This window comes from Telopea speciosissima, chromosome 4, assembly GCF_018873765.1.
Source record: "Telopea speciosissima isolate NSW1024214 ecotype Mountain lineage chromosome 4, Tspe_v1, whole genome shotgun sequence".
NCBI classification, from domain to species: domain Eukaryota; kingdom Viridiplantae; phylum Streptophyta; class Magnoliopsida; order Proteales; family Proteaceae; genus Telopea; species Telopea speciosissima.
The window spans coordinates 52,227,694-52,299,782 of record NC_057919.1 but is presented as its reverse complement, the minus strand read 5'-3'; the positions used below and the strand labels follow the sequence as shown (position 1 = coordinate 52,299,782).

Below are 72,089 nucleotides of genomic sequence, written 5' to 3'. Positions count from 1 at the left end.
AAGTGAGGTACACACACAGCCATATCTGTACCCGCTACTCAATTCTTACCCCCGTTAATTGAGCTACGGGCCAATGGTTTCATCTCTCATGCATCCCCCCCGGGTCTACATGAGGTATCAAATAATATTCCACTTATTCATAAACTTTTTCAATTCATCCACATTCACATCACAATCACAAAATAAACATTTAATTGATACAAAGTCTCCATCACTTGAAATAAAATATATATCTACCTTGTAATTAGCAATTCTACAATTTTAGTCTACTCATCCATATCCAAAATAGCCATAGCATTGTTAAAACCAATCATATCTATCACGTCGAACACAACTCATTCCTTTAATTACAACATTATAACTACTAAAGCAGTTAAAGGAAATTCCAAGGTAAATCCACTCACCACATTAGGAAATCAATGGATTACCTGATCGAAGGGTTTCCGATAAGCCCCTCACCATCTGAAATCAAAAAGTCATCAAAGTGGTACTAGGCTTGAATGGACCAAGGGTCACAGCCCCGTTGGGCTGAGAAGGTCAAAACAGTCAATTTCCCCCCAAACAGGGGTGATCCGGACTCGCCGACATGCACTTCGTCGGGACTCACCGTATGACAGTCTGAATGATTATGTTTTCAAATTGAAAATAGGTTCTAGTTCCAGAATCATCCGGATTGCTGTCTAGGCTCGCCGAATGGCCCAGTCGGTGATCCGTATGAGCCAAGATCTAAGCTCGATCTGGTTTTCAGCTCAAGTAAGGATGGGGTTCTCATAGGGTTTCCACTCCCAACCCCCATGCCCACTAATCCCCAATATATACCACTCATATGCAAGCTTTTACACATGGATTGAGTCCATAGGACTCGAATCTAACAGCCAATCCCACCATTTTCATCTCCTATGGTTTCAAAATCAAACCCTAAGCTTGAGTCTTACCCTTCTTGTTTCTTTCGAAACCAAGGTTTATAAGGGTGATTGTTGATTCTCAAGATACTCTTAACATGTCTCAAATCCAACTCCTAACTCATACAATCAAAACCAAAAGAGATCTAGGACATTTACCGTTCGGGAGACTAGGAGAATCCAAGTTGGATCAAAATGGTAGTCTCCTCACCTTCCCTCAAGGTCGATTGAGCTTCACCTCTTTCCAATGCTACCCATCCCAGGTGTGTTATGGCCATTCTCTTCCAAGCTCGGTTGATGGAGGTCCTAGTCTCCCTCCTCTTTTCTTCTCTCTTTCTTTTCTCTCCTCCCTCGTTTCCCCCCAAATGTGAGGTAAATAATGCCACTAAACCCAACCCAAGGTTTTATATAGACCACCCTGATACATCCAAGATTCACCGAACCAGTCAACGGCTGCCACGTGTCACAAAGCGACCCCCTTCAGAACCAAGGAGAACCAATCGGGGGTCCCACCCGGGCGCGGCCTGCACCCAGGCGCGACCTTACCCATGCTCGGCCCGCACCTAGGCGCCGGCCTCACCCAGGCATGGCCTCACCCAGGTGTGGCCTCACCCAGGCGTGGCCTCACACCCAAGCGCGGCCTCACCCAGGCGCAGCCTCACCCAGGTGCGGCCTGCACCCAGGCGCCGACCTCACTGGGTGGCCTCACCCAGGCGCGGCCTAACCCAGGCACAGGCCTCACCCAGGCGCCGGCCTCATCCAGGCGCGGCCACACCCAGGCGCGGCCTCTCACCTAGGCGCGGCCTCACCCAGGCGCGGCCTGCACCCAGGCGTCGGCCTCGCCACTCGGCCTCACCCAGGCGTGGCCACACCCAGGCGCGGCCTCTCACCTAGGCAAGGCCTCACCCAGGCGCGGCCTCACTCAGGTGCGGCCTCACCCAGGTTCGACCTCGCCTAGGCGCCGGCCTCACCCAGGCGCGGCCTAACCTAGGCACCGGCCTCACCCAGGCATGGCTTCACACCCAGGTGCGGCATCGTGGATGCAGACGTGATGTACACAGACACCGGGGCCACTCGTCTATGACCCAATCGTGTCACTACAGACTCAGGTCACCACCAGGACTCTAGGCCATCGCTTAGAAGTCACGTCACCCAGACGGATTCAAGCATCAATGACGTTATCACCACACGCGGGTATCTATCCGCCAAGGATCTTGATACCACCAGGACACTCCCTCCCACGAGGAGATGGCCAATTAGGATAAAGCCCTGCTACCCAGGGCCTCTATCCACTCAACGACATACTCGCCATCAAACTGGGACTCTCCACACCGCCATGCACTACTATAAAAGGCAAGGTACACAACCCCATTGGGAGACAGCTAAACTCATATTGAATAATCACTATTCATCTATTTGCTTAGGAGATCTAACTTTGGCATCGGAGAGCCCTAGGCCGGAACCACACCGGTTCTCTCTGTTGACCCCTTGGTCCACTTGTAGGTGACGGCACTCGCAGGACTGCTCGACGATTTCTTGACCCAACAGATTGGCGCCGTCTGTGGGAGCGACGCTAGCCATTACAGCTACTAGCTCGCTTCCATATTCATTCAATGGCACGAAGGAAGACTACCACCACCAACAACGGAGCAAGGAATGGATCACCACCCCTAGAGTGCTCTCGCCGCAGAGCCAATGACCAGGACCATGTCCCTTTGGAGGAAGAGATCCCCCTTAATGACCAATTTATGATCGACGAACCCAACAATGATGAGGCTGACGATGTGGTGGTGGAGGTGATACCTGACCCCAATGCTCCAGCCACTGTGGGTCAGATCAACGACCTGCAATGACAGATCCTCGATGAACAACGACTCTTTCGAGAATACTTGACATAGCGTGCGATGTCTCACCGCCGAAGGACGTCACCATCAGCAAGGGTGGAGTCTGTACCTCGACAAGAGCAGAACCCTAGGAGATCATCTCCCAGGGGTGTGGGATCAGAGAGACTTGCACAACGGGCAACCCCCACTCCATAGCGGGGGGAGCCTTCCCAGCGTCCCAAGAGAACAAGAGACCTCTCGCCACGGTCAGAACGTGGGAGGACACCAACGCCCAGGGCGAGGGTGCCTAGCCCGCAGAGATCGGTCCGGAGGTCTGTGTTCGACGGACGACTTGAAGAAGGTCACATACCAAGTCGAAGCCGGACCTACAGAGAGGAAAGCCCCTCACCTTCACGACAGAGTTCATCACAGCGTGACCATTCACCATCCCGCCAACACTCAAGGGGGGAGGGGACATCCAGGAGAGAGTATGAACGGGGTCGCAGCAAGCGTTCGGCCAGGTGTGAGGGACAGACACGGGACAAGGAGCTCGATCAAAGACTCCGTGACCTAGATGAGAAGCTGGAAGGGTTGAAGAAGCAGACCAAAGGTGAGACACATTCCATACCTGGACAACACCCATTCTCGGCAGAGATCATGTTAGCCACGCTGCCTTCTAGGTTTCGACGACCCACCTTTGAACTTTACAGCGGTACCACTGACCCTAATGACCACATCAACTACTTTAATGGCATGATGATGCTGTATGGTGGGTCAGACATGGTCTCCTGTCGGGCATTCCCTACATCCCTCAAGGGAGCAGCCACATCATGGTTCTCCAGGCTACGACCGAGATCTCTATGCTGATTCGCAGAGCTATGTAAACAGTTCATCACCCGCTTCCAAAGCAGTGTCAAGCAGAAGAAGACCACTGTCAATCTACTGAACATGGTACAAAACCCTAGGAAATCTCTCAGGGAGTACGTTATCAGGTTCACCAAGGAGTCCCTAGAGGTTCGAGACTTGGACGACCAGACACAGCATGCAGCCCTAGCAGGAGGTATCAGGGACCTGGACCTGATCAAGGACCTAGCACGTCATGAGACCAGGACTATGAAAGAGCTCCTGGAGCGGTGCAACGAGTTTGCAAATATGGCCGAGATACTACAAGCTAGAACAAAAATAATCGAGGCCAAGCTGCAGGACAATAAGAGGTCAGCACCTGATGACCGTAAAGAGGGTAAGAGGTCGAGGACAGAGTGTTGACAAGAGAAGGGCGACCGCCCATCTGGGAGGACAGACCGTCGCCCAGAGAGAAGTGAGAGGGCAAGCACCCCTGAGTTCACACCACTAAATACCACCAGGTCCCAGATACTCATGCAGATCCAGGATCGTGACCTACTCCATTGGCCACGACCCATGCTAGCAGGACCAGAGAAGCGAAACCCTAACAAGTACTGTCTCTTCCACAAAGAGAATGGGCACGACACAGAGGAGTGCTATCAATTGAATAGAGAGATAGAAAAACTTGTAAGAGCAGGAAACTTGAACAAGTATGTGAAGGGGAGACGTGACAACCGCTCAGGCCAAAGAGACAGAGGTCGTGACGGAGACAGAGTGGAACCGAGATGAGAAGAAAGAAGAACAGATCCAGAGAGAGACCGCCCAGAAGAGCGGAGAGATACAACAGAACCTAGTGGCACCAAGGGACCTCCTATCCTCACCATACTTGAAGGACCGGGGCAAGAGTCCACCAGAAAAGCTAAAGCCCACGCCAGGTTCATGGGAGTGGCAGAGAAGCCAAACAAGATAACCAAGACCGAGGCGGTGATCTCCTTCTCGGATGAAGACCTGGAAGGACTAAACTTCCCACATGAGGATGCCCTAGTAGTACAGGTGGAGGTAGCCAACTGACCTATACACAGGGTACTGATAGACACCGGGGCGTCTGTTGACGTACTCTCCTTGGACACCTATCGACAGTTTGGGTTCGGGGATGATCAGCTCAAACCAGAGCCCACTTATCTCCATTGATTCTCAGGTGCCACTGCCTCCATCAGAGGTACCATAGAACTACCCGTCACCTTCGGGGTACACCCTCGATAAGTGACCATCATGGTGAATTTCATGGTCGTCAAGTCTGTGGTATCCTTCAACGGCCTCCTAGGGCGACCATCTCTGACAGCCCTTAGAGGAGTCATATCGCCATTTCACCTGAAGATGAAGTTCTCCACCGAGAATGGGGTAGGCGAAGTCCAAGGAGATCAGAAGAAAGCAAGGGAGTGCTACGCCACCTTCATGAAAAAGAACAATGGTAACACCCATGGAATGGCACTCTGCCTAGAGAACATGGTCAGTGACTAGAGAGATGAACTGACAGAGAGAAGGGGAAGACCAGTGGAAGACCTCATCCCATGGCCCCTTAGCCGGGACGACCCCTCCAAGGTCGTTCAGGTCGGCTCGCTACTAAGCAAGGAACAGAAAGAAGGGCTTGGACACCTCCTCCAAGCGAACATGGATGTCTTTGCATGGTCGACCTCCAACATGCCTGAAATACCACGTTCCATAGCAGAGCACTGACTACATGTCGACCCAACTAGGAAGCCCATTCAACAAAAGTGGCGTAACTTTGCCCTCGACCGACAAGCAGTAATCAAGGAAGAGGTCGAGAAGTTGAGCCAGCCAAGGTTCATCAGAAAGGAGAAGTTCCCAACCTGGCTCGCAAACGTGGTCATGGTACCAAAGCCAAGCGGGAAGTGGAGGATGTGTGTCGACTACACCGACCTGAACAAGGCATGCCCAAAAGATGAGTACCCACTGCCCAGGATCGACCTACTGATCAACGCCACCGCCGGCCATGAGATGCTGAGTTTCATGGATTCCTACTTCGGGTACAACCAGATCCTCATGCATGAGGGTGATGAGTCCTACACCGCATTCCGGACATACAAAGAGAACTACTACTACAACGTCATACCGTTCGGGTTGAAGAATGCAGGGGCCACCTATCAGAGGATGGTCAACCAGATCGTAACATGGAGGTATATGTGGATGACATGCTCGTGAAAAGCATCCACGCCAACCAACTCCTGACCGACCTAGAGGAAGCATTCACAGTACTGAGGAGGAACCAGATGAAGCTAAACCCTGCAAAGTGCGCCTTCAGTGTAACGTCAGGAAAATTCCTGGGGTTCATGGTCTCAGTACGTGGAATAGAAGCCAACCCATCCAAGATCAAGGCCATCCAAGAGATGGCACCTCCTCGGACGGTCAGGGAAGTGCAGAGGTTGAATGGAAGGGTCGCCGCCCTTTCCAGGTTCGTGTCATGGGCAGGTGATAAGTGCCTACCATTCTTCAAAATATTGAAGAACCTCCGAAGCCCTAAAGATTTCACATGGACAGAAGAGTGCCAGAAGGCGTTCGAAGAATTGAAGGAGTACCTAGAGAGCCCACCACTGCTTGGGCGATCAGAACCTAACGAAGAGTTGCAGCTCTACCTGGCTGCCACCCTTGTCGCGGTCAGCGCAGTACTACTGAAGGAAGAAGACAAAGTCTAGAGGCCTATCTACTATGGCAGCCATGTTCTAATCGATGCAGAGACCAGGTACACCAGGATAGAGAAGGAAGCCTATGCATTGGTGATCGCGGCTAGGAAGCTATGACCATACTTCCAAGCCCATATCATCACAGTCCTCACCGACCTACCTCTAAAGAAGGTACTCCACAAGCCAGACGTCTCCGGATGATTGATAGCATGGGCAGTGGAGTTAAGTGAGCATGGCATCAAGTTCCAACCCAGGACTGCCATCAAAGGCCAAACCTTGGCAGACTTCATCGTTGAATGCACCTTACCAGAGACAGAGCCAGGAAAAAAAAAAAAAAAAAAGAGAGAGAGGCTAAGTGGCCACGGCCAAGAGGCCATGGCCAAAAGACCACGACATAGAGGCCATTGCCAAAGGGCTATGGTCATCATCAATGGACGTCACCTATCAAGAAAAAAAAAAAAATTCATGAATGGGTGCCATCCGTCAAGGGCCACTGCCCAGAAGCAAAAAAAAAAAGAGAGAGGCCAAGAGGCCATGGCCAAAAGACCACGACCAAGAGGCCACAGCCAAAGGGCCATGGTCGTCATCAATGGACGTCACCTATCAAGAAAAAAAAAAAATTCATGAATGGGTGCCATCCGTCAAGGGCCGCCGCCCAAAAGCAAAGAAGAAAAGAGAGAAGAAAGAAAAATAAAAAGGGGGTCTTTGGCCATGGCCAAAGACCATGATCCACAGGCCATGTGCATGGACGAGGTTCGAGGTCGAGATCCAAGGACGAGGTTCAAGGTTTGAGGTCGAGGCCCGAGGACGAGGTTTGAGGTTCGAGGTTCGAGCGAAGACGTGTCTGTGGCGGAAGACCAATTCAAAAAAAAAAAATGCTATAGCCAAGGATCGTAGGTGACAAACCATGGCCGAGGTTCGAGGTCTAAGGTTCAAGGTCGATGTTCGAGGTTCGAGGTCTAAGGTTCAAGGTTCGAGGAGTTCAGAAAGTTTGAGATGGTTTGAGTTCCAAGGATCGAGAATGCAACTGCTGATGCACTGTCCAGGCTAGCCAATGATGAACTCAGAAACCTGGCCAATGCAGTGTATGTAGAAATATTACATGAGCTAACATACCAGGAGAAGCAAGTTAATGAGATTGAGGAGGGGCCTAGCTAGATGGACCCTATACTCAACTACCTACAGAATGACATCCTACCAGAAGAACAGGTTCAGGCAAGGAAGATCAGGATGAGAGCTACAAAGTACACCGTCCTAGACGGGGTACTGTACAAGTGGGGGGCAACAACACCACTACTTCGGTGCCTAGGACCCAAGGGGGCAGAGTACGCCCTAGCAGAAGTCCATGAGGGGATATGCGGAAGCCACATGAGGGGACGAGCCCTAGCCTACAAAATCCTCCGCCAGGGACTGTACTGGCCACGAATGCAAGAGGAGGCCATATAATATGCCAAGAAGTGTATGCAATGTCAGTTGTTCGCCCCAGTACCCCATCTACCCGCCACCAAGCTGACATCAATCCTCAACCCCATACCTTTTGCCATGTGGGGACTAGACATCTTAGGCAACTTCACCGCAGCACCGAGAAATAGAAAGTATTTGGTCATCGCGATTAACTACTTCACCAAGTGGGTCGAAGCTAAACCCTTGGCCAAGATAACAGAGACAGAGATGGAGAAGTTCGTCCACAACGACGTCATCTATAGGTTTGGGGTACCACAAACCCTCATCTCAGACAACGGCAAATAATTCAACAACCCCAAATTCCAAGCATTCTGTCACAGCTACAACATTGACTATCGGCATGTATCGGTAACATACCCATAGGCCAATGGTCAGGTGGAGGTCACCAACAGAACACTACTGGAAGGAGTCAAGAAAAGGCTAGAGGGAGCCAAAGGAAAATGGGTCGAAGAGCTACCAAGCATCCTGTGGGCGTACCAAACTACAGTACGGACACCCACAGGAGAGAGCCCATTCCGCCTAGCATATGGCATTGAAGCATTGGCGCTAGTAGAGGTCTGCGCCATGTCCCATAGGGTTCTGCACTTCAATAAACGTACCTATATCGACGGACTACGGGCGAACCTAGACTTTGTAGATGAGGCCCGTGAGAGAGCACTACTAAGGAACGTCGCCTACCAACAACGTACTGCCAGATACTATAATGCCAGGGTCAAGGAAAGGCTATTCCACCAGGGAGATCTAGTCCTACGGAGGGTAAGTGCATCACAGCCACAGAAGGCAGGGAAGCTATTAGCAAATTGGGAAGGACCCTATACAGTTTTCAAGCAGACACGTTCAGAGACATATATACCACTTGAAAACTCCAGGGGACAAGAAGGTAGACCGCACCTGGAACTCACTACACCTGAAGAACTACTATCAGTAGAAGTAACAACAGTGGAGTAGCAGCAGCACCAACAGTAGTAGTAGATGGCATTACAGTTTCAAGGATAAATTGAATTTTTTTTTGGGAATACTCGGCTTCTTCTACTACTCAACCGAGGCTTTATGCCTAAGGCGTTATGCCACAAAGGTCCACGGACCACCGAGATAAGACACCCGAGGCTTTATGCCACCTCTGAGGCGTTATGCCACCACGGAGGCTTCATGCCTAAGGCTTTATGCCACCACTGAGGCTCTATGCCTAAGGCTTTATGCCACCTCTGAGGCTTTATGCCTAAGGCGTTATGCCACCACTGAGGCTTCATGCCTAAGGCGTTATGCCACCACTGAGGCTTCATACCTAAGGCTTTATGCCACCATTGAGGCTCTATGCCTAAGGTTTTATGCCACCTCTGAGGCTTCATGCCTAAGGGTTTATGCAACCACTGAGGCTCTATGCCTAAGGCGTTATGCCACCCTTGAGGCTTCATGCCTAAGGCTTTATGCTACCTCCGAGGCTTCATGCCTAAGGCTTTACGCCACCGTTGAGGCTTCATGCCTAAGGCTTTATGGTACCTCTGAGGCTTCATGCCTAAGGCTATATGCCACCTCTGAGGCTTCATGCCTAAGGCTTTATGCCACCACTAAGGCTCTATGCCTAAGGCTATATGTCACCTCTGAGGCTTCATGCCTAAGACTTTATGCCACCACTAAGGCTCTATGCCTAAGGGTTTATGCCACCTTTGAGGCTTCATGCCTAAGGCTTTACGCCATTGTTGAGGCTTCATGCGTAAGACTTTATGCCACCTCTGAGGCTTCATGCCTAAGGCTTTAAGTCACCACTGAGGCTCTATGCCTAAGGTGTTATGCTACCCCTGAGACTTCATGCCTAAGGCGTTATGACACCCCCGAGGCTTCATGCCTAAGGCTATATGTCACCTCTGAGGCTTCATGCCTAAGGCTTTATGCCACCACTAAGGCTATATGCCTAAGGCTATATGCCACCTCTGAGGCTTCATGCCTAAGACTTTATGCCACCACTGAGGCTCTATGCCTAAGGTTTTATGCCACCTCTGAGGCTTCATGCCTAAGGCTTTACGCCACCGTTGAGGCTTCATGCGTAAGGCTTTATGCCACCTCTGAGGCTTCATGCCTAAGGCGTTAAGTCACCACTGAGGCTCTATGCCTAAGGTGTTATGCCACCCCTGAGGCTTCATGCCTAAGGCGTTATGCCACCCCCGAGGCTTCATGCCTAAGGCTATATGCCACCTCTGAGGCTTCATGGCTAAGGCTTTATGCCACCACTGAGGCTTCATGCCTAAGGCGTTATGCCACCCCTGAGGCTTCATGCCTAAGGCTTTATGCCACCACTGAGGCTTCATGCCTAAGGCTTTATGCCACCACTGAGGCTCTATGCCTAAGGCTTTATGCCACCTCTGAAGCTCTATGCCTAAGGCGTTATGCCACCCCTGAGGCTTTATGCCTAAGGCTTTATGCCACCACTAAGGCTTCATGCCTAAGGCTTTATGCCACCTCTGAGGCTTCATGCCTAAAGCTTTATGCCACTACTGAGGCGTCATGCCACTAAGGTCCGGGGACCACCGAGACAAGGCATCCCTATGGACCGCCAACTACATGAGATTGTATAGATCAATATCAAAGCGACAAGGATCAAATCATATCAACATCTAAAGAAAGAGTCAAGTACATACAAAAGCAAGCATCACAATCCAAAAGTTATCATCAAAAAAGTCAACATCCAGAAAGAACATCTATAAAATAAGGGGCATCTAGTGGAGGAGCAGCCTCTGATCCAGAAGGAGACATCATATCAGCCTCAGTCGGACGAGCAACACTCTCCTCTGGTAATACCACACCCTCCTTTGTCACCACAACATCATCCTCAGGAGAGACACGAGCCACTACAGCAGTCTCAGGTAGCAACGTAGTGACCTCAGGGAACCTTGAGAAGTCATAATCAGGGGTCTTCTCCAGAATGCGAACCGCCAAGTCCGAGGAAGTCAAGGCGCTAGGAATGAGAGCCAACTTACTCCTAAGGTCACCAACAGAAATAGAAGCTCTGGAGGCCCTACAACCCCTACTAGGGGTGGAATCTCCAGAAACCTCCTCCTCCCCTTCACTAGCAACAGGGAAAGGCAAAGAAGAAGAAGTATCCGCGAGGAAAGACGACCCCGAAGAAGACTCCGCAAGGGATCCAACCACGACCGCAGTTGGATCAGAGTCATTAGGTGATGACATGGACAAATAATGAAGCAAACTAGCTACTTGCTCAGAGCAACGATCTCCGAGATAAGAAGCTAGCAAGAAAAATGAAATGAAGACCACCTGTAAAGTATAAATAGCAGATCCATCACAGACAAGAAGGAGAGTGGAGAAGCATGAGGGTCCATCACACCCACGCCGCGACCACCATAGGCACGGCCTCACACCCACCGGCACAGCCACCCCAGGCGTGGCGACCCAGGCGCGGCGACCCAGGTGTGGTCTCACTCCCCACAGGCGCTGCCTCGCGCCCGCAGGTGTGGCCTCACACCCCACAGGCATCGCCTCACGCCCGCAGGAGCGGCCACCCTAGGCGCGGCCTCACCTAGGCGCAACCCTGCATAAAAAAAAAAAAAGAAAAAGAAAGAGAAGGGGTCGAACTTACTTCAGGGGGAAGGCGATCGCACGAAAAGGCAGGCACATGATGACACAACCACACCACTGGCACGATCAAGTGACAAAGATCACCAGAGGCAAAGCCAAGCACCACTCAAGCCCTCCAAGTAAACAAGGCACCAAGTGAGCACAAAGCAAACACAAGGACCCAAAATCAAGCAAAATGAATACTAGTCTAGGTGACCCAAAGACGAGCACATGGTGGGCACCAAAAAGAGGACAAAAGACAAAAAGTGGAATGCAAAGGAGAAATTAAAGAAGAGCAAAATGGGAGACAAAAAGTAAGAAAGAGAAATGAGAAGTGAAAGAAGAGAAAGTGAAAAAAGAGAAAGTGAAGAAGAGGGACATATATCTACAAAAAAACAAAGCAAAAAAGAAGAAGGAAAAGTGTAGGAAGAAAGGTTTGAACCTCCAACCTCTTCTACCTCACTAACAGATTTACAGGCAAGCCCCACAAAGAAAGTTCATTCACAGTAGACCCCTCACTATATAAAGGCATCTACTCTCTTGGACATCCTATCTCAAGAGAGTGGGGGGCAAATGATACATCCAAGATTCAACGAACCAGTCAGCGGCTGCCACGTGTCACAAAGTGACCCCCTTCAGAACCAAGGAGAACCAACTGGGGGTCCCACCCGGGCTCGGCCTGCACCCAGGCGCCGCCTCACCCAGGAGCGGGCCTCACCCAGGCGCGGGCCTCACCCAGGCGCGACCTTACCCAGGCGTGACCAACACCCAGGCACGGCCTCACCCAGGCGTGGCCTCACCCAGGCGCGGCCTCACCCAGGCGCGGCCTACACCCAAGAGCCGGCCTCGCCGTGCGGCCTCACCCAGGCGTCGGCCTCACCCAGGCGCGGCCTCACCCAGGCATGGCCTCACACCCAGGCGCGGCATCGTGGATGCAGACGTGATGTACATGGACACCGGGGCCACTCGTCTATGACCCAATCGTGTCACTACAGACTCAGGTCACCACCAGAACTCTAGGCCATCACTTAGAAGTCACGTCACCCAGACGGATTCAAGCACCAATGATGTTATCACCACACGCGGGTATCTATCCGCCAAGGATCTTGATACCACCAGGACACTCCCTCCCGCGGGGAGATGGCCAATCAGGATAGAGCCCTGCTACCCAGGGCCTCTATCCACTCAACGGCACACTCGCCATCAAGCTGGGACTCTCCACACCGCCATGCACTACTATAAAAGGCAAGGTACACAACCCCATTGGGAGACAGTTAAACTCATATTGAATAATCATTATTCATCTGTTTGCTCAGGAGATCTAACTTTGGCATCGGAGAGCCCTAGGCCGGAACCACACCGGTTCTCTCTGTTGACCCCTTGGTCCACTTGCAGGTGACGGCACTCACAGGACCGCTCGACGATTTCTTGACGCAACACACCCCTTGAATCGAATTGGTCCCAACCATGGGTCTGATCTATGGCTCAATTGAACCCAGCCAGCTCCAATCAATTTCTTCCACATGTTTTAAACTTCTCAGGTCATCCTACAATTCATATCAAATTAAAAGAAATGTTTATTGACTTTGCTCACCTCTCCCTTCATTATGGTTCATATTAATTTATAGGATTACCCTCGCCCATAGGGATTTTTCTTTTAGGTTTTTTAACTAAAATTTTGGGGTATTATACTCTCACCCTTTTCTTACAAAAATTTCGTCCTCAAAATTTACAAGGCCACTTAACAAATTAGACAGACTGCAAGCACACACATGATCAACGTGATAAGCACCAGTACAATATACCATGCACTCTACCATACTCATATTAGTAATATCTCACTACCTCATTATACAATCTTCTTGAATGCGATCTCAACCGCACGTCTCTTGACACTATGTGCCTCACCGTGTAGTCTTGTTGATCTCAATGCCTTTTGGCACTTTTCACATCTCAGATTTTTTCAACTATTCATACAATTTTCAACACAGTACTTTTACAAAAATTATTGGGTAAATTACACGTCACCTCCTGGTTTTCAAATGAAACTCAGATCACCCCTTGATTTTTGAAAAAACTCAAATCACCCCTGGTTTAGACCCCAATATGACAAATTAGTCCCTACCATTAGTTTTATGCTGTTAAGTGATGATGTTAGCCAGTTAAATAAATTTAAATTCCTAAACTATCCTTGACCAATGTTGAAGATGAAGGAAATATAGTATTGTAAATTTAATTCTAATGTTTTAATACAAGGGTAAAATAGTCATTTCATACCAATAACTAACAGCAGACTAACACTACTACTGTAGAAGGGGTGATTTGAATTTTTTCAAAAACCAGAGAGTGATCTGAGTTTTGTTTAAAAACCTAGGATGACGTGTAATTTACCCAAACAATTAAATCAAACATCCGCTTCCATTGGGTCCATTACGTATTATAATACAAAACCATCAATCTTATCTTGCCTTGTAGTGCCATATCTAATTCACATTGCATAGTTCCAACATTGTTCTTATCATGGTGACATCATAAATTAATTATGCATGTTTCTTCAAGCATGCTCACACTCATAATGGTAATTTCACACATCTTCATAAGTTCCTACTTGTACAGTTCATCATAGGAATAGGAAGAATCATTTTAGTCAAATGGAAAATTTGCGTACAAGTAGCAAAACAAATTGTTCACCTTTGATTTGTCGATTAAATTCTGCCATCACAATTTATTTGCTCAACATGTAGAAAAATGTCTGGCGTATGATCGAAGCATACAGACAACTTAAAAGCACAATAATAAATTAAGAGAAAAAGATCTCTACTTGGTGGTGTTTCCTACGCCTTCTCATAGGGCACCGTGAGATGACGCCTCTGTACCCCTGAAATATCTAGGCATGCTTACCCATTGGCCCAGATGCTTGTGTAAAGACCATGCAACCAAGTAGAGATCTCTTGGCCGTAAATTAATTTATACAACCTATCATCGTTTTTCTAGATTTCGAATGATAGTGCGAATCATAAGGACTTATCTTCAAACAACTAGCCATTTCTCATTGGTTACTGCACAAGCTCACATTGACTACTGCACGCACGTGGCCCATGAAAGGTGGAAATCCAGCCCTCCAAGATGCCATCGCACGCACTCTCATTGGCTACCGTGCGCACGTGGCCCCTGCACTCCCCCACAAAGAACACTCTCCCATATCCCCACTCTGGCACTCCCCAACATTTTCGTATATATATATTATCCTTGCATGTGCTCTCATTTGCCCCATGCTGATGCACCAATCTCTTGCCTTTTACAACCAAAAAAAATATATGGGATAAAGAACTCTATCCGGAAGTGTGGCCTACGCCAGCATTTTCGTGAGTCTATCTCCCTCCTGCCCATATGAAAAGGCAGCTCTGCCCCATTCCTTTAATATTTTAATATTTTCCTGGCCGTTTCTATGGCTGGGTCACCTGCTGATCGGGATCCAACCTTAGTTAGTAAGTACGCGTATTATATGCGTACCCGAACGTTTAGATGAAAAATACTTTCGTCCCCGCACTTTCCCATATTTTTATAAAAAAAATGTATTTTTTAAACGGCCGGGTATTATACTCGTATAATTCGGGTATTATACGGTATTATACTTTTTAAGTTTTTAACCCTAATGTTTAAAAAAAAAAAAAAAAAACCAAAGAGAAACGATTTGCGATTCACTTTCCCTTTCTCCATAGTCCATTCTGCGATTTGCGTCGAGCCCTAGTAGGCAGCAGCTGCCCCCTCCCCCCAATCTCCAATCATCCTCCCCATCTCCGTTCAACAGCCACCGGCGATCGTCAGAGCTTCGACGGCGACGGCAACGGTGACGGCAACGGCGACGCTTCTCCTTTGTGGTTAGTATCCCTTTCTTTCTTTTTTCTTCCACTGTTGTTCTTCCTCACCATCTCCGTTCAACATCCATCATCATCTTATTCTTCCTCCCACACTGGGTAAGTTTGACAGTAGATGTCAAATAAAACCTGCAAACCCATATACTGAAATAGCTGAAATGTTCTTCCTCCCAAACTAGATCGAATCTATTGCAGTTTTTCTTTACCCAATGGCTAATATATGCTCTGTTTGTTTGTAATGGCCCTTTACTGCAGTTTTTCTTTACCTAATGGCTAATATATGCTCTGTTTGTTTGTATATATGAGAATGTTGAAATATATTTCACTAAATCAAGTGTGAAGACCTAACCGATTTCTCTTCCTTTTTGTTTCTAAACAAATCTAAGTAGAATTTATGCAATATACAATGATTGACCTCCTTCCTGTAGGAAGAAAAAGAAAAAGGGAATGAGAGGGTTAGCAAATACAAAGGTAATAGACTATTTTATTGATATTTAATGGTTTAGAGATTATTTTATTGATATTTTGGTATGTTAAATGATAATCTTAGAGATGTAATATAGGATATTATATTATTGTATTTATTTTAGTTCATAAAATCATGATATTATTTTGTTTATTAGGTGGTGAATGCATGTTACATAATGAATATATGCCCGTTTTTTTAAAAGTATTATTGCCGTCTTTGTCATATTATACCCGTATTAAACACGTACTATATTATTATCGTATGCATTTTATGACGCTGACTTTTTGAAAAGTATTATTACCATCTAGTCCGTTTAATTGCCATACGTATCCGTTCCCGTTCAATTGCCGTTCTCAAACCTACTAACTAAGGATCCAACTCCATTTTTTTAGAACCCTGGATCGCTGCTTTTATCGAAAAATAAATAAAAGGTCGCTGCTATCGCTGAGTCAGAGTGCCCACGTCAAAATGACATGAGAGGGACATCATCATCTTTGATACAAAGCCTTTCGTTTTTTTTTTGTTTGGTAAATTATTCAAGTCTTTCCCACCTTCTACTACTAACAATCTCGAAAAACTGAATTCTTTTTCATTTTTCTTTTGGGAATATGAAGACGTGAAATTGAAATCTATAAATAAGCGGTGTCTGTTGAGGCTATCCTCAGTCAAGTTTAGCGTAATTCGTTCTTTTCTGCTTTGTTTGGTGGGCTATTATAATCTTCTAGTCTTTCTTCCCCAAAGATCAAGAACATGTCTTCTAATGGTGATCAATCGTCTGTTCTTAGCAAACCCAGATTGATTATCCAGAGGGTCATTCCCAATACTCAAAATGATGGTGATGGAGCTATTGTTAGAAGAAGCATTGGAAGGTGTTTTTTTTCCCCCTTCTCCCTTCTGTCTTATAATTTCACTGTTTTATCAGTTTTTCTCTGCTTCTTTGATTCATGAATTATGTATGTCAGATTCTGGGTTCTGTTTTCTTCCCTTTCCTTTTTCTGAAAACCTTTTAGGGTTTGGTGGGTGCCCATGGTCTTAATTTGATAATTTTATCATTTTTTGAACGCTAATCGTTTCTATGGGTTTTTTGACTTCAGTATGGAATTGAGGCGTTTGGATCCATTCCTCATGTTGGATGAGTTTGTTGGTAGGTTTTCTTCTTCTTTGGTTTAGCTATGTTTTTAGTTTCTATCGGAATATACAGAATCTCATAAATTTATTCGTCTGGATGGTTTTGCAGTTACTGTTCCTGCTGGATTCCCTGATCATCCTCATAGAGGTTTAAGAATCTCCACACAATTGGTGTCCATTGTTCTATTGTTTCGATTGCTTAATACATTTGTTCTCTATTCTTCATCTTCAATTACTAATTTAGTTCCTGTTCTTTCAGGTTTTGAGACTGTCACATACATGTTGGAGGTATGATTTCTTGGTTCCCAATTATGTTTTTTGAAAATCTGTTTGTGTGGATTTTGATTTGTGAGTAACTCAATTGTGGTGGTTTTTGGATTGCAGGGAGCTTTCACTCATCAAGATTTTGGAGGAAATAAGGGAACAATCAGAACTGGTGACGTACAGGTATCAATTTTGATTAATTACCAATCAGAGCTCTCCCCAAAATTAAAATTATTTGATTTATGTGTGTGATTCTTCATTCTTATATCATTTTCTGTTTTTCAGTGGATGACTGCTGGTAGGGGTATAGTGCATTCAGAGATGCCTGTTGGTGAAGGGGTCAACAGGGGTTTGCAGCTTTGGATCAATTTGTCATCTAAAGACAAAATGTAAGTAAAGGATCCTCATTAACTAATGTAAATTTTCTGTCTGTTTCTTATTGGTACTATAGTTGATCCACATTCAATCTCTGAAACCAAATTCAATCAATAAAATTCACAGGATTGAGCCAAAATACCAAGACTTGCTTAGGGAAGACATCAAGATAGCAGAGAAAGATGGGGTTGAGGTCAGAATTATTGCAGGAGAATGCATGGGTGTTAAGTCTCCAGTATTCACCAGGACACCAGCAATGTATCTTGATTTCACCCTGAAACCTGGAGCTGAGTGGCAGCAAAGCATACCTGAGTCATGGAATGCCTTTGTGTATGTGATTGAAGGAGAGGGTGTGTTTGGATCCTTGGACACCTCACCACAACATGCTCACCAGCTCTTGGTTTTGGGTTCAGGTGATGGGCTGTGTGTATGGAATAAGTCAAGCCAACAATTCAGATATGCTTTGATTGGAGGGCAGCCTCTGAATGAACCCGTTGCTCAGTATGGACCCTTTGTGATGAACACACAAGCTGAGATCCACAAGGCCTTTGAGGACTATCGTTTCCACAAGAATGGCTTTGAAAAGGCTAGGGATTGGAGTTCTCAATCAGTCTCCAATTAAAAAAAAAAAAAAGAGTGAACCATGTCAATAGGTTCTAAATTTGTGCTCCTGCCTATACAATTGAAAAGTAGGAAATAAAGGGCTGCTTCTATATCTTTCTATCCAACAAAAATTCAGTTTTAGTCATTAGAAAATTCTTCTACAAGTTCAATGATAGTAGTAATTATCAGCATTCTTTTTGTTTTGTATTGTTTGTTTTTTGTTTTTTTTGGTATGTACCATGTAGTAGAAACTATTTATATTGTGTTCTTTTAAAAGAAAAGTTCCTCATGAGTAAACTCAAATGGATCATCTCAAAGGCTACTAGAGTACTAGATTACTGTCTAAACAGTAATGAAAATAATATCATTGTTGAATTCATGTTGTGTTCCATTTCCCATTGTAACTTTCACTGCTCCCTGAAGAGCATCAGGTATTGGCTTTGGCTTTCTTGGTTTTAGGAGCAGTGTTTCATCTTTTTTTAGGCTTAGTTTGGTTTCCATTTTTGGGGGTGTGGTTGCTTGGGAAATACATTTACATGTAAAAAAATTCAACTGAAATAAAATCAAAATCCGACGGTGAGAGACTCTCAATCTTGCATGCTGAATTCTTCTCTGTCTCTGCTCGAAGTTCCAGCTTTAGTTCTCTTTCTCTACTTGAAAGCTCGGAAGCTTGGCTCTATGAGCAGGTACCAGGTTCAATTCTCTTTTACATTTTGATTCGATTTGAATCCAAAAGGGATAGGTTTCAATGTGAGTAAACCCCTGAATATGCTTAGCTGCCCATCGAGTCATTCCGATTCCTCAGGTTTTCCTTTATTGGGCTAAGATTGGGTTTCTTATTTGGTTGTCAAATTAGTTTTGGAATCCTTTGTTTGTAGAGCTCCTTGCGTGTGGGACTTGCAGTTTGCTTGATCAATTTTCAGTGCAATTTGTCCCACCTTTCATGTTATTGTCTGGTGTTGTATGAAATAATGTGATTTCTTGAGATTTTAGTGACTTCTCCAGTTCTCCAGCTTCTCTTGAATGTCTACTTTTCATGAATCAGCTTAAAGAATTCCTTGGAATATCTAAATCCTCACATTTTTTTTTTATTCCAAGGCCTCTTTGGATCATTGACTCAGTCACTTAGAAGCCTCCAGCCACATGACTGGAGTGCCCTTACTTTCTCTTCACATGGACAAACTTGACCTGTAAACAGACACAATTATAACCAAACACATTCACTTGTAAGAAATGATTTAGTGGCAAATGAAATACAAAATAAGTGGATGGAGAGGTCAAATCCAATATTGTAAGGAATGTACTGAATTTCACATATTCATACCATGCTGGATGGATTACTGACCATCCATCAAATGCTTGACCTTTACTAAGTTTGTGTATTGGCTACACTCATATGTTCTTCTCTTTTTCTTCTTTGAGCTTAGATTTGGTTTCTTAATTGGTTGTCGATTCGTTTTGGAATCCTAAGTTTTTAGAGCTCCTTCAATTTTAAGCAGAGATTCATCATCAACAATGTGACACTTTAACATGCTATTTATGGGTTTTATATGAAAGTAAACAGTTTTATCTTCCAAACTACAGTTATAGACCTTAATTTGATCAATAATAAGGCAGTACTCTTATTTAAAGCACAACAAATGTCACTCCCTGCGGCCCTCTTCTTCAACCCGCAACCGTCAAAACTCACCCCAGCGATCTGAAATTCAACCCTCACCCATCCCCATCCCTCCCCCCCCCCCCCCGCAAGTACACCACTTTCCTCTGTGATCTGAAAGTCTCCACCACCTCACGGCTCTACCTCTGCCCACAAGAACTCCACTTTCCTCTCCGTGAAAGTCTTCACCAACTCTGTCCCCCCCCCCTCCCCCATTTTTTTTGGGTAAATTACCGATCACCCCCTGGTTTTCAATCAAAACTCAGATCACCCCTTGGTTTTTGAAAAAACTCATCTGTCCCCCTCTAAAGTAACGGTGTTAACTAAAATCAAACCAAAAAGTGAAATGGCATATTTAATCTCAACCAAAATAAGATAAACAATGACATTTGAGGGATCCCCTTGAACTAGGCTCTGGTGGCGCACGATAAGATTTCTCGTTCATGTGGGTTAGGTCATGGCTTCTCCCCCTCCTAGGGAGAAGCACCCCCTGATCCCTCTACAGGAGTTGTCGCTGGTGGAGCCCAGGCTTATTCCTTCGCTGCTGCAGTGTCCAGGTCATTGGCAACCCACACTGTCGCGATCGAGGTGAAGAAGCCTACTTCATATTTTGGAGCTTCAACAGTTTTCTTCTCTAAAGAGGAGGTTGCTCTATCGGGGAGGGCTTTCTCGGCAGCGTTAATCGCGAAGTGCAGCCACGGTAGGCCATCTCTGTTCGCACTTCAGGAGCATCTGCAGAAGGTTTTTTCCTTGAAAGGGGATGTTGTCGTCTCCTCCCTGGACCCGCGACACGTCCTCCTATGATTCTCGAACACGGTAGACTACGTTACTGCTTGGCTGAAAGCACATACCTACATCCAGGGCTATCGTCTGAGATTCATGAAGTGGACTTCAGAATTTGTGTCTGGTTGGGAGTCTCCTTTGGCTCCCGTCTAGGTCTCTTTGCCGGGACTGCCACTCAATCTCTATCAGGGCAATTTTCTGGTGTCCATCACTGGAACTATAGGGCTCTTCTTAAAAGTCGATGGAGCCACGGCAAACTACACTCGCACAATCGAGGCAAGGTTCTGCATTGAAGTCGACCTGCAAACGACGCTTCCTTTGAAAATCTGGATTGGTTTTGGGGCATAGGGGTTCTACCAGAAGGTCGTCTACGACAAGATTCCTCCCTATTGTGTTGCCTGCTCCAAGGTAGGCCATTCGACAGAGGCTTGTAGAAAGGCATTACAGGGGATCAATGTTGAGGGGTCGAGGGCAACCGGAATTCAGGCAGTTCAGGGCACTACCCCTGCCGCGGTGGAACAGGGTGTTGTTGGAGCCAGAAACAATGAGGGATTCATTCCAAGGGGAGAGGGCCCCTCCAACAGCGGTGGCAAGGCGCCTGGGAAAAATGTTCAGGCAATCCCAAGGAGGCGGAGAAGACAAGTGGGGAGCTGGAAGACTGTGGAGCACCAGGGCATGGGCCCTCAGTTGGTATAAGAGGATACGCAGTGCGACTGCGATGGAAATGGTGGCAAATCACTAGTTGTGAATGGCCTGCAGGGAGACGTTGCTCGAACTGAGGCTACTGGCTCACTGGAAGTGTCCTCTGCCGAGGGGGCAGCACTAGTGATGGAAGAGGGTGAAATTCCAGCGGTGGGCGAGACTGCAACTGGCAGTATGGTGGTAGTTCCTTGTGGGGACAATGGCATTGGTGATGCTGTTTGCCTTATTACAGAGAAGGATTGTGTGTAGTCAGTTGGAGATTTTTCTATGCCTTTTTTTGAAGACTTTGAGGGGCCCATAAGGGCAAGGGATGATGGCCATGTGTCAAAGTAGGTTGCCCAGGCTGTGCCAAATTGAGAGGCAGTGCTGGAGAGTTTCAGGCGCTTTCACGCTACCATTACAGACAGGATCCGCAGGTCCTTCTAAAGGAATGGTGAGGACAACATGGAGACAGTGGCTACAGGTGTCTGCACTGGGAGACGGCTGCCCCCTCGGACTGTGTGCCTCAGCGCTACCTGTGTGTATAAGAGAAACAAAATTAGGAAGGCCAGGGGAGGACGGTTAGCGGTTCAGGCCCCTTCCCAACGTGTCACAAGATCCATGAGATCATTGAACTCTTCCCCCCAGGGTGCCAGATGAGTTATCTTTTCTGGAATGCGCGGGGCATAGGAAATAAGCCTACTTCTAGGCACCTGAAAGCTTTGATATGTCTGCATAGAGTTGATATTGTTGCCATGGCTGAGCCCAAGGCGAGGCAGATTATACGCCGGATTGGGATGGAATCGCTGCACACGTCTGATAGAATTTGGGTTTTCTGGAAGGCCACGGTTCAGGTTCGTGTGGTTGAGGAGCACCCCCAGTTTGTTTCTCTGGAGTGTGTGGATGCCAGTGGGGTTACGTTCATCTCCACCTTCGTCCATGGGTTATGCACAGTGATGGAGCGGAGGGAGATGTGGGAGACGCTGAAGCTTTTTTCGAGGGATAATTTTCTCCCTTGGGCGGTGGGTGGGGACTTTAATGCAGTGGTTTCCCTGTCCGAGAAAGCAGGAGGCAGGCCAACATGCTCGACATCGATAGAGGAGTTTGGGCTATTTGTGAGCTGCTTGGGGCTTATCGATGCAGGTTATATTGGAAATGTTTTTACTTGGTCGAATAACCAGGTAGGTGCAGGAAGGGTGCTTGCCAGACTTGATCGTTTCTTGGTCAATGCTGAATGGGTTAGGGCTTTTCCTAAGTGGGAGGTCGCTCACCTTAGCAGGACGTGCTTTGAGCATGCTCCTATTTGGCTATCTTTCACAGCTGTGGCCAATCGGGTGGGCTCTACTGTTAAATTTCAGCAAATGTGGTTGCTTCATCCAGGTTTTCAGGATTTTGTGCAAGGGGAGTGGGTTAAACCGGTAGTTGGCTTGCCCTTGTTTGTTTTGTACATGAAACTCAAGGGTCTTCGCAGTGCTCTCCGCAAATGGAACAAGGAGGTTTTTGGCAATGTGCACCAGAAGGTTAGGGATGCAGAAGACTCGGTGTGCAGGGCGGAGGCAGTGGTTGATATGGGTGCCAGTGATGAGGCCAGGGCAGCCCTTGGGGAGGCAAAGGAGGCTTTGCGGGGTGTGCTCCTTCAGGAGGAAATTTATTGGAGACAGAAATCCAGGGTAACCTGGTTGAAGGAAGGGGATCGCAAGACGAAGTTTTTTCACTCCATGGTCAATATCAGGAGAAAGCAGGCTTGTGTGAATAAAATAAAAGGGGGGGATGGTATGTGGATTACTGATTCTGAGGGGGTGTAGGCAAAGGCAGTGAGACACTTTTTCGAGATCTTCTCTTCCCAGGGATGCCAAGTTGATGATGATTTATTGGCGATGATTCCCAGGACTGTGTCGGAGGCGGATAACAATGCTCTTTTGTTGCCCCCATCTCTAGAGGAGGTAAAGGGGGCAGTCTTCTCTTTATCGAGCAATAGTGCACCGGGTCCAGACGGTTTCTCAGGGTACTTCTTCACAGCTTATTGGGAGGTGGTGGGCCAGGATGTCTGGGCAGCGGTTGTGGATTTTTTCAGGGGGGGAGCCCTCCCTAGGAGCTTCACTTCAGCCAACTTGGTTCTTATTCCCAAGAAGGACAACCCTGAGGTAATGGCTGATTTTCGCCCCATTAGTCTTTGCAACTTTTCCTACAAGATTATTGCCAAAATATTTGTTTCCAGGCTGGCAGGGCTTCTCCTGTCATTAGTGGCGGAGGAGCAGGGTGCTTTTGTGCAGGGTAGGTCTATCCACGACAACATATCCATTGTGCAGGAAATGGCTCAGGACTTGAATAGGAGGACTCGAGGGGACAATGTCATCCTCAAACTCGATATGGCAAAGGCCTATGACCGACTGGAATGGGAGCTCCTCTAGCGTGTTCTCTCTAGACTTGGGTTTTGTGACACATGGATTGCATTGATTAGGAAGACCATAGAGAATTGTTGGTTCTCAATAGTCATGGGTGGCAGCATGTCAAGGTTTTTCAAGTCTTCCAGGGGGTAAGGCAGGGGGATCCTTTATCCCCAACCCTCTTTATTTTGGCAGAGGAGGTGCTCAGCAGAGGCATCAGAAACTTATTTGAGGAGGGACATGGTTCTTATTATAGGCTCCCGAGAGGGTGGCTTGGCATTTCGCACTGTCTGTTTGCTGATGACACCATAATCTTCACCAGGGGTTTGAAGAGCTCTCTCAAACAGGTCATGGGGTTTATTAACAAATACGAAGGATTTTTGGGGTAGCTAGTAAATAGGTAGAAAAGCTGCTTCGTTTTGGGGGACAAGGTCTCTTTGGCTAGGGCTCACATGGTTGGGGTGGTAACTGGGTTCCCAAGGAGGTCTCTGCCAATCACCTACTTGGGGGCCCCTCTCCACTCTGGAAGGCTCAAAATTTGCTTCTTTGACAGCTTGGTGGAAAATGAAAAGGAATAGAGTGGCACGTTGGATGGGCAGGCTCTTGTCTTCTGGGGGACGGGTTATGCTCCTAAAGCATGTCCTAGCTTCTATCCCCATCCATGTACTCACTACACTGGACCCACCCAAGGCAGTGCTGTGGAGGTTGTATAGCATCTTTGCAGATTTTTTGTGGGGCAGCTCAGAGTGGGGAAAGCGCAGGCACTGGGTTTGTTGGAGAAAGGTCTGTAGGCCGCTCAAGGAAGGGGGGCTTGGAATCAGACTACTGGAGGATGTTGGTGTCTCGCTCAGGCTTAAGGGCCTTTGGAGAGTGCTTACGAACCATTCTCTATGGAGTGAGTTTTTCAGGGCCAAGTTCTTCAAGAACATCCATGTTGCTCTGGCTGGATCATATGGGACAGGTTCAAAGTCTTGGCATAACACATTGGCCTACAAGGGTTTCCTTTTAGAGAGAGCACGGTGGCTGATTGGTACTGGCAGGGTTTCTTTTTTGCTTGATAATTGGACGGAAGCTGGGCCTCTGATAGATTATGTGGATAACGGCCTTCTGGTGGACACGGGGTTGAGTGTGAAAGATGCTCTGGGGGAGGACGGTACCTGGAAACAGGAAATCTTTGACCTCATTGACTCTCCTGCCATCAAGGAAAGCATTATGATGGGGGGTTTTGCACTTACTAATAGGGATGATGTCCTGGCATGGTCCCCCTCGAGTGATGAGCGCTTTACCACCAAGTATGCGTGGAATGAGATTCGGAGTGTCTCGCCTACGGTGTCTTATGCGAAGTGGGTATGGAACTCTTCTGTTCCGATGAAAATTGCCTTCTTCTCATGGCAACTTCTAAACGGCAGGGTCCCTATGGACGAGGCGCTAATGTCAGTTGGAATACCCTTGGCCTCAAAATGTAATTGTTGTGGAAATCCTCGTTGCGAAACGATTGACCATTGCCTGCTTTATGGGGGTACGGCAGCCAAGGTGTGGGATTACTTTAAGCGGATTTTTGACATCCATTCTGCTCCTTCTCAGAATGTCAGAGGACGCATAGGGCAGTGGCTGAGCTTGGCACGCTTCAGTTTCCTTAGCGCTTACATCACAGGTGTTCTACCGTCCTTGGTGGTTTGGGAGCTATGGAAAGAGAGAAATAATAGAAGGCATGGTGAGAGCAGGTGCACATCGAGCTCCATCATAGCAGCCATTAAAGCCTGGGTGAAAGATATGCACATCCCCCCCCAAAATTGGCCGGTCAAGGTCTCTGAGAGAGGATCTTATTCTACAATGCTTTGGGCTAGTGCCTGCGGCCCCCAGGTTGAAACGCCCCGTGGCAGTTTATTGGTGCCCGCCTTTTGCTTTGGTTAAACTCAATGTAGATGGCGCTTGTAGGGGCAATCCGGGCTTGGGAGGTGGTGGAGGGGTCATAAGGGATCCGGATGGGGTGGTCCTAGCTGCTTTCTTGAACCACTATGGGGCTTGCACAAACTCGATTGTCGAGCTACGAGCCTTGAGAGATGGTCTTATGCTGTGTCGTGAACTTGGGTTCATGGACGTAACAGTTAATGTGGATTCTGCCTCTACGGCCAGGATGGTGTGTCAGGGGCGTTGCAGCCTTTGGAAAGGCTGGTACTGGTTCCATGAGATCTTGACTCTGGTTTCGTCAACCCGGTCCTGTGTCTCGTTTGCCTATCGGGAAAGTAATAGAGTGGCGGATTGGTTAGCTAACTTGGCCTACGATTCTGGGTCTTCTGTCACCTTTCAACAGGATGACTTGCCCACAAGTGTGTTTCAGGTTATTCTCCGTGAGGACAAGGAGGGTCTTCCGGTCATCAGAAAATAGGGTAGTCTCCCTATCTCTTGTCGGTTGTGTTGTGGAGAGGCCCTATGTGGGCAGCTCCGTGGGTTTGGGGAAGGTGGAATGTCCCCCCCGTGTATGCTCTTAGTCTTTTATTGATTATTAATAAAATTCTAGGGGCTGTCCTGGTCCCAAATAAGTTTGGGGTTAAAAAAAAAATGACATTTGAGGTACCCAATGTTTGTAGAAAATGCACTTTAGATACCCAAAGTTTTAAATTATATTTAAGATACCAATTTTGATATTTTTAATTATATCCCAAATCACCACCTACAACCACAACCGTCGCAGCCACCACCACCACCACCACCGTCACCCACCATTACCGCCGGTTCACCCGACCACCCTTGAACCCAAATTCCCAGAAGGCAAAAACTCCTGGAATATTCTAAGGAAAACGATCTCTCTTCTTGAACATATGGATTCTTCTTTATCCAAAGATCCCACTTTCACGGCAGCACTTGCTGCAGCCATCTTCAGAAGAATTAAATAGCAATCCGTAGCAGTAAAATGGTGATTGATTGTTTCTGTAGAGGAAAATTTTCTTGTATTTTGTTTTTGACCCTTTCTCTCTGAACTAGCCTCATCGATTTTGTGAACCAAGAATAAAATTTGTATGTTTCGGCATAACAAATCAAGAGAGAATTGATGATTTGAGGGCTGCCACACGCAGAATCTAAGAAGTCACCATCTGATATTATGGAAACCAGTCCCCAACTATGACATGCACTCTAAAGAAAGTATAAGCTATTAATGATTTGTTATGCCGAAACATACAAATTGATTCAAGGGAAAGAAACAGATTATACTCAAATAGATAACCTGGCATGCTCAAGAGGGGAGAATAAGAAAGATCCAGTAGCGGAGAATGAAAGGAGGGAAAACGAAAACCCAAATAGAGAAAATAATCAAAGAAATAACCTATAACCATTCTAGGGTTTCCACTTATGCAGCAGCTTGCAATTCTTCAACTCTCTTCTTCTGTTGTTACATCACTTATATAAAGAGACTTAAAAATTTCATTAAACCTCATCTATTTCATCTTTATGAAAGATTAAAGCATCAGAAACTTGATGGGGAGGTTCTCGTATCACCAACCCTTGACAAACAAACACTTAGCTGCCCATCTCTCCTAATTTTTATTTTTCCATTATCCATTTAAGGATTTGGGGGTTCTAATCGCAGCAAAAATGGGGTTATCAAAACCGCAATCAACACCGCAAATGGAATACACAATAGTGTGAGACTTATGGGCTTCTAAAGGTGAAAAAATGGTCAGCCTCGCAACAGTATCCCTATTCAAAATGTAAATGGACTTCTGCTTCTCGCAAGCAGCAATCATTACCACAAGGCTGTTGGGATCAATAGTCAGGTACTTCCCTGGAACAATGCGACAACAACCCGAGAGAGGGAGAGGAAGGGGGTTGTAGGTGGGGGTGGGGGAAGATGGTGGCGTGACGGCAACGTTGCGACGATGGGGAGATGAAGAAGACGAGAGGAAGAAAACCTCAATTGTGTTTTGGGGTTTTTAGATTTCAAGGGTAAAATAGTAACTATACATTGTCAAGGGTAGTTTAGAAATTTAAATTTATTTAATTGGTTGACATCATCACTTAACAGCATAAAACTAACGTTAGGGATTAATTTGTCATTTTGGGGGTCTAAATTAGGGAGTGATTTGAGTTTTTTCAAAAACCAAGGGGTGATCTGAGTTTCGATTGAAAACCAGGGGGTGATCGATAATTTACCCTTTTTTTTTTTTTGTTTATTCACTCAGCTTCGTGAGAGTCGTGACGATGATGTTCTAGTAATCTATACTTCCCACTGTTTGAGATGACGACAATGATGTCTTTGTTTAACTGCATCGGATAATGATGTTCTGATTTTTCTGTTCTCCTTATAAATGGCAGAGCATTCTCTGTGGGGAGCATACGGGCCACATGCACTGGCATCTTGGGGGTGGTCTTTTCTTCTTCCATGGGGTAGGACGGTCATTTCGCCCCCACTTTGTTTCAGTGTGACCCCTTGTCCCCCATAAAGGACTTCTCTCCTATATATAAGGGTGATGTTCTCTGCCCGAGAGCACACGGGGGTACAGGCTGCTCCCAGACACATGGGGTTGGACTTGGCGGTCATTTCATCCATTCAGGGGCAAGGCGGTCATTTTGCACACCCCCATGTGTCTGGGCGGATCATGCGCCCCCAGTGCAAAGAACATTAAACAATTACTGTTTCATTGGAGTACCAATTTTATTGTGCTAGATTTTTTAAAAAATATTATTATTATCTAGTCCATTTAATACCTGTATGTATCTATACCCCCCCCCTTTTTTTTGCCATTCCCAACTTACTAACTATGGTCTGAAGTCAAAAGGCTAGAGTATTTAATTAGTGTCTTCCCTTTCTTGTGTTTATTGACCTGTTCCAATATACGCATCCAAGTAGCCAAAATTGGGCTTGGTCGCGAAAGGAATCGAAATCGGAGTTAAACATGACAAGTTTTGACTCCTCGGATTTGCACAGATTCGACAGTGTCTAGGTCAAGTTGACATCGAGGAGGGGTAAGGTTGACATCGAGTGGCTGTCGATGAACAACACTCGACATCAAGGGAAATGGCTCAACTATCGATGTTTAAATTCTGAATGTCAAGGTAAGTTAGACAAGAAAGCTCTGCTCGGCAGTCAATTGAGAGATGTCGATGTCAATGGAAGGTAGGGTCGATGTCGATTCGGGGTCTTTGAGTGTCGACCTGGACTTCGATGTCGACAAGGAAGGAATGAGCTATTTGGGTTAGGTTCTGTGCTTGGTCAGGCTTGTTCCAAGGGGTCAGGGTTAAGGCTAGCCTTTACAGGGGATCTTGGAGGGCTTGGAGGTTCTGATTTGGGCTCCGGCAAAGGGTATAGATATCACACCCCAAATCCACCCCCTAGGAGGATCCGGCTAGTGACTCAGATATCCTACGATATCCAACAATCCTCTAGGATCCAAAAGCAATACTTATACATCACAAACCACACAAAAGGGTAAATAGATAATAAATGAATATCAGAGTGCAACGGAAGACTTGAACTACCCAAAAGATGGATTATATCATTTACAATAAAAATCCAACCTGTGTTATAATATATACATATCCATTTATGCTCAAAGAGTAAAATAACTTGATAATTACACTTCTGAAAGAAAGGAAATTAAAATAACCACAAGATCGTCATAGAATAACAAGATAAGGAAGATCTACAGTTCCAACAACAGCTTCATCACCCATTAGTAAACCAATACCTGCAAAATCATCTAAGAAAGGAGTTTCCTTGAGGGGTGAGCTCCATTGAGCCCAATGAATGAAATAAACCATGCAAGCAAGTGCAATAAATATGAATCATATATGCATGAGATTCAATTCTAATTTTTAATCCACCTAAAATCAATATCTAAGTCACTAGGTTGATGCTACTACTATAACAACTCGAGTAAGCAACCACGGCTTCTTCTATCATCACAGTAATTGCAAACCTCAATTATTACACAAGTTATGGTGTCACACAACTCATTGGCAAATCTCTGATAATCATAGTCAACCCTACCCTAGGCAGATGACAACTCCTCAGACAGTAGAGAGCTATGATTATCCAATACCTAAACCTCCGTTGGTAGCATACGGGTGTATCAATCCCTAACCACATGTTTATCTATATGGCATCGTATGAGTTGAGTGGTGCTATCCGCATCCTATTCTACGGGCCACCATACTCCTCATTTCCAAGTCAGCTACGACATCTATACTATCAAGCATCAACATGCATTCAACTAGTTCCATATACAAAATGAAAGACAATAATTTATTAAGTAAATTCTTCAAACAAGCAATAATGTTAAAGGTATTAAACAAGCATAACATGACAAGGAATTTATCAATCATGCATGTATGACATTCAAGATGTAATAAAAGAAACACTCAAAAAATTACAATGCTTATCCCACTCACCTTGTTTAAAACTTGGTTGTTCAATCGAATCGGTTCCTGAGTTGCTCCTTGACAAACATTGTCGTATAAGTGGTTCTATCCTACGTTGGTTGAACCAATTATGTAAGTTAAATTGTATTTGAGTGATGGAGGGGTCCTAGGGTGTACATAGGTTTAGGCTAGAATAGGTTTCAAATTCAAAACAGGGCTGACAGCAGCTCTGGTTGATAGGAGTGGTTAATCTACATCAACCAGAGAGAGTCAGTAGCTATTTGTTATTTTTCCTGAGAATGCATTCTCTGGTTGATGAGAGTGGTTGATAGGAAATCAACCAAAGTTAATCGACCAGACTCAGTAGTGCTTGAAATTTGAATGGAGTTCCAAGGGATTTGGCTTGGATTCTTCCAAATAACTTCAAGGATGATGATTACTCAACTCAAGCTATGAAATTGGTAACCTAATTTGGTCCATGGGATGAGGATTTGATAAATTGAAGATGGGATTGATCATCCATGGGGGTTTGGGTTTCAATTTCACCAATTCAGTCATGCATGGCTGGATATGGTTTCAGATGCTTCAAATTTGCATGAAGGATGAGAAATGGTTAGAATTTAGGCTAGAATAGCATTAGGTTTAGGTTAATGGGTTTAGATTGATTATGCATGAATGAATTGGGTTTCAAATTCAGCAATTCAACCATGCATGAGGCTAGATGATTTAATCTCATCCTAAAAAAAAATTTCACATAACCTTAGGTCTAGGAAGAATTCATAAGTGGGAGTTAGAGTGATAATTGAGGCATCATGAAAGGTTAGGGTTCCCAAAGTATAGATTTAACATGCATGACAATTGATTGATAAAAACCTAGCTTAGATCAGAATTGGAACTAAGTTCCAGACTTAGGAAGAGATTGAAGAAATAGATTAGAGCTTAGTTTAGGAGATTGCTTACCACGGGCCGAGCTAGGTAGATGGCTGCTCCAATTCAACTAGGGTTCTCCTTACACAAGCTGGAAATTTTGTAAAGGTATGGATTCAGTAGGGTTTCTATGTAGAGAACAATATTATGATGGAAGAGAGGGTGAGAGATGGGGAATCCCTACCTTAATTCAAAAATCTGGGCAGCAAGAGATGATCCAAATCTCTCTCTCTCTTGTTCCTTCTCTTCTTCCTCTTCCCCTTCTCCTCTTCTAACAATTTTGGCTGGAAGAAATGAATTCCAAAATGGGTTTGGTTTAAATAGAATGAGACTTACGGTTCGTTTGGCTAAGGGTCTAAATGCTCAAAATGCATTATTTCCCAATTCTAACGTACACGGGTTGATGAAATAGCAATCGATTATTTCATGAAGTGGGTGGAAGTTGAACCGCTGGCCACAATCATAGAGGCGTAAACAGAGAAGTTCTTCAGGCATTTGATAATTTTCATATTTGGTGTACCTCAGGTATTAGTCCCAGATAATGGAAAGGAATTTGCAAATCCGAAGTTCAAAGCTTTTTGTGATGAGCTGGAGATAGAGCACATGATGACTTCTGTGGGATACCCTAAGGCCAATGGGAAAACCAAGGTCACCAACAGAATGCTTCTCCAAGGCATCAAAAAGAGGTTAGACAAGGCAAAAGGGCTCTGGGCATCAAAGCTCCAAAGCATCTTATGGGCATACAGGACAACAACAAGAACACTACAGTAGACACACTCTTCATGTTGACCTATGGGTCAGAGGCGGTAGTTCTTGTGGAGATCAGGGTGATGACCAACAGGGTTTGATACTTTGATGAAAATTTCAATAAAGAAGCATAGCGGGCTAATTTGGACCTATTGGATGAAATATGAGACCAAACACAGCTCCAGATGATGGACTATCAGTAAAGAACCGCTAAATATTACAATGCACGAGTTAGAGAAAAAATACTCCTACTGGGGGACCTCGTATTAAGAAGGTTAGAAGTCTCAGACCCTACTAACTTAGGAATGCTTGCTCCCAATTTGGAAGGGCCCTACAAAGTTACCAGAGAGATCCGTCTTGGGTCATATCACCTGAAAACTTTTTTTTGGGGGGGGGGGGGGGGGAGAAGGATTGATAGAGCATGGAACTCGGAAAATCTGCAAAAGTATTACCAGTGACCAGTTCTAACTCGCCTCACCACGAACGGTTAGTTTTTTACATTATTTCTTTAGATTATTTCTTAAAGTTCTTTTCACTTGCTTTCATTCATCTTGTATTTTTTCAACAAGAATCGATAAAGTTGTAGATTTCTTTATCAAAAATTTGTCAAGTCATGTGCATACGCAAGACCTCTTACTAGAGGCACCACAACTCATAAGACCTCTAAGTTGAGGTACCACATCTTATAAGACCCCTAAGTCGAGGCATCTCATAAGACCTCTAAGTCCAGGCACCTAACAAGACCTCTAAGTCAAGGCGCCTCATAAGCCCTCTAAGTTGAGGCACCTCGTAAGATCTCTAAGTCGAGGCACCTCATAAGCCCTCTAAATTGAGGCACCTTGTAAGCCTTCCCGTGTAGAGATAACTTGACAAAAAGATATACAAAACTTTGCAAAAATAAAATACGAGCACATGGCAGGAATAACAAATATTTTCATTATAATATGGGGTAAACCCCGCAGATCATTATAGAAGGAAGATGAAAAACATAAAGGTAAAACATCTCCTAAAATGACCATCGTAACGGATTTTGTAGATCAACTTCCTCGCAATAGAGGCTTGGCGAGTGGCGAGTGACGGTGGTGTAGTCCAGTACCTTGGAGCAGGATGAATCAACCAGCAAAGTGCTCGTTGATGAACGATCTCCATAACGGATTTTTTTCTCTCCTGAAGAGACCTCAACATACCCGAGGAGGTCCACTATGCTACAAAAATCTATCACCGCCACAAGGAGAGCTAAAAGAGAGGCATCTCTGACCATCGTTGGGGAAAAGAGCAGCAAAGACCAGACCCCAAGTCATAGGATTTGGTATATAGGATTAAGAATCATACGAGCATCCTACAACTCATCAGTATCCCCCTTAGGTCAGAGGAAGAATCCCACTCCACCTGAAGCTGAAAAGAATGGCCGCAAGAAGAAAAGGAGCCAACCTCTGGACTCATCTAGTCCTTCTCCATGACCCAGAAGGCGGCTAAAAAATGCAAGCATCACCTTGACAACTAGAATGCCATTTGGGAGAAGGACATTGGAATGATCTATGAACAACAAACTGACATGTCCAAAGAACAACCACATGATAACACCATTGCTCGAAAAATGCCCCTGAAACTAGCACCAACGGTGAGGTAACTCTCAGAGTCTTGGCCACTCCAACATCAAGGCTGCATGGTCAAGGCAATGAGCTCTAAGCATGGTTGGGTCTAGAAGGAGGGAAGAAAGGTCTTGCCAAAGGTCCATGACCTCCGGGTAAAAGGATCCCGTAAGAAGAACAAAGAAGGCTTAGCAGCAATTAGCCAAGAAGACAGAGGAAGCACACCCCTTATAAAGTGATGTCAATGGTTAAGATATATTCCAAGTGGATGCACGAGATCAAGTAACTATTCATTCCTGAGAGGACTCCTTAGTTCCCAAGAAAGTGGGTTAAGTGGTGTCATCTTAACGGTCGAATTTGAATGGACGTGACATTGGAAAGACACCATTAGGACCTAATAAAAGCATCAAACCAAGTACGGTGAATATTTATAATGTCGTCCAAAGTGGTCAAACCTGGCTTTAACTTCCGAATATAGATCTCAGGAATAGCCAACGCAGTACTGGGGAACATCTAGTTCAGGCAAGTTGCGACCCCAAAGAAAATACCTTAAAGATGCGACGACCTAATCTAGGCAAGAAGTTATGATTCATAAGAAAGACCTCCCAAAGAACTTAGAGGCATGACAACCTAAGCTAGGCGGAAAGTCATGATTCAACAAAGGACATTTGAGCTACAAGAAAACACAATACAAGAGAAAAGTCAGCAAAAAATATACAAGTTTCATTTGAGATCTTTCAATTTACAGAGCGAAGAAGAAGAAGATAACATCTAAAACAAAAAGAAAGAAAATAAGAAAAAGTGAGAAAGGATAAAATTATTTAATTTTTAATTCAGGAAGAATTACATTGGGCAGATTTGTGGTTGGGGGAAGATCTTGGACTCCGGCTCTGCTAATAGTTTTGGGCCTAGTCATAGAGCTCTTAATAGGATCCTCGTCAAAAGATTCGATGACCTGTAGGACCTCGACAGCCTTCCTATTCTCGGTAGTAGATTACGGGACTATGGATTCCTCGATGGGCACTCCTAGGCCATCAAAATTAAAACCGGGCACCTTTTCTCAGACAAACAAGACGACGAGGTGTAGGTGTTAAAGCTGGCTTCATACATATCCTCCTCAAAGTCTTGAGAAGCTTTATAATCTGCGATAACTTGGGCCAAAGCAGCCTCCTTCTTATCTATGGTCTTGGCCTCCACCTTTGAAATAGCAAGGGCATTGTCAGTTTCAGCCTCAACCTCAGCTAACTTGTCCTCTAACGCCTTCAGTCGGTCCTTAGCCTTAGCCGCCCTCTCATCAAAATAATGTTTGGGCTCATCCAAGTGCTTCAATGCGGTCTCGAGCTTATGGTTCTCAATTAGCAGCTCATTCCCAGCCTTCCGCAGCTTGGCCAACTTAGACTCCTTGGACTTCATCACGTCCTCTAACTGCCATTGAAGTCTTTTATTATCAAGCTCTAATGAACGATAGGGGCACGAGGTATGCTCAAACTAGTCGAAGACCTCGGCAGTATGAACAATGAATTGAGAAAGCAAGTATTAGGTGTGAGGATCCGTTCCCGCCGCACCGCAACGCGTAGGGTATACTACTCGATTGGAGAGAGGGAGAAGGAAGGCCTCTCGTTGTCAATTTATCAAGGGATGGGGGTGATGTAATCATATGAAATGGAGTCAGCACCTAGGATTAGGGCCTAGGACCCAATTGGTGCAGGCCTGTGAAAGGCTACGAGATTTCGTTTGGTCTGGTCATAGATTTGGGGCAAGTGGTCAGGTTACGAGAGTAGGAAGCTGTTAGGCACCCACCTCGCCCAGGTAAATCGATCTTTCTACTAGATGTTTGTTTTTGAATGTTTTCCCTTTATGAATGTCCAATACCCACATACATGGCTAAATACTGATGCACAAACTGTTTAAATAGATTAAACTATGTTATACTAACTACTATGTACAATACAATGGAATACTTGAGAGTCTACATTGTTCCAAAATTAAAGGTTAATTGTAGAAATGTATACCTGTACACTTTAAACCAATGCAACTATGGAAAATGCAATGCGAAAGACGTCCCTCGGCTCAGGTGGAGGCAAATGACTGACTTTGTCCTCTGTCAGACAGAGTAACGACTTACAAGTGTTGAATCTTTGAGTCTTGGACAAAATAACGACGTCGCGAGGTTTTAGGACCTGGATTCCCGATTCTTGGACAGAATGGCTACGCCATAGGGGATTTTTGTGGATCGGACAAAAATGGGTCAAAAAATCAGGTTCAGATCATCGGACTTTAGACAAGGGAACAACGCTTGAAGGCTCGGAATCGGGATGGGGGAAGGCCCCGAAATAAAGCGAATGCAAAAAAGGCCAAAAACTGAACTCTGGAGGGATTCCCCTCTCCCAAAAACTTGGATGGTGTAAATGAGGGGGAGGGGTCTATTTATAGGCAAAAATGGGCCCCGCAATGCCATCGTGCGTGTCAGGGCCGTATGGCAGTGCTGCGCGATTCTGTGACACTGTACGGCTGGGCCACGCGATTCTGCGATGCCGCACGGTGAGGCCGCGTGTGTGCCACCACGTCATGCTGCAGTGGCGCATGCAGAGCTTCTGAGCGAGTGGCACATGCTTTGCAGAGTCATGAACATTCATGGCATTTCTGCTATTACGGCGATGGGGGACGGGTTTTTGGGGACATCGGCAGTCATTTACATCTGATTATCGTCATTGCCACAGGGGTAACAAAATTCAGCGTCTACAGCTTGCTCCTCTTTGGCCGAGGCCTGTGCCAACAGCCGAAGGGCAAAGATAAAAGATCGTCTGATTTTGTCACCAGGAGCATGTATTGCCGCCACTTTGCTCATAGGTGGCAGAGTGCGATAAAACCATGTCTTGGTAAACCATTTGAAAACCAATGAAAATCAAGATTCAGTAAAAACCTATTAATTTAGGCATTTTAGTCAATGGGACAACGGGTGATCTTTTACAAAGATCGACGATGAAGGGCGACCTCGAAGATCAGATGACAACGAGCGATCATGTAGAGATTGGACAACAATGGGTGATCTCAAAGATCAGATGGCAATGGGTGATCAAGCAAAGATCAAATGACAATGGCTGATCTCAAAGATAGGATGGCAATGGGTGATCAAGCAAAGATCATATGACAATGGGTGATCTTGAAGATCGAACGACAACGGGCGATCATGCAAATATCGGATGATAATGGGCGATCGAGCAAAGATTAGACGGCAATAGGTGATCCAGCAAAGATTGGATGACATGGACGATCAAACAAAGATCTGATGGCAATTGGCAATCAAACAAAAATTGGATGATAATGGGTGATCTCAAAGATCGGACGGCAACGAGTGTTCAAGCAAAGATCGTATGACAATGGGCGATCAAGCTAATGTCAAAGATCGGAAGACAACGGGTGATCTTACTGAAAGCGAAGATTAGACGACAAAGGGCAATCAAGCCAATGACAAAGATCGGATGACAACAGGTGATCTTACTAAAAGCAAAGATCATAAGACAACGGGTTATCGGGTTATATGCGAAGATTAGAATGACAACAGGTGATCGGCCTATACACGAGTATAGCAGAGATCGGGATGACAACGGGTGACCAAGTATGGCATAAATCAAGCAATAGGAGATCAAGCTATACGCGAGTATAGCCTTGATCAAACAATGGGAGATCGAGCTATACATGGGTATAGCATAGACCAGACAACGGGAGATCAAGCTCTATGCGGGTATAGCATTGACCAGACAACAGGAGATCGAGCTATACATGAGTATGGCATAGATCAAACAATGGGAGATCGAGCTATACACAAGTATGGCATAAATCAAACAATGAGAAATCGAGCTATACGTGGGTATAGCATAGATCAGACAATGGGAGATCGGGTGATGGGAGATCAAGCTATACACAGGTGTAGCATAGATCAGACAAGGGGAGATCGAGCTATACATTAGCATAGCGGAGATCAAACAACGAGTGATCTAGCTATACGTGAGTATAGTGGGGTTTAGAAGGATCAAATTGCATGAGAGTGCGGAATTCATTAAAAAGTGTACAGTTATTCATAACAATAGGACCATGTATGACTAAAAGATCAAATCATTCACGAATTCAGCAGTGATCGGATAATCAGATTGCACGCGAGTATAGAAGAGATTAGAGGTTTGGTCCAGCCATAACGTGAGTGTGGTAGGAACCAAATGATATGAGATTAGGTTGTACACGAGTTCAATGATGATTAAATGAATAAGTTGCATGCGAGTACACCAAAAATCAAAGTTTAGACAACATACAATTGTTATAATCAAAGCACTGAACGATACATATGTTAATGCAATCTTATGCATGCAAAACCATGATGAAAATTGAAATGCAATCTGATATGTGTACCATGAGAAGTCAAGTAGTGTGTGGGTACTACGGTGGCAAAGACATAATCTAAAGTACAACAATAAAAACAGTCCTATGCAAAAGGAATTTTTTTTTTAATAAAGAGATGAAACAATTAATTCTATGCAAATGCTTATCATCATAGATGCTTACCAGATATCCTTCATTTTTGTATTGCACAACACATGTTCTTCACAAATGGTTAGTGCACACTTGTGATGGCATCACCAAAAACCTAGGTAGAGACAGTCTGGGAGTCACTCAAACATTTTCCATGATTGTGATTCACACAATTTTTATCATGATTCTTTTTTAAAGCACATTTTTTTCTTCATGGTTTTTCTTAAACACGTCTTTTTTTTTTATTTTTTATTTTATATATATATTGTATAACACTTTCTCATGTTACCCTTCCTGACAAGTGTGGTGCTACGAGGTACTGGGGATCCAGGCTCCTACCTCACCAAATGTAGAAGCTCTTTATATACCGAGAACAACATGATGGGAGTTAGGGAGGATTGTTACCCTTATAGAGAAGCAGGTGTGCCTTCAGCTTAACGTCTTGACTATTAAGTTGTTAATGTCCTCCCCTTTCTTGCCATTTATTGCTTATGTGTTATTTTGACCATCCCTTCTTCACAATATTTTTTAGATCAAATGGCAGCCTTATGATGAGGAGCATGCGGGCGAGGAGGCTGACGAGGATGAGTATGCCTATGTCTTTGCACTTACTCAGAGGAGAATTTTGTTTGAGGGCCTGACTAGTAGCAAGTCTACTTAGGGGAACGGGTCATTCTTCAGTGGTCCATTGCTCAGATGGTGCTTCAGCCTCTTCCTCCCCTTGATGATGAGGACTACTGGACGTAGCTCTTCATCTTCCAGATCACTTTTTGTTATCACAAGAGTGGTTACCATAGAATTCTTTCGCTAGGAGTCAAGGATTGCTTTCTCCATTTTCAAGACAGTAATTGCATTTTTGACTCTTCGTAGGATCCTAGACAAAGCTTATTATCTTTCATCAAGCTGTTTGAGAAGCTGATAATGTTCTGGATGCAGTGGATCAGTAGGTACCATTTGCTGGATCATCTCAAAGGTTTTTCTTGCCAGTTTTTAAAATTCTATTGCTTCAGATAGGGACCCATAATGTTCAGTTCCGAGTCCACCTTCTGAACCAGAACCTTCAGAAAAATCTTCTTCTTCCTCACTAGAGATCATTGGGTGGATATTCTTCATGGGGTCTCTTACTTGCTCATTCACATTGATCTTGTTGAGGAAGAATCAACTATGTGCTTGCATCCACCCATAATACTCCTTACTTCCTTGATCTGGAGATGTCGGGTGGCTTTCGCACAAATCCAAGTGAACACTAGGGTGACTGAGTCTTCCAATTCTCTCATGACTCAAGGTAATGGCCATTTTCCATTTGCCAGGTGTTGTTGCTGCAATTCTTCTTGATACCTTCTATCTGAAGGGGCTATTTCAAAAAGCATTGGTGAATCTTTTCAACCATTTCAAGGATTCTCCTTGCTTTGAATGAGAGGTACCAAGCTCCTAGTCCACAGATCTCCGCATACTTGTTGGTAGGAGGCTCTATCTCCATTTTAGAGACTTCACTAGATACTTCAATTCCAGTGTCTTCATTCATTACTTCGTCGTTCAGATTTTCACTAGACATTTCCTCATTTGAATTTTCATCGGATGCTTCATCACTTGAATTACCCTCTTCTTCTCTACTGCTATCAATAGAGTGGATTCCTTCTGTTGGATCTAAGTACGGATCTCCAGTGTTGATATTACCAACCTAGGTTTCCCGTTCCTCCCCCATCCTTGGGGGTCCAGAATACGGCTAGTTATCTGAATACAACATGGGATCTTGAGGGAGTTTCCCAAATAAGTCCTTTGCTAGGGCATAATTTAACCAGGCCATGTTCCTTAGCTCGTGCAACGTCCTCTGGAGAAATTTTTTTTCCACCGGTGATTCTATCCTCTCACATTATTCTGCCAAGTGACCGCATCCCATGTTTGGAAAGTTAAAGGTAGCTTTATATAAGATGTCGTGAGTCATGGACGTTATCTCAAGGATGTCTTGCCTTTGATAGAAAATGCTCATGTTCTACTTGTCTTGGTCTTTCCTTTTGACAAACCAGATTTTCCTTGGATCTGCTGGGGATCCTTCTTCTTCATCACTGCTTCCTCCTTTACCACCTCCTTGATAGATAACTTGGATGAGACTGGTCAGGTTTGTTTCATCGTCGTCTACTCCAATGTTGTATACCCATCCTACAGTCCTTGTTGTAGATTTAACGAAGAACTCATCTTCAGAATGTGACTCAACATCTTCTTTTTCACTGTCCTTGGCATCTCCACCTATTTAGATTAGGAAGGTTTCCTCTGATAGGAATTCATATGACACTTTAAAGGATTGTAGTCGAGATTACGCAGAGGAGATGGAGACGAATGGAGTCTGTGGGACTTCATCCTAGTCCATCGACCGTGGCTCAGATATAACATAAAGTAAAAACTACTAAGTAAAGGGTTACCTCAACCTTAGTAGGAGTATACGCTACCTTCCACCCTTGAAGCCTGAAGCTAGATGTGGTAGAGGAGCTTAAGTGTGTGAGCTTGTGATGAATAGATGCTTATAATCAATGAATGCTCACTTGAGGCCATAGCACTTAGAACTTTTAGTAAAGTCTCTTAATGATGGTGATTGGTATTAATTTGAGCTTAAACAGGTGCCTATTTATAGGCTAGGCAGTTCAATTTAATTAATGATCTGTCTTAAGATCGGATTCAAAAGACAAAGCTAATCCAGTATGCTGTTTCCCAATCCAGTATACCGAATCATCAAATTACTTAAAATATAGCCTTTGACTCAACGGTCAAATCCCAATGGTCATTATTGGATTCGGTATGCTGGATCATTGGTTTGTAATGATATTTTGATCCGGTATACCAGATCCAGATCCAGAGCATTCCGTTTACTCTCTGTGACTTGTATCTCTGGGATTTATAAGATTCAGTATGCCGTTTTTAGATCCAGTATACCGAATCAACAGTTTTACTGAATTACTACAAGTCCTTGGAAGGACTGATTTGGGATGATTCCAATTGGCATAGGCACATGGATTTGGGTCATTTTTAACCTCCTAAGGTCTTTCTTTATGTATGCATGCGTGTGTGTGTGTGATACATTAATTTAGACCTTAATACATCTTTACAATTTTAATACAATTCCAACGCTTCAAAAGTACTTCAAGTCTTGGTCTCCATAGCTTTGCTTGAGTATTTTCTTCCATGAATCATTGAAGTGCTTGTGTATAAAATCTTGAGATTAGGTGCTCTCCCTCACTTGTTGCCATGCTCTTGTAAAGGGCTTCTTATGCATCTAGAACAAGAGTTAATACACATTTGGTTTATTTGTTATCATCAAAACCATGATATGAAGGAGTATGTGAGGTCCTTTCCTCAACAATGCTGGTTTCCTATTCTGAGTAGGATATAGATGGTAAGTGTTTGATTTGGAGGTCTTTGCATGGGGAGCCCTGACATGGCGTTTAGGTCTAGCTCATCCATACAATCTGGGATCTTTGTTGTCCATGTGTCACATCCTGAGTGGTCGGTTCATTTTACATGTATCACTGGCCCCCCACTCCCTTAACTTTGATATGAGCTGCGGGAGTAACTTCACAAGTTTTGTTTGATCTGCTCTGGATACTTTGTTAGGTCATAAGTATGGAGTTTGTGGAATGACAGTTGTTTTGGGAATCTGCAAAGCTTCCAGCGCAAGTCGTTAAAGCATTTCAAATTTGAGGGACTCTTATTTTTTGCACCTGTCACCTCCGCACGCTTCCACTTCTTCTCAGGGAGTCGAAGGGTTGTCGACACTTTGCTTTGTTTCTGTGAAATCCAGAGTTCTTTGCATATGAGCTTCAGATGTGGGTGCATCTAGACCGTTGAGCATGTTATATAATGAGGTTTGTGTACCATTTCATTTCTACGCTTTGTCTTCTCCATCTTCTTTAAGTTTTTGGGTTTTTCTTCTTTCGAAGGTCGTCAAGTCGTTTTCTTGGTTTCAGTAGATCTTGGTTAAAGTATCCAAGTCTATTTCCCTCGTTCTTTTCCACTCAACCAGTAAGTCTCTCTTTGCTCTTTGTCTTGCACTTCATGATGGTTGGTTCTAGCGAGTTATCTTCAAATAAAAAACTGGGTAAGGGTATCCTTGGACGTATTCACAGTATGGCCTCAGAATTTGATTCCGAAAGACTCAATCTCTCTCTTCCTCTCCTTCTGGTGGCCCTATTGCTCATGTTCTTGGGGGTTCTAGACCCACTTTTTCAAAGAAAATATCTTCTTTGAGCTTGCCGACTTGAGGAGGCCCCCTTTATACTCATGGGGTTCAGCAGGAGGACAAGTACGGGAAGCTTGTGGTTACCTCCAGCAAGCATCCCCTAGATGAGTCTTCCCGCATAGGAGGTTCGCATTAATGAGTCAATGCTTGAGTTTTTCAAGGTGATCGAGGAGCTCCTTTTGAAGGGTCGTCTGGACAGAGATGCAGTGCAAACTTGGGAGCCGGATGACGTGAAACTAGTCCAAAGGGCTTTCCAAACATTGGCCTTGGTAAGCCTGTTTTAATTGCCTTTGTTTTTTTTTTCTTGAATGTAACTAACCTAATGTAGATGCTGAATTTTGTCGCCCCCCGATAATGACGACAATCAGATGCAAATGGCTGATGATGTCCCTAGAAACCCGCCCCCCATTGCCGCAAGAGCAAAAACACCGTGAATATTCATGACCTCTACAAAGCGTGCACCATGCCCATGGTAGCACCATGCGCATGGTAGCTCCGCACGCGCAACACTACAGCCTGACGTGGCGGCACACTCGCAGCCCTGCCGCGTGACACCGTAGAATTGTGCACCCACTCCGTGGTACTACCATGCGGTGCCGTGGGTTCCGTGCGGCCCTGACACGTCTGGCGGCGTTACGGGGCCCATTTTGCTTATAAATAGACTCTCTCCCCGTCATATGCATCATCCAAGTTTTTGGGAGAGGGGAATCCCTCCAGAGCCTAGCTTTCGATCTTTTTTCCATTTCCTTTGTTTCAGGGCCTTCCCCCATCCCAGTTCCGAGCCTTCGAGCCTTATTCCCTAGTCTAAAGTCCGGTGACCCGAACCCGATTGTTCGACCCATTTTCGCTCGATCCTCCGAAATCCCCTATGGCGTAGCCATTTTGTCTGAGAAATGACAATCCAGCTCCCAAAACCTCACGACACCGTTATTCTATCCAAAACCCAAAGATTCAATACTTGTAAGCCATTACTATGTCCGACAGAGGACAAAGTCAACAGGAGAAAAAGAATATAATAGAACTTGCATGTATGATTCTGCCAAGAAAATGTTTGATAAACTTGTTGTTACTTATGAAGGAACCACTGAAGTCAAACAATCCAAAATTGATATGTTAGTGAATGAATATGAACTGTTCAAAATGAAAAATGATGAAGATATTTATGCTATGTTTACTAGAGTTACTAACATTATCAATAAGTTGAAAGGCTTAGGTAAAGTCTATACGAATGGAAAAAATGTGAGAAAGATCTTGAGATCCCTTTCTAAGAAATGGAGACCCAAATCAACGGCCATCAAGGAGTCAAAGGATATAAAGAAATTAAGTCTTGATGAGTTATTGGGATCTTTTCAAACTCATGAAAGGGAATTCAAGCAAGATGCCAAAGAAGATGAACCAAAAGATTCAAAGAAGAAGATTGTGGCTTTCAAATCATACTATAAAATAAGTGACGATGAAGAAGAATTCTTTGATGATGAGATTGCATATCTCTCAAAGAAGTTTTCAAGGTTTCTGAAGAACAAGAGCAAAACCTCATTCAACAAGAGGAGATTCTCTAAGGACCAAAAAGGTAAGAATATTTCTAAAGAAAATATTGATTCTTCTTCAAAAGATATTGTTTGTTTTGAATGTAGAAAATCATGGTACTTCAAAGGAGATTGTCCAAAATTGAAGAAATATAAAAAGGCATACAAAGTCGAACAAACATTCGATTAAAGTGATGAAGAGGAAGAAGATGAGAAATTTCAAGAAACAGAGCAAACTAATTTAGTTCTCATGGCTCTTGAAGATGAGGAAGACCAAGTTGAGGTAACTCCCACACCTCCATTTCCTAAAAATAATTTAGAATTAGAAGAAGCCTTTGAGGAACTTTGTCAAAATAGCATAAAATTGGTAACCACCAAGAGACATCTCTTAAAAGAGATTGATTTTCTTAAAGACCAAATCATGATTTTATCCTCTCAAGTAGAAAACTTGGAAGAAGAAAAGAAAATTTTGTCTAAAACCTTAGAATCATTTACAAATGACAAAAAGAATCTTGAAATCTTACTTGGAACCTCCTCAAAAGTATCTTTCAATAAGGAAGGATTAGGTCATGGTTTGGATAACAATTCAAAACAAACCCAAAAGTCAAGTTCAAGTAAGATAGCAAGTAAGGGGAGCAAAGAAAAATAAATACTGCAATTTTTGTAGAAAGAAAGGACATTCTCTTGAGGAATGTTATTTCAAGAAGAAAAATCCTCAAGTGAAGAAACCCAATCCCAGAATTAAGATTCAAAGACCAAAAACCACCCAAAATATTGCATGCAATAATTGTAGTAAGAAGGGGCATTCAATTTGGGATTGCCATGATACTCGATGGAATAATCAGTACATGGGCTCAAAGAATACAAACCTACAAGACCTTATTATGGTCAATATAGAAGAGATCCTCCAAAGGCTCAAAGAATACAAACCTAGAAGACCTTATTATGGTCAATATAGGAGAGATCCTCCAAAGGCTCAAAGAATACAAACCTAGAAGACCTTATTATGGTCAATATAGGAGAGATCCTCCAAAGGTGCAAAGACCTAGGAACCCTCTCAAAATGCGAAGATCACATAAGGTAACCCAAAATCAAAGACCTTGAAATCCCCAATCATACAACAATTGGTATGGTAACCAAAAGGTAAATGGAACCCAAATGGTTTAGAGACCAAGAGAAATGTATGATACTAACCTTAACAAATCCAACATGAAATGAGGACCAAAATTTTATTAAGCATTATTGTTTTGTAGGTGCACAAGAGCAATATGGAATGGTACATTCATAATGGTTACTCCAAGCACATGACATCCAATCCAAAGCTTTTCTTCGAGCTCAAAAAGCAAAAAGGAAGATGGGTATCCTTTGGAAACAACAGCAAAGGAAGAATCATTGGAAATGGTTCAATCAAATTTGGAGGTACAATCATCTCAAATGTTAGCTTGGTTGATAACTTAAAGTACAACCTACTTAGTGTAAGTCAATTATGCAACATTGGTTATTTTATTAATTTTGATGCCTCAAAATGTGTGATTAAAGATCATGAAAATCATATGATTCTTGAAGAATGCAGGAAAAACAATGTTTATACTTGCATATTTAACTTAGATTCTCATTATGCATGCCTTATATCTAAAGTTGATGATGCAATCCTATGGCATAGAAAATTAGGACATATAAACTCTAAGTTAATTAAATCCCTCTCTACAAAGAATTTGGTGAGAAATCTCCCTAAGCTAAGCTTTGACAAACATCATGTGTGTTATGCATGTCAAAGAAGTAAATTAACAAAAGTTTCTCACAAGGCCATAAACTTAGTTGCTACCTCTAGGTCTTTGGAATTACTCCACCTTGACTTATTTGGACCCATTCCAACTACAAGTCTAGGAGGAAAGAAATATACTTTTGTTATAGTAGATGACTACTCTAGATTTACCTGGACCCTTTTTCTCAAGCATAAAAATGATGCATTTGAAGAATTTGTGTCTCTTTGTAAGAGAATACAAAATCAAAAGGGTTACTTGATCACCTCAATCAAAAGTGACCATGGTGGTGAATCTGACAACATAAATGAATTTGGAGATTTTTGTAGAGAACAAGGTATAACTCATAACTTTTTTGCTCCTAGAACACTACAATCAAATGGTGTGGTTGAAAGGAAAAATAGAATAATCCAAGAAACCGCAAGGACAATGCTCAATGAGTATTCTTTGCCAAAGTATCTTTGGGCCGACGCCGTTCATACGGCATGTTATGTTTTGAACCGAGTTTTAATAAGACCTATTCTCTTAAAAACTCCCTATGAAATTTTTTATAATAAACTTCCTAAAGTTAACTAATTTAAAGTTTTTGATTATGCTTGTTTTATCTCAAACACAAAAGACAACGTAGGAAAATTTGAAGAAAAGACCTATAATGGTATATTCTTAGGCTACTCCACAAATAGTCGAGCTTATAGAGTATTCAATAAGAGAACTCTAGTTGTGGAAGAGTCTATGAATGTTAAATTTGATGAATCAATGACCAAAGAAAAAAATAAAAATCTAGAAGAGGAAGATGAAGACGAAGTACTTGAAATAAGAAACAGAATTGAAAACATATCTGTAGAAGAATCTAATGAACATCAACTTCCAAAGGAAATAAAAACCATCAAAGATCACCCTCTTGACCTTGTTATTGGAAACTTAAAGAAAGACATACAAACTAGGAGTAAAATTCAAAATGTTTGTTCAAATGTAGCCTTTATCTCTATCATTGAGCCTAAAAGTATAAAAGAAGCCTTATTGGATAGTAATTTGATAGTTGCTATGCAAGAAGAGCTTAATCAATTTGAAAGAAATTAAGTTTGGGAATTAGTGCCAAAACCTATGAACACCAAGATAACTGGAACAAAATGGGTATTTAAAAACAAACTTTATGAAGATGGAAATATAACAAGAAACAAGGTCAAGTTGGTTACTCAAGGTTATAACCAACAAGAAGGCATTGATTTTGATGAAACTTATGCTCCTGTAGCTAGTAGCTACACTTGAATCCATTCGTATGTTACTTGCATTTGCATGCTATAAAAACTTTAAGTTGCATCAAATGGATATTAAAAGTGCATTCTTGAATGGTTTTATAAATGAAAAAGTGCATGTCATTCAACCCCTGGAATTTGAGGATACAAAGTATCCAAACCATGTCTATAAACTTAAGAAAGCCTTTAGGGGTATCAATACCCAACCCGAACCAATAAAGCCCGAACCAGCCAGAACGAGCCCGGACCACACCGAACTGATCCCTTATTGGATCGGGTTCGGTTTGTGGACTTAGGGAGCATTCGATTTCGGTTCGGTTCAGGCTAGCCCGACAGTGCACCGGTGAACCCGGTAAAATGAACCCGAACCAAACCAACCCAGTACTAAAAACCTAAATACCCTAAAAATCTAAAATCTAAATGCCTTAATGCCCTAAGACGCTATTCGAGCATTCGACTTTCAATCTTTTTCGTTTGTCACTCTTTCCCTTTTACTCTCATAGTCTCGCCGCCGACACTCAAGCCTCAAGACTAGACGACCTCATCTCTTTCCCTTTCTCTCTCAGCGCCTTAACGGCAGAGACACCGGACCTCATCCTCAACTCTCAGCGGCACCAGTAATGGCGGCACAGGCTCTCGAGTCTCGACAATCACGGCATAGGCACACTCAGGTCATCCTCTTAAACTTGTTCAGTTGTTCACATTGAGTTCTTTTAGGTTTTCGATTTTCCCTTTGATTTTTGATTAACTTTGTATTGATGCTAATTGCTACTCCATCTCAACTTCACTCTACGGAGGGGATTAGGTTTAGGTTTAGGCTTCTTGTAGCTAATCAGACCACCCAGTGATCTATTGGGTCAGCTTTGTATCTGGTTCCACCAAGAAGGTGGAAAAACGGGGTTTGAGTTGTCGGGGGAGTCACAAATCATTAAGAGACCTGAGACCATTTGAAATTTTGAACAATAAAGTGACCCCACCCATTTTGCATAAAGTAGTTGCACCGTGTCTAATATGGTTTACCTCTTGTTGAGGTTGGATATCCATTATCTTGAGGAGGAATGAATTTATCGGTACCAATTTTTGTCAATCAATTGAATGGTTAAATCAATTAGAGGAAGAACTTTGGTGATATTCAGTTTGCACTATAAATCTGTAATTAATGCAGGGATAGACTCTTTGAGGTCTGAGGCTAAAAAAATGTATGGACTTGGGTTTGTGCTTGCTTGCACTCAAAAGAACTCATGTAGGTTTGTGCTTCCATTCCTTGAATTTCAGCTCCGATGTGGGTTTGTGTTTGCACTCAAAAAAATTTATGGACTCTTTGGGGTTCTCATCACCTCATATTTCTCATGTTTTGATAGAGGTTTGTGCTTGCTTGCACTCAAAAGAACTCTATCTAGGAAGTTATGCTGCATATATATCGTGTGTTTTCAAAAGAATTTTATTGGGTAAAAACCTCTATCAAAACATAAGGTAGGAAAATATTACAGATTATCAAAAACAATTACATTCTTTCAAGATATGGGGTGATGAGAAACATACAAGATAAAAAAATATGTATACATTTTATGGCAGCATGAGTAAAACATGATGAGAATGGACACTTTGTGACCACATGTACTAAATAACTAGTTCTTAATGTAGGACTAGGTCATTAGTAGCCTAACCCACAATAGGATCACAGATACTGTCAAAACAGTAGGCTTTAGCACTCAATTCCAGCAACAAAAAAATAGAAAGACACCAAACAGTGGGCTAATGTTAAGGTCTTTTGTTACTTAAGATACTCAAATCTGCAGGCTTGTGTATTGTTGCTGGCTTTGTTGGACATTATTTATTAATATGTTATATATTTTTCTATTAATTATAGTTATAGAAATGTCCAACGCACAAGTCAACATAGAAGATGAGCCCGATTGTGGCTCAGATGCTGATGTGATGTCCGATGATGGACTTTACATTCCTGGAATTTCAACAACAGAACTTGCAGGCACAACAATTGTTGAAATAGATGTTACTAAGAGGAAAAGAAGGAGTACTGTTTGGGAGGAGTTTGAAATTCTTGAGGGGAAGGATTTTAGTGATGGGAAGGAACGAGCGAAATGCAATAGGTGTGGGCAAATCTATAAGGCTGATAGTACTACTAATGAAACTGGAAGCCTTAGCAGACATATTTTAAATTGCCTAAAACGGGAAAACAAAGGACCAACCCAAATGACTCTGGGTGTTAATGATGAAAAATTAATGTTAAGAGATAAAAAGGTTGACCAAGTCTGGGTGCGTGATAAGGCCACGAGGCTTATTGTGAGACATGAGTTACCTTTAATCTTTGTTGAGTATGAGGAGTTCAGGGAATTAATCACATACCTTTTTCCTGACTACACCCATATTACCCGAAACACACAAATGGCGGAGATTTTGAAGTTTTACAATTTGGAGTCCAGTAGAATCCATAATCTACTTAAGTCATTTAATGGGAAGATTTCTTTGACAAGTGATCTATGGAAATCCATCACCAATGATGGATACATATCTTTGACAGGCCATTATATTGATAAGGATTGGGTGTTGCATAAGAAGTTATTGAAGTTTTGCATCATGCCACCTCCACATACTGACATCAATATTTGTGAAATGGTTTCAAAGATCTTGTCTGAGTGGGGTATTGACCGAAAATTGTTTTCAATTACTTTAGATAATGCTACTTCTAATTTCAGTTTTGTTGAGTTGTTGAAAAGAAACCTGAATTTGAAGAATGCTCTTTTGTAAAGGAGAATTCTTTCATAATAGGTGTTGTGCTCATATTCTCAATCTCATTGTACAAGATGGACTAAAGCACATAGACGAGTCTGTGGCATTGATTCGATCTAGTATAGCCTATGTGAAAGGATCACAAGCAAGGAAAGTAAAATTCTTGGATATTTGTTAGCAATTGTCATTACCAAGTAGTAAGGGGTTGCATTGAGATGTCACCACAAGGTGGAACTCAACTTATATCATGCTTGATTCTGCTTTATTTTATCGGAAAGCATTTGAGAACCTTGGACTAGTGGAGGATAATTATAAAACTTGTCTAAGTTCTGATCAATGGTTAAAGATCGAGAAATTGATGGGCTTTTTGCATCCCTTCTATGAAATCACTGTTTTGCTTTCAGGTTCCAAGTATCCTACATCAAATTTGTATTTTGAAAATGTTTGGGAGATTCACAAAAGTTTGTTAGAAGAGGTATCACATGGGCTTAGTTTTATGAGGCCAATGACAGTTGAAATGAAAAAGAAATTTGACAAATATTGGAGGAACTATAGTCTAATTTTGGCCATTGCCTTGTTGTTCGATCCTCGTTACAAGCTTAGTTTTGTGACTTGGGCATTTGCTAAGCTTGCTCCTTTGGACCCAACTGGAATTGATATGGGAAACAATGTGAAATCTGCTTTGTATCAACTTTTTAATGAATACAAGAGTATGAAAGCAAGTGATTATGAGATTCCAGTACTGTTCACTCGTCCTGGGAAATCTAGAACTAGAACTGTAAGTAAATTTTACATTTCTTATAATTTTAATTTATTTTTTAAGTTGCAAGTTTCCATATTCATTGCTAATCTTATTAATGACTCATATTTTTCAATTTTCATAGGCATTTATGCAATCCGTGATTGATGAGGCAGATAATGGAACTAAATTTCAGCTAGATGTGTATCTAGATGAACCAAGATTCCATTCAGTGATGGTGATGATGAGTATGATGTGTTGGCTTTTTGGAAGGTGAATGGGTCAAGGTATCCAGACGTGGCTCGGATGGCTCATGATGTTTTGGCTATACCAGTTTCAATGGTTGCATCTGAGTCAGCTTTTAGCGTTGGGGGTCGTGTTATTGACAAATATCGGAGCAAACTACTGCCTACCAACGCTGAAGCACTAATATGTCTTCGAGACTAGATGTTTGATATAGATTTCAGATGTAATTTTTCAATTTTCTATTAAGTTATTTTTCATTTTTGCTTACTTTAGTTGCTAAATTACTATCTTATGTATGTAGCTGAACCTGTTGATGATCCCATTGATGTGGACAACGCACTAGGAAATGTGTTTGGACGGTTGCAGATTGAAAGGGAGACTGGTGAGCCTTCAGGTTATAATAGATAGAGAAGGATTGGCTCGAGCCTGTCGAAAAGGTAGTTTGCACTTGCACACATTTCATAATTTATTCTTTGATTTCTAATAAAATATAACAATTGTTGATCTTTGGAGTTAAATCTTTTTTTTTTTTTTTGGTTGTGCAGGACATGTTATTTCAGTTTTGGTCTCAACTCTCAAGTCTTGTGTTGTGTTATCATTCTTGAGGAACAAAGAACATAACTATTTTAAGGGAACATTAATTCTTAATGTTGAACTTTTGAAGACTTTTAAGTGGATGTTGTATGAATTTTTAAGTAGATGTTCTATGAACTTTTAAGTGTGTGTTGACTTGTAGTTGCATTTGAAAATCTTCTTGGGTTCCATATGATATGAACTTTTATCAAATGTTCAAATGTTGTTCTTATAATTTCTCTCATATTCTATTGATTTAACATACTTACATATTGTTACAGTTCTTGTGATAGTTTCTCACTTTATCTCATATCCTTTGTGAGTGATTACCCAACCAATTGTATCCATAGGGCATAGGATGGCAAGATGCATTGTATTTGAGATTTTGATCTAATGAAATATTTTATGTAGTTAAAAAGAGAAAGAAAAGAAAAATAAGCACTAATCGAACCTTACCAGTTATATAAAATCGGTACCGAACCGAATCCAAACCGATATCAACCCGTTATCATAAACCGAAACCGACACGAAACCAAACTGCACCGAAATCGGAGCCGAGCCAAAATCGAACATTTCTTATTGGATTGGTTTCGATTTCTATAAAAGTCACACCGAAACCGAAAAGCCCGAACCGAAATCGGATCGAACCGACCCATTGATATCCCTAAAAGCCTTATATGATTTGAAACAGGCTCCAAGAGCTTGGTATGAAAGATTGAATAAGTTTCTTATTGACAGTGGTTTTTCAATGGGAAAGAGTGACATAACCTTATTTGTTAAGCATAAAAGAAATGACCTTATTATTGTTCAAATTTATGTAGATGACATAATTTTTGGGCCTACTAATGATGTATTTTGTCTTGAATTCAGTCAAACAATGAAAAATGAATTTGAAATGAGTCTTATGGGTGAATTGAATTTCTTTTTAGGACTTCAAATAAAACAAACCCTAGATGGAATCTTCATTAGTCAAACTAAGTATCTTAAAGAACTTTTGAAAAAGTTTGACATTAATGGACAAAAATCCTCTAGTATTCCCATGACATCTATTAAAATGTCCATGGATAAAGATGGTACACCTACTGACCTACAAAATATAGAGGAATGATGGATAGTTTACTTTACTTATCGGCTAGTAGACCAGACATAATATTTAGTGTCTGTGCTTGTGCTAGGTTTCAAGCCAAACCTATGCAATCCCATTTAAGTGCTGTCAAAAGAATATTCAAATACTTTAAAGGGACTCCAAGCATTGGCCTTTGGTACCCATGAAACCAAGACTTTGACCTTGTTAGCTTCTCCGACACCGACTTTCCCAGATGTCATATTGATCGGAAGAGTACAAGTGGGATTTGTCACTTTCTTGGATCTTGTTTGGTTTCGTGGTTTAGTAAGAAACAAAATTTTGTGACTTTGTCAATCACTGAGCTCGAATACATAGCAGTCGGTCGGTGTTGTGCATAAATGTTATGGATGAGGCAAACTCTCCAAGACTATAGAATAAAGTTTGACACTTCCTCAATCCGATGTGATAACACGAGTGCTATAAATCTTAGCAAAAATCCAATTTTACACTCTAGAGCAAAACACATTGACATTCGCCATCACTTTTTACGTAATATAGCTTAAAGAGGTGAAATCCAACTTGACTTCATAGAGACCGGGAAGCAACTCGCAAATATTTTTACAAAACCCCTAAGTGAAGAGAGATTTTGTATGTTAAGAAGAGAACTAGGGATATGTAACCCCTTTGAATGATTATTTTTTGTCTCTGTTATTCTTAAATCTGTGAAATCTACTGAAAAACTCATTTCGGCGTACCAAATCTGTAAACGGTATACCGTTTCATATATCTCCAACAGATATAAGATTCCCGAGAGGAAACGGCGTATGCCGGATTGGATTCCGTATACCGAATCGCTTTTTTCTGGCTATTTTTTAGCCATTTTCTAGCCATTGAGACTAGATTGGGCCTATATAAAGCTCATTGTTTGCTTATTTTTTTCTACATTATTTCACTCACACATCTTTCCCCTTGTTCTAAACACTCCAAATCACTCACTTTCACTTATTTTCTCATCTCCCTCACTCTCAATCCCTCAAACATGAGTAGAAAAGAGAAGCAACCAATGACTCAAGATGCTCCACCTTCAAAAAGAGGTCGTCATGGAGGACGATTTACACCAATTCGTGGTGGCTCTTCTAGACAAAAAGCGGGAGCTACTACAAATCCACCAAGTCGACTCTTCCCCAACCCCGAATGCCGTGAGAATTGGCCTCTCTTCCTTGCTAGAAAAATTAAAGAAGGAAGAGATGTCGACGTCTTCTCATTCCACAGTCTTCACCTTGAAGAAAAATTTAAAGACATTGGATGGGACTCTTTCCTTCATCTCTCAGAGCCTTGCTACCCAAATCTTGTTAAATACTTCTACAACAACCTTCATTTTAGCGGGTCGAAGCACGATTTGATGATTCATACCTTTGTCAAGGGCATTCAAATGGACATTTCCATTGATGACCTTGCAAGTTTCTTTCAAATCTCTAGTGAAGGACCTTATCTATTTTGGACTCCCAAGAGCTCCTCCTTTCATGATCTCATTAACCATGAAGAGGTATACTCCAACATCCTTGAAGAATACTATGGAGATGAAGCATCCATCCCTATTGCTCGTCTCAAGCTCATCGCTCATGTCATTTCTTACATCATTCAACATAACTTCATCCCAAGAGAAGGAGATAGGAGTAAGTGCTTAACCCCACAAGCCTATCTTACATATTATGTGAATACCAACACTCCTATGTGCCTTCCCTATTTCATCATGCGGTACATGAAGACGATTGCACATCCAAGGAGGACCACAAACCTTCCTTATGGTCATCATCTCACCCGCATCTTTAAAGCCTTTGACATTGATCTTGATCGTGAGATGGAATCTACCACTTTTTTCCTTCCCATCACTCGAAATTCTTTCCACACAATAAACATTCCGGATTTTCATGAAGAATATGAGGAAGGTGATTCGGATAACGAGGAAGAATGACAACCAAGAAGGCAACCCCGTCAACAACATTGGGCACCCGAAGGTTTTCAAACTTGGGTTTCCAACTTGGAGGAATACATGGAAGAAACCAATACAAGGGTGATTGACCTTGAAATGGGACAACAACAACTCCAACAAGATGTCATTTCATTGCGTTAAGAAGTCAAAACAAGCTTTGACTCGATGAACTCTAGACAAAATAGGATCCTCACCACGGTCCAAACCTTGTCTCTTAATCTTGGCTTTCTATCTCTTGACATTTCGGGAGCTACTCCACAAGCCGCTCCACCTCAAGGCTTCACACCTCAAGGCTTTCGACCATCTTTTCGGGCACCCTACCCCGGAGAATCTAATTCTATTCCCTCTATTCCACCATTTCCTGGGATGCCTCCTCAAGATCCACTCAATCCCGAAGCTCCATAATTTTTTGTTTGCTTTAACACTTTTTGATAATGTCAAAGGGGGAGAAAAAGTGAAAAATGAGTGTAATCTTGAAAGTTTTCTTATTGCTTATTGTACTCCTTTATATGCAATTTCAATTAAGAATTTCAAATATGATTTTAATATGCATTATGGATTTATTATTGTGAAAGATTACTTTATTTTCATTACTTTGATAAAATATTTGTCATCATAAAAAAGGGGGAGATTGTTGAGGAAAGGACCTCACACACTCCTTCATATCATGGTTTTGATGATAACAAATAAACCAAATGTGTACTAACTCTTATTCTAGATGCATAAGAAGCCCTTTACAAGAGCATGGCAACAAGTGAGGGGGTGCACCTAATCTCAAGAGTCTATACACAAGCACTTCAATGATTCAACGAAGAAAATACTCAAGCAAAGCTATGGAGACCAAGACTTGAAGTACTTTTGAAGTGTTGGAATTGTATTAAAATTGTAAAGATGTATTAAGGTCTAAATTAATGTATCGTACACACACACGCATGTATACATAAAGAAAGACCTTAAGAGGTTAAAAATGACCCAAATCCATGTGCCTATGCCAATTAGAATCATCCTAAATCAGTCCTTCCAAGGACTTGCAGTAATTCAACAAAACTGCTGATTCGGTATACCGGATCTGAAACGGCATACTGAATCCTATAAATCCCACAAATACAAGTCACAGAGAGCAAACGGAATGCTCCGGATCTGGATCCAGCATACCGGATCAAAATATCATTACAGACCAATGATCCAGCATACCGAATCCAATAATGACCATTGGGATTGACCATTGAGTCAAAGGCTATATTTTAAGTAATTTGGTGATTCAGTATACCGGATTGGGAAACGGCATACCAGATTAGCTCTGTCTTTTGAATCCGATCTTAAGATAGATCATTAATTAAATTGAGCTGCCTGGCCTATAAATAGGCACCTGTTTAAGCTCAAATTAATACCAATCACCATCATTAAGAGACTTTACTACAAGTCTAAGTGCTATAGCCTTTAGTGAGCATTCATTGATTACAAGCATCTATTCATCACAAGCTCACACACTCAAGCTCCTCTACTATATCTAGCTTCAAGCTTCAAGGGTGGAAGTTAGCATACACTCCTACTAGGTTGAGGTAACCCTTTTCTTAGAAGTTTTTACTTTATGTTATATTGAGTCCTCTTGCTCGGAATCAAGATTAGTTGAGTTCTCTTGCTCGAAATCAAGAGCAGTGTTGAGTTCTCTTGCTCGGAATCAAGATTTGTAAGAGTTCTCTTGCTCTTTCTCAAGATTATTTTTAATGAAATTCTCTCTAAGATGAGAAGAGTGGATGTAGGCAAGTTTTGGCCGAACCACTATAAAATCTTTGTGTTATTGGTGCAATTACTTTAATTTTTGTTAATAACTTGATATTTCACAAAAGATTTTATTTTACACTAGTTTCACCTATTCACCCCCCCTCTAGGTGATTTTACAAGCATCGCCACACTCTTAACGGCCTAAAAAGATCTAGGGAAACTATCATCCCCCTCCCCTCTATGTTTCCTTAATATCAACCCAATACCCAATTTTTGAAAAATGATAATTCCCTCCCCTGCTTTATAAAGATTCTATCAACCCTACCCCAACCATTAAAATACACCATTAAGTGATTACGTGGCATGTACAAAATTTCTAAAACCCCAAAATACCTTTAATATAATTATATTCCAATTTTGCCCTCCCCTTCTTCTTCTTCTTCTTCTTCTTCTTCTTCTTCTCCTCCGCCAACACCACTATCATCACCACTTCTTCTTCCCAGCACCACCATCATCGCCACCACTCTTCCACCACCAGCACCACCGCCCCCACCAAAACCCCTCTGTGAAACCCTCTACGAAACCCCTCTTAGGAATCAGGTCTACCCACCTCTTCTTAACTTCCCACCACTTCCCCACTTATAAATCTACCCTCTCCCACCCTCTTTCATCCTCTCCTCTCTCTCTCTCTCTCTCCCAAATCCACCGTGTCTCATAGCCCCGCCCAACCACCTCTGTCCTTTATCCCCAACCCAACCCGTACCCCATTACCTCCGCTGCAATAGTGCTCCCCTTCCCTGCCACTCCTGCGAGGAACCGCGACCCACAATATACCCAAACCCTCCTTCGCAATAGGCCTTTATTGGAGTATTTGGCGCCGATGGCGGTTCCAGTGCCGTGGAGAGTCCACCCAACTTAGCCTCCCGGTTCTGAGTTCTTGAAGTGTCGAGTCTACGGCTTTGTTGTACCTTCACAGCAAAACCACTTGGGAATATCTTTCCACTCTGATCGTGAATGTTGTAACAAGCACTGATATAATGGGAGAAGCAGGTGTGGATGCCTAATTTGTAGGCGAGCTCCCAAATGCAGAGAGGGAAAGAAGCACTAAAATCCAGAAGTACAAAACAGAGCGAGGTCTAAATTAGAGGGGGACCCAAAAAAAATTAAAAAAAATTCAAACTTGGAAGGAGGGGTTGTCAGGAAGAAGGGAAGAGTGCTGAATCCACAAACACAAAACAAGAAGCAGAGAAATTAAGATGGGTTTAGGAACGAGGATCGATCACAAAGGATGGGCTAAGAAGAAAATGATGGAGATAAAAAGGTAGAAGATAATAACAAACATACCAGGTCTCTGATTCTCGGGAACAGCGGAGATAAAGGACATGAGGCTGGCGCGGCCGAAGAACTTAGCTACAAAGACGGTAGCGTGACCCTGAGCCTCAGGGCTCTCAATCCACTGTAGATAGGGACGGAGAATGCAAGACTCACTTCATCCTTTTCGAGGACGCGGTAGCCATTGCAACTCATCTTTTACTTTCTCACTTTCTCCCTTTCTCTTTCTGGTTAATGTTTAGGTGGCACTGGTATTAGCTCGAATGATCGATCCTTCACTCTTCAGACCTTGCACGAGAAGGTAGGTAGAGGTTGCAGAATGATTGCTTGCTTCTCTGCTTCTATACAGAATTTATTTTCCTTGTGAGAGAGAGAGAGAGAGAGAGAGAGAGAGAAGAGGAAAGAGGGTGGGAGAGGGTAGATAGAGGGTAGATTTATAAGTAAGTGGGGACGAGAGAGGATGAAAGAGGGTGGGAGAGGGTAGATTTATAAGTAAGTGGGGAAGTGGTGGGCGGTTAAGGAGAGGTGGGCAGACCTGATTCCTAAGAGGGGTTTCGGTACTGGCGATGATGGTGGTGCTAGTGGAAGAAGAAGGAGGGGAGGGCAAAATTGGAAAAATAAGGGAGGATAAAATTGAAATCTAATTATATCAAAGGTATTTTAGGGTTTTAGAAATTTTGTACATGTCATGTCATCACTTAATGACATTTTTTAATGGTTAGGATACGGTTAATAGAATCTTTATAAAGTAGGGGAGGGAATTATCATTTTTCATAACTTAGGTACTTAATTGATATTAAAGAAACTTAGAGGGGAGGGGGATGATATTTTCCCAAAGATCTATTATATGTGGATTCAACTCCCAAATAGGCAGGGGGATCTCTCCAAGACCACTGTCAATGGAAACTTTCAATCCTAGAACTCTCCATGTATATCCAGTCGCCCACAAGGAAACTACTAAATTCGGCAGACGACTTATCAAAGAACTCATACCAAAAGGTAGCACAATATAAATAAGATCTTAGTCAAACAGATATGGATCGATTTCTAAACTGTGTGAATTCACTATGCAACTTATTAATGCTGCTAGAGAACTGACTTAGGGTCTAGCTTGATCCGGTTACACAAATGAAACAAAAGGAAAAACTATTAACCAAAGACTCAAACAGGTAACATAACAAGGCTTCAAGCGCATAGAGATTTAGATCGATTCATTTCAACTAGTGCAATGGCTAAAGGAGAGCTGCAATACCTGGCCTTGGAAACTATTCTATCTGTTAATTAATTTCACAACTCTTTTTGATGATGTATGCATTGAAGAGAAAGTAGAAAGTATGTCATGCCTTCCATGTCTTAGTCTATAAGGCTAGAACTTCTAAACCTTTAGGTAGGATGACTAGTTCAAACACTGATTTTTGTTCTTCTATTTTGTTAATTGGGTGCTCTCTCGCAGATGCCATCAACTTGCTCAAGACCATGGTAGCTAGAGTTGTTGTGACATGGACTGTGATGGTCACGCTTTGGACCCAAAACGATTGGTTTGAAGTAGCTTGCAATTATTTTTAGGTCACGAGGAGAAAAAGGATATCACCCGATAAGTCATCTTTCTCAGCGGCCCTCTATGCCTGCAAATCTCTCAGCATTAGATCAAGGGACTTGGATCCATGATCAGATTGTTAAAATTGGGTTCATGGGGAATATGTACCATATTGATTGTATCTTTTGTTGCTTGTCTTTACATGATTCTCAAGTCACAAACATATACTATGAGTTGCCTAATTAAATTTAGGGGAAAAGATCTCTACTTGGTGGCGTTTCCTACATCCTATCACAGAGCACAATGAAATGACGTCTCTGCCCCCTGGGTAGCTACTCAGGCATGCTCCATTGGCCCTGACGCTTGTGCAGAGATCATGCGACCAAGTAGAGATCTTGTCCTCAAATCTAATATAATGGTATCTTATGGAATTCTTTTATCATATAAAATAAGTAAAACAAGCATTGGAAAATCTTACAATGATATTTTACCTATTAAAAACAAACACTAAAAATTTTGTTAGCATATAAATGTTCACGTAAAAAATTTTCGTGTAAAATTTTCACAGGTAAAATTTTACATTGTTGTAACAAACGTAGGGAAATTTTGTCATGTCACATCTCAATTCAAAGAAAGTGCAAGACCAGCAGATTTTGATAATGCCAAATGGTATAAATCTTTTTTTACCATTGACTTAAAGAACTTTTGCAGTTAAGAGAAGGTTAAAACTTCTAAATCCACTGTTTTTCGCAACAAGGATCTTAAAAAAAAATGGAAGATTACACAAATAAAACTCTTCATTCATCACACCTACATATATTACAATTCCAAAAGTATCATTCCATGCTCACCTTCTGAAAAGGTGGAGGTAATGTCTTTCGCCTTATGACAGCAGAAATAAAAACATGAAGAAAAGAAAGGCAGATGAAGAGATGATGGAGAAAAAGAAAAAAGTCTAAGGAAATGAAATGGTAAGAGTCTATCAAGTGAAGGTTATAGTAATTAGGACTTACATCCTCTTCTCTGGCAATATTATGCATCTTTTTAATAGACCCGGCTGCTGCTTCTCTACTGTTCTTTGATTAAACTGTGTAATGCTGCTGAATAGCATCAATATCAAGACCCTTCAGCTTTGCTACCGACTCAACGTGACCCTTGAGTGTGGTCAGTTCACGAAGCCTTGCTACTTCAGCTCGTCTCTTGGCTTGCTCGGCGATCTCAGAGAGCTCCCTGTAGCTGTTCTTGTCGGTGAAGAGATTGGTAGATTCTGGTGGTTGGAGTCCGTGAAGTGTCCGCTGAGCATGTGCCCACTGTGCTTCTCTTTCCTCTTTGCCATAATCCTTCTTGGTGGTGAAGGCAGTCTGTGGTTGAAGGAGAAAGGAACACAGTTATAATCACATAAAGACACAGCATGGCTCATCAAGAAGGGAATCATAGAGATAAATGTATACCTTGTTCTCTAGCATGTTAACCCAGGCCCTTCCACTGAGGATGTAGCGGATTGCAAACTTGAGGAAGTCAAGTGGTACATAGGTGACCAGACTGTAAAGCCAGATGACTCCAGCCCAACCCCAGCCGCAACCCTTAATGAAGGCAAAACTCCAGTGGGCGTAAACAGCTATCAGAGTTGCCACCTAAGCAAGAACATCAGATTGGTTAGCTTAAAGCAGATCAAAAACATCTCTCAGCCCATTTAGTTGTAGTGTTTAATTCAGCCAACAATTTCCACTAATTAGGAAAAGCGTAAGAGAATGTGTCTTACCAGCTGAGCAATTATAAAAGCACATACTAAGAGCAATCCAGGGCGTTCAACAAAGGACCAGCTACGAGAACGGGTGACAAAAATGAGGGCCTGGCTAATAATACTGACTTGTAGGTATAAGGCAGCCATCATTTCATATCGTTGGTCACTTATTCTCCTTACATGGAATTGTGTCTACATATCAAGGTCCGCAACAGAAAGATTAATTCTTAAAAGAATGAGGTCAAGTATCTGCAGACGAAACAGGATCAAATCTCTTACCTCAAAGAAAGTGGTCTTGCTCATCAACCAGAAGAATAACACTGTCATCAATGCCATGTAACCACCTAGCACAATTCCAGTTGCAAAGATTTCCTTCAATTTCCAACTGTCAGGCTGTGGAGATGGCTTCACCCGATCCTTTGAGATGGTCATGATTGTACCTAAAGATAAAATTGGAAATGAATCAGAATCACAATTTTACAAGGATGAAGCACAATTGAGTAACTAAGGAGACTCTTACACTTTCAAAACTTTGCTAGAAAAAAAATCTTACCATCATTTAGAATGGCAATGATCAAAACCATGAAGGGAGAGAAGTCGAACCTCCAGATCAGAGCGATAAGCAAGAAACCGAACTACAAAATCAGGAGCAAAACTGATAGTTCTATCTGTGAATACCCTGAGAATTACTATCAAAAGTCTGAGAAACACTAAACAATCTCTTAGTCTCTATCCAATAAACTTACCACAATACGAATTGTGATTGAAACTGCATAGATCTGCAAAGGTTAAAAATAAGTGTATCAGTCACTATTAAGTGAAAGAAATTGCATGGAAATAGGTAACGAAGATGACAGAAACTAACTGTGTAGTTCTTCATCCGTTGGAAAATTGCTCTGCTGGTCAGCACAGCACTGATGATAACGCTCAGCCCAGGTTCAGTGAGGACAATGTCAGAAGCACTTCTAGCAGCATCAGTAGCATCAGCAACAGCAATACCAATATCTGCCTTCTTCAAAGCAGGGGCATCATTGACACCATCTCCAGTCATACCACAGATGTGCTTCCTCTCCTGCAACTTCCTCACTATTTCATATTTGTGCTCTACAACAACAAAAGGGAGAAAATGTCAGAAAGCCAGTTCTTATGATCAATAATGGAAGGGAAAAGGCAAACAATTCCAGGGAGCAGATATGCAAGGGACCCACCTGGAAATACTCCTGCAAAACCATCAGCCTTCTCAATCAACTCATCTACGGGAAGGGACGCAATATTTTCATCCTTGTGTTCACCAAGCAGAGTAGAGGACGGATACATGTTAGTTCCCATTCCAAGCCTCCGCCCAGTCTCCTTTGCAATGGCAAGTTGATCCCCTGAATGTGGAAATAGTAAAAGAAGTGAAGTAAGCAATCTATGATTGCCGGGGGGACTAATTACAGGAAAAGGATGATCTTAGCTTACCAGTAATCATCTTAACATTCACACCAAGGTTAAGAGCCCTGCGAATGGTTTCTGCACTGTCATGCCTGGGAGGATCAAATAGAGCCAACAAACCAACAAACTGCCATGGGCTCCCTGGACTATCCTTGGTTTTCTCAGGGACTTCCTGCAAACAAATATTAATACAATGAAGGATGTTTCATTTCACTGGAAGAGTATACATTGGAGTCAGAACTCACAACCACTAACCTGCCTTGCAACAGCCAAAGATCGAAGCCCACGCTCAGCGAATTTATCAATCACAGAATGAACCTTCTTCTTCAAATCCTCCTTGGCGTTGCAAAGGGTCAATATCTGTTATTGGATACACATAGATGAGTCAACAATTACTCATCTTTTTTCATAACACATCACTAATCACACAAGTTACCTGCTCGGGGGCACCTTTGCTGGTCCGATGCCAGTTGCCATCACGGTCAAAATAGGTTAAAGCAGTCCTCTTGTCTACAGGGTTGAATGGGAAAAAATGGACCTCTGTAATACCTGCTCGAGCCTATGCAGAAAGCAAAATATACCAAAAGTGTTTGTTAAAGAATTTACAGTTGACTAAGAAAAGAGGTAAAAAAAAAATAAAAAAAAAAGGGGGAAACAAGCCATACCTCCTTCGGGTCTGCAAGGGTATTAACAATGGCAGCATCAATGGCATCTTGGTTTTCAGTCCTCGATGCCCTTGCTGCAAACAAGACCACCTGATCCTTGTCCACACCCTTTACAAACACCTCAATAAGATTCTTATCAACTGTCAACTTGTTCAGTGTCAGGGTACCGGTCTTGTCGCTGCAGAGCACATCCATACCAGCCATCTCCTCAATTGCAGTCATTCTCTTGGTGATAGCACCCTGCTGGGATAGCCTATGCGAACCAATAGCCATGGTCACCGACAAGACAGTGGGCATAGCAATGGGAATACCACCAATTAAGAGAACCAAGAGGTTGTTAATTCCACTCCTATATGCCCTGTGCTGAATTGGGTACATTACAATGATCTCAATGACCATACCCACGGCGATGGAGCAAATACAGAAGTTACCAATGGCAGTCAAGACCTTCTGGAAGTGACCAACTTGATTGGTGCTGTCAACAAGATGGGCAGCCTTTCCAAAGAAGGTATGAACACCAGTAGCAATGACAACAGCTTCTATTTCTCCCTGTTTGCAAGTTGAACCAGAGAACACCTCATCGTATGGATTCTTTGTGACAGGTAGGGATTCTCCAGTCAAAGCAGATTGATCAACCTTCAACGGATCGCCTTCTAGGAGACGGGCATCAGCAGGGATAATATCTCCCAATTTGACGCTGATAATGTCTCCAGGAACCAGAATGGCAGCTTCTTGCTCATTCCATCGACCATCTCTAAGCAACTACACACATGCCACCAAAGAATACTAATTAAAAAAATGACAAAAGGGGGCCTATCTGAGAACTCCAAGTTTCAAGCAATGTCTTTACTTGCCTTAGTTTTGGGAGCAAGGTTAGCCATCAAAGCTGCTGCAGCGTTACCGGCGTTGTTTTCTTCAATAAAACTGATTGTGGAGTTGATCACCAGAAGGCAAACAATACCCACGAAATCCTGCCAGTCGGGGGGTTGACCACCACCATTTGCCATGGCAATAGCCATTATAGCTGCGGCTTCCATGACCCATGATAGAGGGTTCCACATAAATCCCAGAAACTTGAGGAACTTGCTCTCCTTTTTCTCTTCTAGCTTGTTGGGGCCAAATATCTGAAGCCGGTAGGCTCCTTCTTCGGAGGAGAGACCCTCCCTTGTACATTTTAAGGACTCAAACACTTCCTCAATGGGAACTTTTTCCTGAGTAGTAGTATGAAAAGCAAGCTCAGTACCTCAGTAGAATCATAAATAAACCAGAAAAAACTTCCAATTTAGGAAGACAATAGCCCAAAAACAACAATATTTCACAGCTTTCACTGAAAATAATTTCATCATTTTATGAGGCAAATTGTGGTTAGGGTGGAAAAATCTCCCCACTTCAGTGCCATTATTTTCGAGAATGGATCATCTGCATCTACCAACAGTCAATCACATTTTAATTTTGTTTCTATAAAAACCCTCCACCTCTTGTAAATGGCAAAAACTAGAACTGATGGTTGGCTCTCAAATATGAATTCACCTGGTGCAGAGGAACCGAACTCATTATTTTCTCCTTTATTTATTTATTAAATAAATTATTTTCTTGTTTCACCAAGAGCCTTTAAGAGAGTGGATGGACACAAATGTCATTTACAAAGCAGAAAACCAAAATATTGGGAGTTTGACCAATTTTCAATATTAAACAATAAGATTTTTTCACATATTAAAAAGAAGAAAGTTCACAGGAAATAAATAAATAAATGGGAAACTTTTTCCCTTTATTTCACAATTGGCTAGCAGGAAGGGGCAGTTTTATCCACAAAAAAAAAAAGTTCCTTGAGAAATTGCCGAGATATACATGATATATCATCTCAGTTCTATGTTCAATTAAAGGGAGGAGGTTGTTCTCATCAAAAAACATAAAAAGGAGGGAGGCAAAGGCAATGGTTTCAAGAATCGGAATCCGGATCGGCCGATTGCATCCGTTTCGGATGGAAATCCACCAGTGCCGATTCGATCCAAATTACCCTTTTCGTGTAACCTTGGAGGCAACAGTGAAGTACCACGGATTCAGACTTCACAGAAGTAGTAGAGGCTGTAGAGCCCTTCCAAGTACCAATCCAAAATCCCGAAGCAGCAAAAATAAGCGTGTGGACTGTACTCTAGAAATTTATGAAATCTGAGCGGAACGTGGTGGACTGAAACCGTAAAGTCTGACGGAACGTTTACTGGAATCTAATAAAAAAATAAAAAAATATTAAAGATATATTAAAACAAATAAGTCCCTCTCTGTTTAATTACTAAAATATGCGAAATCGTAGCCATGTAAGGAGCGGCGTAAATGAGTAAAAAACCACTCTCGTAGGTTAGTTGTTTTGGGATACGAGTATACGACCAGCGATGGAAACGGAAGACTAAAACAGAGAGAGAGAGAGGTTTCTCTCTGCCATATCGATTGAAAGGAAAACGTTTAAAAACTCTTGACGAATTTCTCTTCTTTTATACTTTTTAGAGTTTGGGGAGGACTGAATCTTCGTTCAGTATCTGATCCAAACTCAAAGCACACAAAAAAAGAAGAAAAACAGAATATAAATTGTGAAAAATCAGATTAACACACCCTCAAAGACCGAATAAAAGTAAAGCTAACAAATCAAACTAGACAGCAGAAGAATTCCATTTAGATCGCCGTATTCCTAATTTAATTTTCGAAAAGAAGCGGAAAAAATGAAGCAGGAGAAAGTAAGATTCCCCAAGCTCTCTCTGTTCACATACTGCAATTCAAACAAACAGGCTCAGAAAAAAGAAAACCTCAAACCAAATCGTTTTCATTTCCACTCTTGTATATAAGTACAAAACCTTAAAAATCACAACTCCGAGCCATCAAATACTAACATAAACCAAAACAAATCCGAAACAAACTTAGTACACACAACAAAATCTCGCCTTCCACTGCAACTAAAACAATCAAACTCCGAGAAATTTCATAACAGGATCTCCCAAAAAAGAGAAACAAGAAAAACCGAATCATGCATTAAATTCTTAGAGTAGGAAGAAGAAATCTTTTACCAGATCAACATTCTCGTTCTTAATCTCCTCTAAGCTGAAACCACCCATCTTCGCCGGCGGAGAAAGGGAACTCAAAAAGACAAACGCACGCTATCAGAACCACGGAACAGAAGAAAAAAAAAATCCCTAAATCATTGAAAAAGGAAAAGAAGCCACGACCATGCCGATGGGAAGCCGAGAAAAAATTAAAAGTTTCAAGAAAATAGAAGAGAAGAACGAGAACCTCGACACAACTCCAAGCTCGCCCGAGCCCCTCCTTTTTTATACTTCGCCATCACAGCTAATGGTTCCTCGAATTGACCAGCTTTCCTGTGGGTCCCACCCACAAGCCTCCCGGCTCCAAAGTCCCAAACAGGCATCTCTCTTTCTTTGGGCTTTCCTTGGGTTGCTTTTATCGGTGACGTGTCAATTGCTTACCTCGAGTTGCTAAACCTTCGCTCTACCCAGGAAGTCCCAAATGCGTTTTGTTTCAGTGGCCCCCACTGTCTTAGTCAACGTGGCATCGATCTCTGCGCTCTATATGACTATCTCTTCGCTATCTTCGATTCCGAGCAAAACCTAACATATTATCTTAACACTCTTTTTTCATCCCAATATCCGTTGGATTGGTATCAGAAACTGTAGATTCCAATCAGCTGGTGTGGAGCAGGGAATTGGTCAACATGATGTGAAACTATTAAGTGTTTTTTTCTTTTATATAGCACAAAATATAACTTATTTTGCCATACACTCCTCTGTCTAGCCGTTTAAATGGGTCCCACATAAATATCTCAAATTAGATTCCAATCTGTAGGTGCCATGTGATAGTATTTGGAATTTTTTTTTTTTTTTTTGTTTTTTCTGATGGCTTCACTGTTTACGTGTTTAGTGAGAGTTCAACGATGGTTTTGACTTTAACTTTTTGGGGACCCACCATCGAGGAATAGTCGTCGATTAACAAAACTGCTCTTGAAGCCTCTCATGAATAAAAGAGAGAGGAAAAATAAACAACTCGTGAAGACAAAAGGAAGTTGGGGAGGACGCAATAATGGAAATAGTTGGCGCTCATAGACCTACCTACCTTATATAGTTATATATGGAGTATTGATTGAAGAGATGTCATGATGACCGTTGGATTATTCCAAGGGTTAAAGGTAATTTAAGATTTCCTTCTTTGAGCCTTGAGGGGACATCATAGGATTCATGGGGATAAAACTTAGAAAGTATTTAAATAGAATGAAAAAAGGCAAAATGATAAGGTATTAGCTAAGAAGATCTTTATATGTAGGTGAGAATAGAGTATCCACGGATTAAAATCCTCTCCCAATGCACTACAGTGCGGTCTTGAGAGCTCGACACGTGGAAGAAGCTTCATCCAACGGTACGAGTTTAATACTAGGCATTTTTTTTTTCTTTTCTTTCTTCTCGAGTTCAGCATCGTTGGATGTCGCATCTTTCACCTGTCGAGTTCTCAGGCCCGCATTGCTGTGCACCGCCAAATTAGGGCACTACAGAGGATTTTTTTCCAGTATCCATAATGTTAGTCTACTAGAGAATTCCCATATCATTGCCTTCTTTTGCCACATAAACTAATGATTTGGTTGTGACTTATGGTAACTATTGGATGGATGCAACTTAGTAATCTTTCCTACTTGTAACATTCTTCACTCAAGAGTTTTACAAAGGGTAAGGATCTTGGGTTTGGAATAGTTTTGTTTCTGTCCTCTATAATTTAAAAAGGATGGTTTGTGCTCGTGTGGGAAATGGAAAGACTATTAACATTTGGAGTGATCCATGGGTTCTTTGTTGAATTGTTGGATATATGTGTCCATCAAACCTGGTTTATTGTAAATTAATTTACAACGATAGTCTAAAGAAAGAAGAGGGATAGTATCCAGTCCCAAACAATAAGTTCTTCAGTTCCGCCTTTCGGGAATTGGATGATGAGAGGACCAAGGGAGGGTTTGGAGGAGAGGTAGCAAGTGCTACGGGTGGAGTAGCAAGAGCTCATTGTGTAGGCGAAAACCATCAGGCTAGAAAGCCGCACCCGAATAAGCAGTTTTTCTCCGGCTTAGACATCGTTCCAACCTTCGTCTATCGCATCTGAATCAACTATTTCTACTGGATTTGAGGAAGCTAGCAATATCCATATAAGTCGTCCTGCTTCGCCTACTTCTTTATTGAAACACAGGAATGGTAGGTAGGGTTGGGGAAGATCAGTTATGGGAGATAATCACAATCAAATGCAATATAAATTTTTTTGAGCATTATGTGTCCTTAAATTTTAATGGTAGTTACAACTAGGGTAAGGGCTTCGCACCCTTATCATATGGTTGTCACATTGGATACGCCTAAACATGTTGATGTCAGGGTACGAATGCGAGTACACATGTTGATGTATATTGACAAAGAATCTAATTATGTCTACTCACTCAAGTGTTACTGCCAAATATAAGTTTCGAACAGACATGTGTTACCAAGATCCAGTACCTGAGAGAGCGTTGTCACTAAAAATGTAACACATACTTCGGTTCATCAATAACTGAGGTTCTAAGAACCAAAGTCGATGTCCTGGGAATATGCAAACATTTTGTGAGTGAAAGAGTCATTCAACACGGTCCTTATTGTCCAATTGGGGAACATCAAAAAGAGATTATTTGTGGGTGGTCAGATCAGATCAGGATTCTGTGTCATTTTAGAAATGGTTTACAAAATCTATTTTCACATAAATTGATAGATTATATGTACATTTTGATTGAAATATTTAATCGTGTTTTGTGGATTCTGATCACGTACACAAACACACTAATATAGACATGTACTACGGAATAGGGTTTGGCAGTATTAATATATATGTCCTAGATTCCATAATAACGATGTTGATTAGTGGAGGGTTGATACATAATAAGGTGTTATTATGTAGGTATTTTTGTGATTTGTTAATTAAATAATTTATTTAATTTAATTTAATGGATATGCTATAATTATTTAATTATTTATTTAATAAAATAAATAATTATTTGTTATCTCTTTAAGATTCTGCTTCTTCACCAATTAGTAGCACACTAGGATTGGACGGGTTCAAGTCAATCAAAAGGAGAGAGAGTCACAGACTCTCAGTAGGAGCAAGGGACCATATTTGGTCCCACACATATATAAGGACGGCTAAGGGGACGAAGCCATGCGTCCAACTCTACTCCCCTTAGTCGAATTCTCCTAGCTCTCTCTCTCTCTCTCTCTCTCTCTCTTTATATATCTACAGGGGTGTCAATCGGTCGGTTCGGTCCAGTTTTTTCGGTTTCGATGTGGCTTTTAGGGAAACCGAAACCAAACCAATAAGGACTTTTTGGTTTCGGCTCGGTTACAGTTTCGGTTTCGGTGCGGTTTGGTTTCATGTCGGTTTCAGTTTATGATAACGGGTTGATAGCGGTTTGGATTTGGTTTGATACCGGGCATTTTTAAATAAGTTGGGTTCGGTTTGTGCCTATTTTCTTCTCTTTCTCTTTTCAACTACATAAAATATTTCATTAACCTCACACTTAAAAAGGAAATCAATGGAACAAGCATTGTTACAAATCAATTTCCCTATTTTCATAACCTCATACTCATTAATTTGTGACAATTTCCCTTACCACCATAAATTTGCTCACAAATATTGAAATCAATTCAAATTATTCATAATCTTATACTCATTTTTTTTTTATCAGTTTCATTCGGTTCGGTTTTCGGTTTGGTGCGGTCCGGTTTTCAGCCAGTCCCGTCATACCCTAATCCAAAACCATTCCAATAAGGATCGGTTCGATCGGTTCGGTCTTGGATTTTTTCGATCGTTTTTCTCTCTCTCTCGCTCTCTCACAGTTGGTTTTAAAGAATTCTTCTTTAAAAGCATATTTTTGACTAACCTTCGGGGAGAAGAAAATATTATTTGGTATAGCAACCCTCCCCTGTCAAATATCTCTTCTGCCTCTACACATGGTCACACGTGCATTTGCACGTGCATATTTACTAGTAATATGCAGCTTCCAAGTAAACTACCATGCAATCTTACCCAACTGAAACTGGAGTGGCAATCAATCAAAAACCAATGAATTATGTTTTAAAAAAATTCCTCCAAGTAAAATTGGTTTCACAGATGTATGTGTTTGACAGGGAGGAAAATATAAATAGCGAAAGTATAAAATTTCTAGCATTGTTACTTGTAACTTCCTATACAGTGTAAATACCATTTTGCTTGAAACAAGCACCAGAACCCGTTCAACCCAAACATCAAACATACATTGTTCTAATAGTTTAATAATCATCTAAACTATATATTAAAGCTAATCCTTCTCTATTTTAATCTTCTTGTTTTTGTTGTCTGCATATTCTTTCAAATCAATGATTTTGTTCTTTCCAGCATCTTCTTTTTTTATTTTTTTTGCAACAATTCTTCTTGATATTCTAGTATTCTACTGCCACTGTTTCTGCTCTCCATTTTGAAGTAGAAACAGTAAATCTTGGATATGCAAGAATATAATTTATTTTTGTGCTGCAAAACAGAGAATAAATATTAATTAAATATGAAGTGTATTAATTAAATTAATTACTTATGAAAAAAAATTGTTTTTACCTTTTCTGTTGATTCCGCATATTCACTTGCTGAGCATCTTATAACTGTTTTAATATTATCAAATATTATAATAGTTATTGTATCTGATGAATCTGTAACCTTAAATCTTACCATGTACCTGTCAATAAAAAAAAATTTATTAAAAATATTTTCAACTTATAAAATTGGTTAATTTTAGAATTTGTGAAAGAAGTTTAAAACAGATGTAAAAAACAAAAAGGGAAAAATTAATGGGAAAATAATTGAAACTACAAGTGAGGGTTTTATTTTAAAACAGGAAGGAAGAAGTAGGGGGAGAGAGCAAGAGACATAGGTGGAGAAGTGGCAAAAGGATTGCTTGATGAATAATCTCTTATTAGACTTTCTCTCACTTGTGTCTTCCCAGGTGTCGTTAATAGAAGGGATACATGTACTTCGTAGAGTATGGTGATTGGTGATAGATAAGAAGGAAGAGCCTTCCCTTCCCTTCTTGCATATTTCCTTGGCAATTGCAATCTTCCTTCCTTCTACTGCTAATCTGCTATTGCAGACTTGAAGTACACAAATGCCCCATTGCACCAAACCCGTCAATAATTTTAAGCCTTTAAGCTTTAAATCTATTACTGTTTGTTTCCTTCATTTTTATTTTTTGGGTCAATTTTAACTTGGTCTCTCTTTCTCTCTGGATTTGGGTCGTAGTGCCTGAGGATTTAGTTGGAACTCAGAAGCTCACATGAGAAGGTTTTTAACTTGTTTTTTTTAGTAAATGCAATGGTTTTAAGTATGATCATGGGAAAATGCCATGGTTCTTCTACAATACTTAGACGACGGGTACATGCTAAAGGCCTCAAGAATCACCATCAACTGATCGACGGTAATACACAACACAGTCAAGTGAGCTTCTAATCTTGCACCTCACAGCCTAGGCACTGGGAGACCTTGACATTTTCTTCAACCTTAAGAACATGGAACGAGAAGACTTTAGTAAAGTAGCAAAGGCCTCTCTCTGTCAAAATATTTGCTTCATTTGGTTTGATTTAATTTTTCTTAAACAATACTCTCGGTCCCCCCAACTCCTGGTATAAGGATGTGCCCCGAGAATGTTTCTTCCATCTATTGTTTTTTAATTCTAACTCCGCAATCCAGATTCGTACAATGACTTTCAATCAATGGTCATTTTTATTGTAAATTCCCAAAACTCTGTCCATCAAATCAAATTAGCCAAAAAATTAGTGTGTAAAGAGAGAAAATAAAAGGATTGAATCATATTGCTGTCCCTATTTTTTTTCTTCCATAAAGACAATAGATTCCATTGACCTGTAAAAATCAGACCTAACCATTTAACAATTGATTCTAAGGCTCTGTTTGTTTCCAGCTAAAAACGTCATGGCTTTTACTTGGAAACAAACGAAGCCTAAACAAAAGTTCAAGAATACTGGTTTCTTTTTTCGGTTTTTTTTCGTTTTTTTTTGGGGGAGGGGGGGGAGGAAGGGGGTTGATAGGTAAGGATGTGGTTATCATTTGCTTCCGCATGCTTCAAAATAAAGTAAGAATTCTTCTCCAAAGGCGATGGCCTCTCTCAAAAACGGACCCACACATTAACCTTGTATTCATTATCCCAAATAAGCAATGAGATCGCAATAATTGACATTGAGATCAACAAATGGTCTACAAATCTTATAGCTACTGGAAAATGGAAACATGATTCATTTTTCTAATTTCCCACTCTCTGTATCATTCATAATCCCTCCATTCCCCCCCCCCTCCCTTACCCCAACAGTAAAGAGAGAGAAATGGGTTAGGTAAAGCAACCATTTATGGATGGAGCAAATGAACTGAGAGTAATATAATTTGAAAGACAATAAATAGTATATAAATTTCAGATGGTAGAACATTTGTTAATCAACCAAACAATCCATAGGCAATATTTACCAAAGTTCCCAATGAGGATAAGCCAGAACCCGAGATTGATCTAACATGGGGTTTAAACTCAAAAGTCAGTCGTTAGAAGTTGTTTCATTGGCAGTGTCTGCTGTAGAAGAGAATGTGGCAGTACCAACAGCAGGCTGCATGATTCGAGGCTTGGAAAAGGTACCAGTAGTTGGGGAAGGCTCGACCTGCAAGACAAAGAGGTGAAGTAACAAAAAGTTATTGATTGAGAAGACTCTCCGCAACTGAATCATGCATGATTCAGAAATGTAAA

General features: G+C 42.2%; 3 protein-coding genes across 3 annotated transcripts; 2 read left to right on the top strand and 1 right to left on the bottom strand.

Moving 5' to 3' along the window:
- The first annotated feature begins 16,265 nt into the window (after positions 1–16,265).
- LOC122659393 (pirin-like protein) lies at positions 16,266–43,684 on the top strand. Its single transcript, XM_043854505.1, has 9 exons — positions 16,266–16,520; positions 16,746–16,795; positions 16,889–16,927; positions 17,039–17,067; positions 17,164–17,226; positions 17,329–17,432; positions 17,545–18,028; positions 42,631–42,636; positions 43,646–43,684. Exons 1-9 carry the CDS (start codon positions 16,402–16,404, stop codon positions 43,682–43,684), a joined length of 933 nt encoding a protein of 310 aa, XP_043710440.1. The 5' UTR covers positions 16,266–16,401.
- A 4,652-nt stretch (positions 43,685–48,336) lies between these two features.
- LOC122659392 (zinc finger BED domain-containing protein RICESLEEPER 2-like) lies at positions 48,337–49,227 on the top strand. Its single transcript, XM_043854504.1, has one exon. The coding sequence runs from the start codon at positions 48,337–48,339 to the stop codon at positions 49,225–49,227; it is 891 nt and encodes a 296-aa protein (XP_043710439.1).
- A 10,215-nt stretch (positions 49,228–59,442) lies between these two features.
- LOC122658596 (plasma membrane ATPase 4-like) lies at positions 59,443–65,396 on the bottom strand. Its single transcript, XM_043853621.1, has 14 exons — positions 65,320–65,396; positions 63,118–63,474; positions 62,264–63,025; positions 62,035–62,157; positions 61,854–61,958; positions 61,626–61,770; positions 61,373–61,537; positions 61,030–61,268; positions 60,911–60,943; positions 60,718–60,799; positions 60,444–60,604; positions 60,183–60,356; positions 59,872–60,054; positions 59,443–59,781 (listed from the first exon to the last, which is right to left on the bottom strand). The coding sequence occupies exons 1-14, from the start codon at positions 65,365–65,367 to the stop codon at positions 59,503–59,505; spliced, it is 2,856 nt and encodes a 951-aa protein (XP_043709556.1). The 5' UTR covers positions 65,368–65,396; the 3' UTR covers positions 59,443–59,502.
- Positions 65,397–72,089: the final 6,693 nt, after the last annotated feature.

Coding starts and splice junctions, on each gene's coding strand:
- LOC122659392 (XM_043854504.1), top strand. CDS start 48,337: ATGTCCAACGCACAAGTCAACATAGAAGATGAGCCCGATTGTGGCTCA.
- LOC122659393 (XM_043854505.1), top strand. CDS start 16,402: ATGTCTTCTAATGGTGATCAATCGTCTGTTCTTAGCAAACCCAGATTG. Junction 16,796..16,888: donor CATGTTGGATGAGTTTGTTG/GTAGGTTTTCTT, acceptor ATGGTTTTGCAG/TTACTGTTCCTGCTGGATTC. Junction 17,068..17,163: donor CTGTCACATACATGTTGGAG/GTATGATTTCTT, acceptor TTTGGATTGCAG/GGAGCTTTCACTCATCAAGA.
- LOC122658596 (XM_043853621.1), bottom strand. CDS start 65,367: ATGGGTGGTTTCAGCTTAGAGGAGATTAAGAACGAGAATGTTGATCTG. Junction 61,771..61,853: donor CTTTGGCTGTTGCAAGGCAG/GTTAGTGGTTGT, acceptor ATTTGTTTGCAG/GAAGTCCCTGAGAAAACCAA. Junction 60,944..61,029: donor AACGGATGAAGAACTACACA/GTTAGTTTCTGT, acceptor TAACCTTTGCAG/ATCTATGCAGTTTCAATCAC.